General features: G+C 38.3%; 5 protein-coding genes, 2 long non-coding RNA genes and 3 pseudogenes across 14 annotated transcripts in view; 6 read left to right on the forward strand and 4 right to left on the reverse strand.

Moving 5' to 3' along the window:
• Positions 1–366: 366 nt before the first annotated feature.
• On the forward strand, positions 367–1,248 carry LOC148697684 (uncharacterized). Its single transcript, XR_015961277.1, has 3 exons — positions 367–453; positions 548–657; positions 1,174–1,248. It is a non-coding gene; the product is annotated as an uncharacterized LOC148697684 (long non-coding RNA).
• A 6,310-nt stretch (positions 1,249–7,558) lies between these two features.
• On the forward strand, positions 7,559–8,440 carry LOC148697685 (uncharacterized). Its single transcript, XR_015961278.1, has 3 exons — positions 7,559–7,645; positions 7,740–7,849; positions 8,366–8,440. It is a non-coding gene; the product is annotated as an uncharacterized LOC148697685 (long non-coding RNA).
• A 3,381-nt stretch (positions 8,441–11,821) lies between these two features.
• On the forward strand, positions 11,822–13,682 carry LOC137722538 (large ribosomal subunit protein eL38z/eL38y). The gene is made up of 3 exons (XM_068461565.2): positions 11,822–11,972; positions 12,979–13,162; positions 13,433–13,682. Exons 1-3 carry the CDS (start codon positions 11,970–11,972, stop codon positions 13,453–13,455), a joined length of 210 nt encoding a protein of 69 aa, XP_068317666.1. The 5' UTR covers positions 11,822–11,969; the 3' UTR covers positions 13,456–13,682.
• Positions 13,683–14,524: 842 nt separating this feature from the next.
• LOC137723374 (phospholipase A(1) LCAT3) lies at positions 14,525–19,017 on the forward strand. 2 transcript variants are annotated; one of them, XM_068462560.2, is made up of 11 exons: positions 14,525–14,871; positions 15,613–15,704; positions 15,796–15,923; positions 16,082–16,217; positions 16,326–16,377; positions 16,614–16,714; positions 16,992–17,171; positions 17,585–17,742; positions 18,140–18,194; positions 18,421–18,474; positions 18,624–19,017. In XM_068462560.2, exons 1-11 carry the CDS (start codon positions 14,649–14,651, stop codon positions 18,801–18,803), a joined length of 1,359 nt encoding a protein of 452 aa, XP_068318661.1. In that variant the 5' UTR covers positions 14,525–14,648; the 3' UTR covers positions 18,804–19,017. The 2 variants fall into 2 exon arrangements, with proteins under 2 accessions (XP_068318661.1, XP_068318662.1); XM_068462561.2 differs by lacking the exon at positions 18,140–18,194 and having other exon boundaries at positions 14,543–14,871; positions 18,624–18,856.
• Positions 19,018–27,595: 8,578 nt separating this feature from the next.
• LOC137722233 (uncharacterized) lies at positions 27,596–32,067 on the reverse strand (annotated as a pseudogene). The gene is made up of 10 exons (XR_015961279.1): positions 31,947–32,067; positions 31,482–31,737; positions 30,993–31,367; positions 30,791–30,873; positions 30,585–30,593; positions 30,386–30,474; positions 29,916–29,989; positions 28,997–29,047; positions 28,730–28,806; positions 27,596–28,606 (listed from the first exon to the last, which is right to left on the reverse strand). The product of XR_015961279.1 is annotated as an uncharacterized LOC137722233 (transcript).
• A 13,551-nt stretch (positions 32,068–45,618) lies between these two features.
• LOC137723772 (protein FAR1-RELATED SEQUENCE 7) lies at positions 45,619–47,290 on the forward strand. 3 transcript variants are annotated; one of them, XM_068462962.2, is made up of 3 exons: positions 45,619–45,758; positions 46,173–46,653; positions 47,000–47,290. In XM_068462962.2, the coding sequence occupies exons 1-3, from the start codon at positions 45,751–45,753 to the stop codon at positions 47,198–47,200; spliced, it is 690 nt and encodes a 229-aa protein (XP_068319063.1). In that variant the 5' UTR covers positions 45,619–45,750; the 3' UTR covers positions 47,201–47,290. The 3 variants fall into 3 exon arrangements, with proteins under 3 accessions (XP_068319063.1, XP_068319065.1, XP_068319066.1); XM_068462964.2 differs by having other exon boundaries at positions 46,196–46,653; XM_068462965.2 differs by having other exon boundaries at positions 45,626–45,758; positions 46,211–46,653.
• A 316-nt stretch (positions 47,291–47,606) lies between these two features.
• Positions 47,607–49,136, reverse strand: LOC148697686 (ycf20-like protein pseudogene; annotated as a pseudogene).
• A 779-nt stretch (positions 49,137–49,915) lies between these two features.
• LOC137722234 (putative metallophosphoesterase At3g03305) lies at positions 49,916–51,766 on the forward strand (annotated as a pseudogene). Its single transcript, XR_015961940.1, has 2 exons — positions 49,916–51,226; positions 51,527–51,766. The product of XR_015961940.1 is annotated as a putative metallophosphoesterase At3g03305 (transcript).
• A 466-nt stretch (positions 51,767–52,232) lies between these two features.
• LOC137722265 (putative E3 ubiquitin-protein ligase ARI8) lies at positions 52,233–63,944 on the reverse strand. 2 transcript variants are annotated; one of them, XM_068461232.2, is made up of 15 exons: positions 63,465–63,944; positions 62,250–62,374; positions 61,843–61,948; positions 61,631–61,721; positions 60,895–61,067; positions 60,271–60,375; positions 59,851–59,939; positions 58,984–59,091; positions 58,507–58,597; positions 56,188–56,277; positions 55,454–55,501; positions 55,182–55,253; positions 55,008–55,107; positions 54,809–54,932; positions 52,233–53,022 (listed from the first exon to the last, which is right to left on the reverse strand). In XM_068461232.2, exons 1-15 carry the CDS (start codon positions 63,642–63,644, stop codon positions 52,752–52,754), a joined length of 1,773 nt encoding a protein of 590 aa, XP_068317333.1. In that variant the 5' UTR covers positions 63,645–63,944; the 3' UTR covers positions 52,233–52,751. The 2 variants fall into 2 exon arrangements, with proteins under 2 accessions (XP_068317333.1, XP_088549300.1); XM_088693174.1 differs by lacking the exon at positions 56,188–56,277 and having other exon boundaries at positions 63,465–63,899.
• Positions 63,945–66,859: 2,915 nt separating this feature from the next.
• LOC137722661 (phosphoglycolate phosphatase 1A, chloroplastic) overlaps positions 66,860–70,492 on the reverse strand; it is a 4,044-nt gene continuing 411 nt past the window's right edge. The window contains exons 2-11 of one of the 2 annotated variants that reach the window (XM_068461712.2): positions 69,997–70,064; positions 69,670–69,762; positions 69,512–69,583; positions 69,103–69,174; positions 68,892–68,951; positions 68,677–68,729; positions 68,190–68,287; positions 67,587–67,686; positions 67,271–67,374; positions 66,860–67,182 (exon numbers count right to left, since the gene is read on the reverse strand). In XM_068461712.2, the coding sequence (XP_068317813.1) occupies positions 67,076–67,182; positions 67,271–67,374; positions 67,587–67,686; positions 68,190–68,287; positions 68,677–68,729; positions 68,892–68,951; positions 69,103–69,174; positions 69,512–69,583; positions 69,670–69,762; positions 69,997–70,064 (827 nt within the window). In that variant the 3' untranslated portion in view covers positions 66,860–67,075. The remainder of the gene's footprint in view (positions 67,183–67,270; positions 67,375–67,586; positions 67,687–68,189; positions 68,288–68,676; positions 68,730–68,891; positions 68,952–69,102; positions 69,175–69,511; positions 69,584–69,669; positions 69,763–69,996; positions 70,065–70,492) is intronic. The other variant, XM_088693175.1, reaches the window with a different exon arrangement.

A 70,492-nucleotide genomic window follows, 5' to 3' on the forward strand; every position in this document is an offset into this window, starting at 1 on the left:
TCTATGTAATATGCATTCCACGTCCATCAATATTTTAATTTATTTATTTGTGTTACACCCACATCAATATTTTAATTTATTTAATTTCTTATGTAATTTCTATGTAATTTCTTATGTAATTTATATGCATTCCACGTCTGTGATATCCCGTCCCGGAAATACCGAAATGTACGTATGAAATTACAATTTTACCCCTAGTGTGCTTTCGTCACGTTTTGGTTGTTTGTTGTGTTGTGGCATGTGTTTGGAACCTCACACACTCCCACACACACACAGACACTATCCTTCTCTCTCTCCCTCTGTCTTCTCTCTCTCCCGAGTCCTCTACCCTTCTTCTTCTTCCTAAAAACGTACGGACCAACACTTATACCCCTCAAACCGTGACAGATCGAGGAAACTAAGGACACCATTCAACTCGTGAGGTCGAGGCGAGCACAACCATACCATTTTCAGGTAGGAACCTCAACGTTTTCACGTCGAATTCACAAGCCCCGATTTATGTACTGTTCATGCAAAATTTATACGTTGAGTTTTTGGGATTTCTAAGCTCGTAGGTAGCTTGGTGGTGTCCCAAGGAGCCTCGGAGTGCTTCGTTGGACGAAATTGGACGTCGGGATCGTCCTACTCGAAGTTGGCCGGTTTTGGTTGTTTGCACAGGTAAGATTTCGTAACTTTTAGCCTTTAAAAGTGGTCCAACGTGATTCTACTAGTTTAGGGCTTTCTTTTGGTCCAAGAATCATAGAAAACGGTTGAGAAACGAAGGAGAATAGTTAGTTTAAAGTTTTTCCCAGTTTCCGGCGACCGGAGTCCGGCGAGGGTAGGCCGGAGAAGAAAGGGGAATATTCCGTCAAGTTTGACGGAATATTCCTAACGGCGGTGACGGTATCCGGTTAGATTTGACGGAATATTCCGTCAGTTTAACGGAATATTCCTGACGGCGTCTGTTGACACCGTCAGTGTGCCTGGCACGTGGCCGCGCGTGGGGGGCGCGTAGGTCCGTGCCTGTGCTGGCGCGTCGGGGCGCGTGCGGGGTCCAAAAATTATTTTAAAAATATGGTTGTGATCCTGAGGTTGTGTAGAGCACGTTGGTATATTCATTTGTCCATTTTGAGCAATGTATGAGAAGTTATTACGAGAAACGGGTTATGTGCTTTAAAGTTAACGTTTTTATAGTTGTTTCGCATTTAGGTGACACGTACCCAGAGGACGAGCGTGCACACGCGAGACAGGGGGGCTACGACCCTTCTACATACCAGTGAGTGGGCTTTTGTTTTCCGTATATACCTATATACATATTATTTCCCAGAAATTAAATAGAAAAGGTTATATGTTTTATGCCATGCATCATTTGAATATTGTTTACGCATCATCGCATGTATTAGTAGTGGCATATATATATATATATATGTGTATTTGGTGCTGTGGAGGCATAGGTAAGTACCAGGTAAGCGTTATTTAACGATTGCATTAAATAGTGGTTAAAGATGCTTAGAGAGCTCATAACCTGCACCCCCGGTGTTAGTGCTCCCGCCCAGAGTAGGGCACAGTCCTTCACGTGTTGTTCACCTCCCGCACCATACGCTCAGCTTGGATCCAAGCTAGGTGCATAGGCCTGTCGTACAGACCACGATAGGTGGTTCCGACTCGTAGGTGACCCGCGATTATTCGCACAGCCTTCACGTGATCGTAGCACTAGAGCGTATATATATGTTACACCCAGGCTTGTCGTACAGACCACTTTAGGTGGTTCCGACTTGTGGGCAGGTTTAGATATTGAGATTGAGATTTGAGCTCTAGATGTAGCCGTACAGGTCACGTAGGTGACTCCGGCTGCCTGATTACATGATATTGATTATGATTATACCTGGGCACTTGCATATCACTTTGAGATTTTGGCATGGCATATCTTGAGCATGATTGGTATACCCTTGAGCATGTTTTGCATGTTTACACATACGTATATATGTTTATTTTCTGGGAAGTATACAGGTTTTACGGCGAGGGGTTAGAAAGTATTTTATGAAATGGTTTTCAAAGAGCTTTGTTTTTGCCCACTCACGTTTTTGTTTTGCGCCCCTCCAGGTTCTAGTTGCTTAGCCGTTGCGGTGGTTTCCCTTGAGAGCTTTTCGGCGTTCTGACAGACACTCCCCATTGTAGGGTCGCCTTCGGGCGTACTACTGTTGTTGTTTTAATTGGACTGCTATAGACCTGCTCTGAATTTGTATCGCACTAACTAGCACTCATTCTAGTACTTGTATGCTAGTTTTTTTTTTTTATTCGTACTTTCATATTACTACTTTAGCTTCCGCACGTGCACATGGCTACGTCACCTTTGTGTGACGGCCAGCACGCTCCGATCTCGGTCGGGGTGTGTCAGTTTGGTATCAGAGCCTAGGTTTGGCAGTTCTGTGTCCTTGTGAGTATTCTAATAATTTTGATGTCTTCTGTCAGAACTATGCCGCCTCGTCGGGAACCCCGTCGCTCTTCTGAGCCTATGTTCCCCGATATTACTCAGCTGGGGGAAGCTTTTGCTACAGCCCTTCAGGCAGTGATGCGCCCTCCCCAGAGGACTCCTCTGGAGACCATGTACAATCTGAAGTTGGATAAGTTTAAGGGCAGTGAGGGACCCGAGAGTGCAGAGCGCTGGCTAGAACACATAGAGAAGACCTTCCGGGTGCTACATAATCAGGGGAACTTGCCTATGGAGAGGTGGGTCGAGACGACCGCTTGGTTTCTAGATACGGAGTCGGCAGCTTGGTGGGAGCAGGAGCTCCGTAGGTTGACTCCGGATCAGAGGATTGATTGGAACGTGTTTACGGGGTTGTTTAGGAGAAGATATGTACCCCCTGAGTACATTGACCGCAAGAAGCAGGAGTTTTCCGAACTGAAACAGCGGAAGATGTCAGCGAATGAGTACTACCGTAAGTTTACGGACTTGTCCCGTTATCACCCTGATGTCGCTGGTAATCCGGCGGAGATGCTCCGTCTTTTCCGTCTGGGCACAAGGAAGAAGTGGCGTTCTATGGCGTCTACGGTCCACAGCGAGACTTATCGGGACTTCTATGAGATACTGTTGAGGATCGAGGATTCCGAGAATATGTCGAGCGATACGGATGAAGAGAAGGACGGCAACCAGAAGAAAGATGACAAAGGCAAAGGTCAGGCATCGCTCGGGCCCCGACAGACTCAGAACTTCAAGAGAGGTGGAGCTAGTTCTAGTTCTTCGAGTGGTGGCTTCAGTGCCACTGGGCAGGGCCGTGGAGGTAGATTTTCTGGTGGCGCTAGAGGCCAGAGGCAGGGCGATGGTGGGCGAGGCAGAGCCCCTATTTGCCGCAGGTGTAACAACCGACATTTCGGTGAGTGTAGACGTGGTAGCAACGGTTGTTTCACATGTGGACAGGTGGGACATAGAGCGGCAAATTGTCCCCAGGGTCAGCAGCAGCAGAAACCACAGCAGACCTTTATGCCACCGCCTGCACCACTCCAGCAGATCCAGGGTCCTAGTAGCTACGGCCAGACGGGTCGAGGTGGTGCTTACCACTATCAGGGTGATGCTGTCCCTTATGCTCCGGGGCAGTATCAGTACCCTCAGGATCCCTATTCCCAGGGTGGCTATCCCCAGTATTCAGGCGGCTATATGCCGTATCCTCCAGCCCCAGCGGGTGGTTCACAGTGGTATCAGGGAGGACAGTATCAGCAGGGGGAGATTGCCACTAGCAGTGCAGGATCTTCGAGACAGTCAGGCCAGCCCAGTCAGGGGCGTGGTGCTCAGGGACGCGGTGTTCAGGCGAGCCGAGGCCGCGGTGGGCGTCAGCAGGGACAGGGGCGTCTTCACAATATTTCTCTGCAGGACGCTCAGAACAACCCAGACTTGATTATGGGTACGTTGAACATTCTTGGTTGTTTTGCTAGAGTCTTAATTGATTGTGGAGCTACACATTCCGTAATTTCTCATACATTTGCTCAAGCGACGCAACCTCGCCCCACACCCCTAGGGTATGATTTAGAGTTTGTTATGCCTAGGGGAGAGAGTTGCGTTGTAGATTGTGTGTACCCGGGGTGTCCAGTGATCGTAGAGGGTGTTGCTTTGTCAGCCGATCTTATCCCGTTAGATATTGTGGACTTTGATGTGATTCTGGGCACGGACTGGTTGCACTTCTATCGTGCCAACATTGACTGTTACGGGAAAGTAGTTACGTTTCACCGACCTGGACTACCTGTGGTTACTTTCGTGGGTGAGCAGAGTGGGGTGAGATATGGCGTTATTTCGGCGCTACGAGCGAAAAAGTTGTTAACTAAGGGTTGTCAGGGGTATCTGGCTCATGTGGTGCTGGATGAGGTTGTTACTAGCAGAATAGAGGATGTGAGAGTGGTCAGACACTTCCCTGATGTATTTCCTGAGGATTTACCTGGGTTACCCCCAGATCGAGACGTAGAGTTCACCATTGAGTTGATTCCAGGTACCAATCCTATTTCTTTAACTCCTTATCGTATGGCTCCTGCGGAGTTAAGGGAATTGAAAGTTCAGCTGCAAGAGTTAGTAGATAAGGGATTTATCCAGCCTAGTACTTCGCCTTGGGGTGCTCCGGTGTTGTTTGTGAGGAAGAAGGATGGAACTTTGAGACTGTGCATCGACTACAGGCAACTCAATCGGGTGACGATTAAAAACCGTTATCCATTGCCTCGTATCGATGATTTGTTTGATCAGCTGAGAGGTGCTTGCGTGTTCTCTAAGATAGACTTGAGGTCTGGTTACTATCAGCTGAAGATCAGTAGGGATGATGTCCCTAAGACGGCGTTCAGGACTCGTTACGGTCATTACAAGTTTCTGGTTATGCCATTTGGATTGACGAATGCACCAGCCGCCTTTATGGATTTGATGAACCGAGTATTCCAGCCTTACTTGGATAGATTCGTCATTGTCTTCATTGACGATATTCTGGTGTATTCTAAGTCGAAAGCGGAGCATGTTCGACATCTTACTTTGGTGTTGAAAAGGTTGAGGGAACACCAGTTATATGCTAAGTTTAGCAAGTGCCAGTTCTGGTTAGACCAAGTTGCGTTCTTGGGACACGTCATTTCTGCTCAGGGTATTTTGGTTGACCCTCAGAAGGTTGCAGCGGTAGAGAGTTGGGAGCAACCGCGAACCGTCACCGAAGTGAGAAGTTTCCTTGGTTTGGCAGGGTATTATCGGAGGTTCGTTAAGGATTTTTCGGTGATTGCCTTGCCGTTGACGAGGTTAACGAGGAAGGATGTCAAATTTGAGTGGGATGATAGGTGCGAGCGGAGTTTCCAACAGTTGAAGCATTGTCTCACTCATGCACCTGTTTTGGCACTCCCAGACGATAGTGGTGATTTCGAGGTTTACAGCGATGCTTCCTTGAATGGTTTGGGATGTGTATTAATGCAGCATGGTAGGGTGATTGCTTATGCTTCGCGGCAGTTGAAACCTCATGAGAGGAATTACCCTACACATGATTTGGAGTTGGCTGCTATCATTTTTGCGTTAAAGTTGTGGAGGCACTATCTTTACGGAGAAAAGTGCAGGATCTTTACGGATCACAAGAGTCTCCAGTATCTCTTTGCTCAGAAGGAACTCAATCTTCGTCAACGGAGGTGGTTGGAGTTGCTCAGCGATTACGATTGCACGATTGATTATCATCCTGGTCGTGCGAACGTAGTGGCTGATGCACTTAGCAGGAAGTCACAGGGCCGTATTAACGCGTTGTACGCTAGTCGTGCTCCTCTTTTGGTGGACTTGCGTACTACGGGGGTAAGGCTAGAAGCCGAAGATCGAGATGTGGCATTACTTGCTAATTTTCAAGTTAGGCCGATACTTGTTGATCGGGTGCTTGAAGCCCAAGTAACTGACCAGGAGACTCAAGAACTTATTCAAGCTCGAGAGCAAGGAAGGAGGCGGGACCTCAGAGTTCGGGATTCGGATGGCATGTTGATGCTAGAAGGTAGAATGTTTGTGCCTAAGAGTGTGGAGTTGAAGAAAGAAATTCTCGATGAAGCACATATCTCGGCTTATGCCATGCACCCAGGAGCTACTAAAATGTATCATACCATTCGACCGTTTTATTATTGGCCGGGTATGAAGAGGGAGATAGCCGAGTATGTGAGCAGGTGTGCTGTTTGTCAGCAAGTTAAAGCAGAAAGGAAGAAGCCGTTTGGGTTGTTGCAGCCGCTTCCCGTTCCAGAGTGGAAATGGGAAAATATCACCATGGATTTTGTGTACAAGCTCCCACGTACACATAATGGCTTTGACGGCATTTGGGTGATCGTCGATCGACTCACTAAGTCGGCTCATTTTATTCCTGTGAGAGAGAAGTATTCTCTGAGCCGTTTAGCGGAGTTGTTTATTTCAAAGGTTGTGAAGTATCACGGTGTCCCAGTGAGTATTGTCTCGGATCGTGATCCACGATTCACATCGAAGTTTTGGGTAGCTTTCCAGGAAGCTTTAGGCACGAGATTACTTTACAGCACGGCGTATCATCCACAGACAGACGGACAGTCAGAGAGAACTATTCAGACCTTGGAGGATATGCTGCGAGCTTCGGTGTTGCAGTTTGGTGACGCTTGGCATCAAAGATTGGATTTGATGGAATTTGCTTACAACAACAGTTTTCATTCGAGCATTGGCATGGCGCCATTTGAGGCCTTGTATGGCAGAGCTTGTCGCACACCGTTATGTTGGTCAGAGGTTGGAGAAAGAGTTTTAGTGGGTCCAGAGATTGTCGAGGAGACTACTCAGAATGTTCAGGTGATTAAGTCTAACCTGAAAGCAGCTCAGGACAGGCAGAAGAGTCTAGCGGATCGGCGTGCTACGGACAGAACATATGAGGTCGGAGATTGGGTATTTCTGAAGCTTTCACCGTGGAGAGGTGTTGTGCGGTTCGGAAAGAAGGGGAAACTGAGTCCTAGGTACATCGGACCATACATGGTCACCGAACGAGTTGGTGAGGTAGCTTACAGGTTGGAGTTGCCTCCGGAGTTGGCTAGAGTGCATAATGTTTTTCACGTGTCTATGCTCCGACACTATGTTGCTGATCCATCTCACGTGATACCTCCTCAACCGCTTGAGATTAACCCAGATTTGACGTATGATGAGGAACCAGTGACGATCATTGATTGGAAAGAGAAGGTTTTGAGGAACAAGACAGTGAATTTAGTGAAGGTTTTGTGGAGGAACCATTCAGTTGAGGAAGCTACGTGGGAGACAGAAGATCGGATGAGGGATTTGTATCCCCGGTTGTTCTTTAACCACTAGGGGTTGTTATTTGGTCGTTTTGAATTTCGGGACGAAATTCTTTTAAGGTGGGAAGGTTGTGATATCCCGTCCCGGAAATACCGAAATGTACGTATGAAATTACAATTTTACCCCTAGTGTGCTTTCGTCACGTTTTGGTTGTTTGTTGTGTTGTGGCATGTGTTTGGAACCTCACACACTCCCACACACACACAGACACTATCCTTCTCTCTCTCCCTCTGTCTTCTCTCTCTCCCGAGTCCTCTACCCTTCTTCTTCTTCCTAAAAACGTACGGACCAACACTTATACCCCTCAAACCGTGACAGATCGAGGAAACTAAGGACACCATTCAACTCGTGAGGTCGAGGCGAGCACAACCATACCATTTTCAGGTAGGAACCTCAACGTTTTCACGTCGAATTCACAAGCCCCGATTTATGTACTGTTCATGCAAAATTTATACGTTGAGTTTTTGGGATTTCTAAGCTCGTAGGTAGCTTGGTGGTGTCCCAAGGAGCCTCGGAGTGCTTCGTTGGACGAAATTGGACGTCGGGATCGTCCTACTCGAAGTTGGCCGGTTTTGGTTGTTTGCACAGGTAAGATTTCGTAACTTTTAGCCTTTAAAAGTGGTCCAACGTGATTCTACTAGTTTAGGGCTTTCTTTTGGTCCAAGAATCATAGAAAACGGTTGAGAAACGAAGGAGAATAGTTAGTTTAAAGTTTTTCCCAGTTTCCGGCGACCGGAGTCCGGCGAGGGTAGGCCGGAGAAGAAAGGGGAATATTCCGTCAAGTTTGACGGAATATTCCTAACGGCGGTGACGGTATCCGGTTAGATTTGACGGAATATTCCGTCAGTTTAACGGAATATTCCTGACGGCGTCTGTTGACACCGTCAGTGTGCCTGGCACGTGGCCGCGCGTGGGGGGCGCGTAGGTCCGTGCCTGTGCTGGCGCGTGGGGGCGCGTGCGGGGTCCAAAAATTATTTTAAAAATATGGTTGTGATCCTGAGGTTGTGTAGAGCACGTTGGTATATTCATTTGTCCATTTTGAGCAATGTATGAGAAGTTATTACGAGAAACGGGTTATGTGCTTTAAAGTTAACGTTTTTATAGTTGTTTCGCATTTAGGTGACACGTACCCAGAGGACGAGCGTGCACACGCGAGACAGGGGGGCTACGACCCTTCTACATACCAGTGAGTGGGCTTTTGTTTTCCGTATATACCTATATACATATTATTTCCCAGAAATTAAATAGAAAAGGTTATATGTTTTATGCCATGCATCATTTGAATATTGTTTACGCATCATCGCATGTATTAGTAGTGGCATATATATATATATATATATATGTGTATTTGGTGCTGTGGAGGCATAGGTAAGTACCAGGTAAGCGTTATTTAACGATTGCATTAAATAGTGGTTAAAGATGCTTAGAGAGCTCATAACCTGCACCCCCGGTGTTAGTGCTCCCGCCCAGAGTAGGGCACAGTCCTTCACGTGTTGTTCACCTCCCGCACCATACGCTCAGCTTGGATCCAAGCTAGGTGCATAGGCCTGTCGTACAGACCACGATAGGTGGTTCCGACTCGTAGGTGACCCGCGATTATTCGCACAGCCTTCACGTGATCGTAGCACTAGAGCGTATATATATGTTACACCCAGGCTTGTCGTACAGACCACTTTAGGTGGTTCCGACTTGTGGGCAGGTTTAGATATTGAGATTGAGATTTGAGCTCTAGATGTAGCCGTACAGGTCACGTAGGTGACTCCGGCTGCCTGATTACATGATATTGATTATGATTATACCTGGGCACTTGCATATCACTTTGAGATTTTGGCATGGCATATCTTGAGCATGATTGGTATACCCTTGAGCATGTTTTGCATGTTTACACATACGTATATATGTTTATTTTCTGGGAAGTATACAGGTTTTACGGCGAGGGGTTAGAAAGTATTTTATGAAATGGTTTTCAAAGAGCTTTGTTTTTGCCCACTCACGTTTTTGTTTTGCGCCCCTCCAGGTTCTAGTTGCTTAGCCGTTGCGGTGGTTTCCCTTGAGAGCTTTTCGGCGTTCTGACAGACACTCCCCATTGTAGGGTCGCCTTCGGGCGTACTACTGTTGTTGTTTTAATTGGACTGCTATAGACCTGCTCTGAATTTGTATCGCACTAACTAGCACTCATTCTAGTACTTGTATGCTAGTTTTTTTTTTTTATTCGTACTTTCATATTACTACTTTAGCTTCCGCACGTGCACATGGCTACGTCACCTTTGTGTGACGGCCAGCACGCTCCGATCTCGGTCGGGGTGTGTCAACGTCCATCAATATTTTAATTTATTTATTTGTGTTACACCCGTATTTTTTAATACTATCTTATCCCACAATTTTTAATACTTCCTACACCCTTCTTGACACTTTGCGAAGTGTTTCTCTTTTTCACTCTGCGGATGTGGCACTGTTTTGACAAATGTTGACCACCTTGGGTAAATACCATCTGCAAGGTAGTATGGTCCCTCGTATTTATTACCATTAACCCAATATGTGCATCTCGGCCCATTTCCTTGTAGCAGTTCATCAAACACTGGAGATTGGGCAAGGACATTTAGGTCATTTTGAGCTCCTGGAACACCAAAAAAAGCATGCCAAATCCATGTATCAAAAGAAGTCACCGCTTCCAAAATGATGCTTTTGGCTCATTTTCTGTCGCCATAAGCTCCTTGCCACGCACTTGGACAATTTTTCCATGTCCAGTGCATGCAGTCGATGCTTCCAATCATGCCAGGGAAGCCTCGCATCTCACCCTTCCTCAGAAGCCTTCGCATGTCATTTGGCGTGGGTTGCCGAAGGTACTCATTGGTGTAGAGGGCTTCAATTGCAGAGCAAAACCGCATCAGGGACTCCAGAACTGTTGTTTTTCCCAACCGCATCAGGGACTCCAGAACTGTTGTTTTTCCCATCCTTGCGATCTCATCCACTTGATCTGCAGATGCTCTATATGCAAGCATTCGCAAGGCAGCCGTAATTTTTTGCTCAGGAAGAAGACCTAGAACATGAAAAACATCCTCTTTTTGCACAAAATATGGATCATGGTTGTAAACATCACTCATGATTTTATCGAACAAACTTCGTTGCATTCTAAAACGACGTCTAAAAACATGATCCGGGAAAACGCTGTTAGGAATAAAATAATCTTCCAAGAGATCTTTACCTCGTCTTTCCCTTCTTCTATCGATGTTTGCCGCACGTCTGGGTTTGGCTATCTGACCCATAGCTTCCATGATACGGCCGGAATGTGAGGCCCTCCGCCTTCTATGGTGATCATCCTCATCCTCCTCCATTGCGAAGACCTCATCTCCACCTCCACCTTGGTCAAGATTGACCAATTCTTCCTGTTGTGCCAACAACCTTTTCTGCTGCTCTTGCAACTGTTTATACGCTCTCCTTGAAGAAGACATTGTAAGAACTCAAGATTTGAAAACGATAAAGAAGAATTCTGAGCTAAAAAAAAGGATTGAGTTTAGTGTGAGGATGGATGTAGGGATGTAGGGTTTATATGGACAAAAAAAAAGAAGATGAGGTTCTGGACAATGTCACGTGGCACTACGTGATTGGTTGAAAATCTTATCGAAATCTTGGCTAAATTATTGTAAATAGGAAGTGACACGTGGCGTGTCGGGATTGGTTGAAAATCTTATCAGAAATCTATCTACAAAATAGTACGTTTGGATAATGACACGTGGCGTGACAAGATTGGTTAAAAATCTTATCGAAATCTTGCCTAAATTATTGTAAACAGGAAGTGACACGTGGGTTGTCAAGATTGGTTGAAAATCTTAGCGGAAATCTATTCAAAAAATAGTACGTTCGGATAATGACACATGGCGTGACGAGATTGGTTAAAAATCCTATCCGAAATTAAAACTATTTTTATTTATTTATTATTTTATAAAAAATTTATTTAATATTTTAAATGGACTGGGTGCCAGCGCATTTTGTAGTGGTGAAGATCGTTTGTGCCAGCGCATTTTTAAACTAGGTGCCAGCACATTTTTTTTGGGATGGAGATGCTTTGGCCTATTACTGTTCATTGGGTCTATTACTGTTCACTGAAGTGGATAAATGGGTTAAGTGCTGGCGCAAAGTCTTTAGGGGTGGAGTTGCTCTTACAGATGGAGACCAAGAACTTGAAAATATTCATCAAGCAAGTTGGAATGGGCTGGGCCACTACTTTGATCAAAACTTCTTTTCCAGTTGGGAAGAGAAGGTTCTACCTCCATCCTTGAAGCTTCCCCAGAATCCGACCCTTGACATGCGCAAGTGCATGGCGTTTAGACCTACCCCAATTTGAAGGGGTTCCAAGGTATAGGCCCGGGTCATTAACTTGCTGCTTACGCAGAATACCTGCCAACTTCGAACCCAAATCGCAACGCATATTTGCACCAAAGAAAATGCTAGACTTGTACAAGCTGATCTTATGAAATCTATATTGAGCCCAATATACAGTTACAAAATTGAAAAATGGGCTTATAATTGATTTGAGAGCCATATACCCATCAACCTTTTTGGACATCACAACACAACAAAGCCCCAAGGACAAAACTGGCAACAAAAATGTAAGTAGAGTTATAAAACTAAATTAGGGTTTCATCTGGTACATAGCCTCCTCGGACTTTGAGAGAGAACTCGCAGCCTCCGGTCTCGACCAAGCAAAATGGTAAGTGCGTTTCCACCCTTACTGCTGCGCGCATCTTCCTTCTCACTTGGAACTTGGTGGTTTTTCTGTTTGAATTTGCATTTGTAAGATGAGCTTTATGAATTTGATACCAAATCTACTGTCTTGTGTATCTTGTATCATATAATTATCAAAGGAAGAATTGTGTTCATCTCTTCTTTATACTCAATTTAGATGGATGGATAGATAGACAGATAGATAGATAGATAGATAGATAGATAATGCATCATCTTCATCATCAGCATCATCCTTTGTTTGATTTGCTTTGAGCATGTGGGATTGCCCACTTTTAAGTAAGAGTGTATTTCAATGTTTGATTTATTCACGACATGATCGATATGAGTGATGAGAAGAGATTATACGATTCAAATTAAAAATAACGGGAAATTAGCCATTTTCAAACATTTTTAGAATTTAGTTTCATTTTTTATTTGTTCTTTCTTGTTTATTTCGTGTTTTGGAGCTCATCGAAAAAACTGTGGATCTGATCCTTATGATTCTGGAAAAGGAACTCTGGCTGCTTTCATGATTTTCATGCTCCCGGCCTTATATATTCCCCAATGCTTCTGGTTTGTTGTAGCTCTAAAATTCCGTTACTATTTTTATTCTAAAATTTGAACCAGAGGGTACTATTTCAAGGTCACAGAATAGTGCGACTTTCATTTTAGTATCGATCTCGTGGTAAATTTTGCTTAGGTTGGTTGAAATGAAACACATGTGGTCTTTTCATATGAAGCGTCTGACGGTGTTTTGTATAATCCTCTTTGTTGGTGTTTCACCCATCATTGTTCTTGTATCCTTCTACCAGTACAGATTTTATAATCATGTTAAAAAGTAATTTACTCGCTAAGAATCTGGTTCTGTTATAAATCTGTTCAAGTATTGGATAATAGATGTTGAAACATGTGAACATACATGCCTTACTTAGATGTAAACTTTAGAATGTATAATGATCTGTGATGTTTACACTATGTGTGTGCACCAACAGCCAAAGCAGATCCGTGAGATCAAGGATTTCCTTCTAACTGCAAGAAGGAAGGATGCCCGCAATGTCAAAATCAAGAGGACCAAGGATGCTGTCAAGTTCAAGGTTCGGTGCTCCAAGTACCTTTACACACTTTGTGTGTTTGATTCCGAGAAGGCTGACAAGTTGAAGCAATCTCTTCCTCCAGGTATAAATTCTAGTGATCACTGATGTAATTTATTACGGTGGGCAACTCGTACTAGTATATTCTTATTGTGAATTAAGGTGCATGAATCCCTCTTGTTTATTATGTTGTTGCCATTGTTGTTCTATTTTTCGGTTGTGGAGCACAGTGGAATCTATTTAATCCTGGAGAAGAGTAGTTTGTGTTGAGTCGGGGGACTTCCATCTGTTATTTTGTTTTATAAGCTCACCCACAGTTAAAACTAATTATTTCTTTTTTACTTTGGATTTGTAGGTTTGAACGTTCAGGACCTTTGAACAAGGATTTTGGAGTAGCTGGTGGGCAAATTCTAGTGAATGCAGCAATGGAATGAAATCTATTTTTGTTTGAACTTAAAAAGATTATTATGGCCGGATGATGATGATAACGTTGTTGGTATTAGATGTTAAAATGCCGTGATATTTGTGGTTAATGTGTGTGTGTGTGTGTGACGTAAGTGATTTGTTTAGATGTTTTAGTTACGGATCCATCTGGTTTGTGTTTCCGTGTTGTTGTTCGGAGTTAACGGTTAACAGTTTTGAAAGGAAATGGAATTGGAAACAGAAACAGAGGTAGAATCTAGAATGTGAGCAAGAGATTTTCGTTTGGGATATGCTTCTTATATGCCTTGGGAAGTATGTCGGACTACTCGCATTATCCGGCCTCATCCGATGGATAACTATTGAATTGAATTGCCGGAGGCACTGGCTTGGACGGTTTGGTGCAACAACAACCTAAACTAATTAGAGGGAGAGCCAGAGAAGTTGGTGAGGGGGAGTGGGGAGTTTAAAAACTATTTCACTTTAAAATTAAGTAATAAAAAAGAGTTCGGTAAAAATCAAATATCTAAAAACATAACCTCCAAGCAGTTGCTTTAAAATTAATAATCATGAGATAATTCAAAGTCGCATGTACGGAAAAGAAAAGTGTCAAAATATGAGCTACTTCCCCTAATAAAAGCATAAAACAAATGCAACAAGATGGAAATCCTTCAGTATTCACTTTGAGGACATTTTTTGGCTCATTCCCAATGACGGAGCTATTCCTCGTTTCTGCACTAGAAATTTTGATATTAAAAACATAAAAATAAAAAATTATGCACACAAGGTGATTAACAAGCCAAACACAGGATAATAATAACATCTAATTTATGGTTTGATAAAAAAATTTAATAATAACAATAATTTTAAATTACATAGAAATTGACAATTAAATTATTTCTTTAGCATTAAAAAACGTGTTCATTTTTTATTGATAATTTATCATTTAATTTACAAATTTTTACCTATAAATTCAATTTCTCTAGCATTACGCATATTAGGTAGACGACACAAAAACAAAAACATTATACATACATGTGGATGTGATGCCGTTCTCTTACTTGTCACTTTGACTCACTCTGCATACGTAGTAGTTGTGGGAGAGACAAGAGGAGACGAGAAGAGAAGAGAACAACGGCATAGCAATATCCATGGCAGGCCGCTGCTTCTGCCCCTGTTTCGACTTCGAACACGAGAACCGCACCTCCTCCGACACGGAGGTGGAGCCGGTGCTGCTGGTTTCTGGCATAGGAGGCTCCATTCTGCACTCCAAGAGGAGGAAGTTGGGGTTCGACACCCGGGTCTGGGTCCGGATCTTATTGGCTGACTTGGAGTTCAAGAAGAAGCTATGGTCTATCTACAATCCCCAAACAGGTTGCTTTCTCTCTCTTTCTATACACTCTTCCTCCCTCCTGTTTATACTTGCGTAATATTAATATTGTATGTATATATATCCATCCATCCATAAACACACACAATTGCAATTAGCTCTGGAGCAAGATTATACAAGCGAGAGACTCAGACAGACAAGTCTAAGTGTTGGTCTTTTTATTGTTTTCTTTCGAAATTGAGAACCTTGTTTTGGGTCGGTGGCAATTGGGAAACCAAACCAAAATGTATGCAGGAAAGAAAGACAAGACAAAGACAAGTGTGGAATTTTTTCAATCGTCTCATCTGTCACTGTTTGCTTGCTGGATTCTACTGGGATTGGGAAGAGACCATGCATAACATGATACTTTTAGTCAGTGTTAAGATTTACCATTTCATTGTTAAGATATCGTCACATGCATTCGAATCAATTGGATATATGCAAACATGTTTCAACTTTCATCTATCATGTTACGATTTCATTCAAAATTTATAAACCAAGTCAAAATTTTATTTCAAGAGCTATCATTTCCCTTCAAGATTAGTTTGTATGATCTTCTCATAAACATGAATGAAGCATCAAATCCAATGGCCACCAGGTTGGTTTCCTACCATTTGAATCATGTAAGATGCCTAAAACATGTTAGTCTAGGGAAATCACAAATTCATCTCCAATTTTGTGTCTGTTATTTGATGTTCTAGTTCTGTGTAGAATCAGTCTCTAACTAGACTCATTTGCCTTTCCAGGTTATACTGAAACGCTAGACAAAGACACTGAAATTGTGGTCCCAGATGATGATTACGGCCTGTATGCAATTGATATTCTAGATCCTTCCTGGGTTAGAATTATACTTGTCTCCATGGATTCTCATAGTTTGGTTATGACATCACTGAATTATGGGCTTATATTATATTTCTTCATGTTTCCAGTTTGTCAAATTGATACGTTTGAAAGAGGTATACCAGTTCCATGATATGATTGATATGCTTGTCGGATGTGGATATAAGAAGGGAACCACTTTGTTTGGATACGGATATGATTTTCGACAAAGCAATAGGTAACTTCTTTTCAGCTGGTTACTTTTTTTTGGTGGCTAAATTTTTATAGTAATTGTATGCAAGCAACCATTTGTGGTATTTGAACTATCACAACCATGTTTGACAATTGGGTTCCTTGTTTGCGATATTCTGACCACCGTGGTTATTATGTTGGCAGAATTGACAAGTTAATGGAAGGTCTTAAGGTGAAACTGGAAACTGCTTACAAGGCTTCTGGGGGTAGAAAAGTGAATATAATTTCGCATTCAATGGGTGGACTGCTAGTCACATGTTTTATGTCACTCCATAATGATGTGCGCATACTGTCTCTTGGTGACTAGTTGAAGTTTATGAATTGTCATCAAATATATGCTGAAAATATAAACTCCTCTTCTCACTAGAGGCAAATCATTGATTGGCAGGTATTTTCGAAGTACGTGAGTAAATGGATCTGCATAGCTTGCCCTTTTCAAGGTAGTTTCCTTTATTCCAATTGTCTTCGTATTTGGACATATGTCAGCGGTACTTAGTGAAATCTGTTCGTTGAATCTTCTCAGGTAGCTAGAAAACCATACTATGCATTCCCTTTCGGCCTCTTTTGCTCAACATCCCAATATTTAGTCTTCTTAGACTGGGAGTCAAAGCATTTGATAAAATTGCGATATTTATGCTTTCATCCCTGATTGTTGATTATAAAATTCAAATTACAGGTGCACCAGGATGCATCAATGATTCTCTCTTAACTGGATTACAGTTTGTTGAAGGCTTGGAAAGTTACTTTTTTGTATCAAGGTGGACTATGCACCAGCTGGTAATACATTGAATTAAACACTTGAACACCATAAAGAATTGCTCAATGTCGTTCTTGTAATATGTAATTGACTTGCATACTTATTTTCCTTTTTTAGGAAGTTGGGCATATCCGTCCAGCCAATCAAAATAATAAAGATATTATTGTTCTTTATAGCATTTCATCCCTAACAAGTATTTGGCTACATTTTTCAGTTCTTAACTTCTTACCGTTTTTTATTCGATAAGGTGTGCTATTAGGAAGAACTAAATCTGAATAAATTTGTTTTCACATATAGTTGGTTGAGTGTCCATCAATCTATGAGATGTTGGCAAATCCAAAATTTAATTGGAAAAGGCGCCCAGAAATTCAGGTTTGGAGGAACAATTCTACAGAAGGAGAAACCTTGGTTGATTTGGAGTCTTATGGCCCAATTGAAAGCATTCCCTTGTTTGAAGAAGCATTGATACATAATGAGGTACCACTTTTCTGATTTTTCTTTCTACAAAACTCTGGAAAAGTCTTCAAAATTTCTTGCGTTATTTTGGCTTGTTTTGTTATGTATTATTTCATGTGCCTAAACCATTGGGGCAAATCTTGCTTTCTGGTGTGGTGTTGTACTGTATTTAGGAAAACAATTATACATCTAATATTGATTAAATCCAATACTTATCAGAGCTCAAGATGGATACACTATGCTAGCAGCCCAGCACTATAGACAACTTTATCTAGTAACACATCAATCATGTTGTCAATGCCAGTGGACAATAGTTGTTTGAGGTTGCAATTGTTGTCCGAGTTTTGTCTCCCTGCACATATCCGAATGTCTTGCCATTACTTCTTTCTCTCTTAATCAATAGCCTGAGCTTATGTCAATCTCTTTCATTGCAGCTAAATTATGATGGTAAAACGGTAGCTTTGCCATTTAACCATTCTATTCTCAGATGGGCTGCTGAGACTCGCCAAGTTTTGAACAGTGCTAAACTACCAGATAGCGTCAGCTTCTATAACATTTATGGCACATCGTTCGACACCCCTTTTGATGTTTGGTACGTAAGAGAACTACTTTATGAATTAAGAATATTTAAGGAATTTAAATTCAAAATAAGTAGCAGCTGGACCCATACTTAAATTAAAACAGGAAACATGTGAACAGGGTTTGCAATCCTTGGTATGACTGGTTGCTCAGTTGAGACGGAGATGTTTATTATTTTAGTACACGTGCGAGCTAATTTTGCAAAATAAAATAAAGAACTAGTAGAAATTGACTAGCAGAACAAATTTAAATGGAAGTTCTCAAGGTTTGACATTGTAAAATAAAATGGTTTGATGAATATACAATCCAGAGGTGTATCATTCTGTTTATTTCATAAGCTGTATCATCTCCCTATCGAGTTATGTAACTGTTAATTTGGTAGTGATCCGACATATATATTACTAATGCAGTTACGGTTCGGAGACATCTCCAATACAGGACCTGTCTGAAATATGCCATTCAATTGTGAGTTATTTACTGTTTGTGAAACCTTAAGTCATGTGTGTAGGTATCCCATCGGTTCAAAGATTTAACTTTTAAACAGCCTAGATCTTGTGTCCTTTGATCTCTGATCGCTGAAGTAGTCTTTAATAGTAGCTTCCAGTTTTGACACAGATTATGCACCCCTGGGATGTTAATGCTTTTATGCCCTATGTCCTCTCTGTGATTTACACGATCTCTTTCTTTCCAGCCTCAGTATTCTTATGTGGATGGAGATGAAACAGTTCCGGCTGAGTCAGCAAAGGTGCGCTATCCGACCTTTCATATGATCCTAGTGTTAATATATATGCTCTATTCAATAGTTCCTGCTGGGTTTTATTTGCGAAGTATTGTTGTGGTTTCAGAATTTGAGCGAATTTGATCGAACTTTCTATCTTAATTACTATTGAACAGGCAGATGGATTTGCTGCAGTGGAAAGAGTAGCAATAGCTGCAAGGCACCGGGAATTATTGCGGGACAAAACAGTTTTTCAACATATCCAAAGGTGGTTGGGAGTCGAACAGAAGGTCAGCAGACATTCTAAGATATCCAAAGTTGCAGACGCCTCTTCAAATAAGCATGCAAATGTGTGAAATCCTTTTTCGATCTGCTTGAAAATTAATTAGAGGACATTCCATGGTAAAAATAATATTGCTGGGATAGCACCTTGAAATTGTACTGAATTCTTTATTTATGACTTTTGAGTGCTATTTGTTATTTCAGTATTGTATGTACAGTGTTGTTGGCATGCATGTTAATTTCCTTGAATAGTTAATCAAGTGGTGGTACTGTGACATTAAATTTAAATCACATTTACATACGCTAAAATAATCACATGATTGTCATTTACTTTTATGCTATGGAAAACACGTTTTGTCGATCTTATATTCTTGCACCATGGAATTGGAAACCAAGTGAAGTGAAAAAAGCGAGTCCCCATGGGCCATGCTTGGTAAATCTTGTCCCCCTTGCAAGTTTGCAAATTGCAGTTGCTCGGCCTGCCCAAATCAAGGATACAAATCTTCTACCCGGGCAGCTAGTGGCAAGTAGATGATCAATTAAAGCTGTAAAAGGGCCAAGTTTGCTAATGTGAGGGTGAACCAGACCAGAATCTAATCTCAAGATAACATTACACTTAATCATAATTAAACACGCTAAACTAAACACTTTAGAAGAACATCATGCGAACTTAATTTGTAGTAGAAGAATCGCAATAACTTTTAATGAATATGAATTACTATACAGATATACGTATAGTATTGAATTAAATCATAGCTAAGGCTAGGGAAACACAAGGATGGATACATTCAGCCTGCCCACCCAAATCAACAAGCTGGAATCTCATACATACACACACACACACACACACAGAGTAATGTTAGGGAGACCAAGTTTTTAAACCAAATAATGTAATTGTTGATAATTAGATTATTAATTAAACGTCGATTTAATGTGCTTATTTCTTACTAGTAACATGTTAAAACCCAAAGAACCACAAGAAACCTGAGCAAGGAGAAAAACTGATGCACACTATTTTCAGGAAGGATTTGCTAATTAATTCAAAGATGATAATGGCCTTTTAAAAGGCTTTACAAGATAAAGGAATGTAAATGCAACAGCCCACGATTTTACAGCTCCTAGAATCGTGGTATTTGACTAAGCTTGAAACTGAAAGTGCAACAAACCTGTTCCTAAGAATCAGGCATTTATTAACAGCTACAAAACCAACTACGTGAGTAGCCCTAGAAACAAGGAAACCTAAGCCAACAACTTTAACATCCTCCCTTAAACTGAATACCAAGTTATTCAGTTTACTGTTGGATAAGAACCAACACCCATCAAACTTCGCAATTTCACGAACACATCAAACTTCAAGGGCTTTGTAAGAATATCTGCAACTTGCTCCTGGGTTGAACACTGAACCAATTCCACAGTTCCCTCCTTCGTAAGATCACGAAGAAAATGAAAGCGAACATCAATGTGTTTGCTACGACCATGCAAGATTGGATTTCTTGAGAGTTTGATGGTTGATACGTTGTCACAGAACAACACCGTAGCCTTGCTTTGATCATAACCTAGTTCCCTTAGAACTCTTCTTAGCCAGATAGCTTGACAAGCACCAGACGCTGCAGCAATGAACTCAGCCTCAGTGGTGGAAAGAGTGACCACTGGCTGTTTCTTCGAGGACCAAGATACAGCACCTGAGCTCATTAGAAACACATACCCCGAAGTGCTCTTCCTGTCATCTTGATCACCTGCATAATCACTATCCATGTATCCCAGAAGCTCTTCATTTCCTCCCTTCTTATAGAACACCCCGAAACCAATAGTCCCCTTCACATATCTCAATACTCTTTTTGCTGCCTGTAAATGCATTTCAGTAGGCCTCTCCATGTACCTACTGATCAAACTCACTACATATGTCATATCCGGACGTGTAGCAGTCAGATACATAAGACTTCCAACAATTTGTTTGTAAAAAGTGCTGTCTACCCTAACTCCACCTTCGTCCTTCACCAGCTTGAATCCAGGAACTACTGGATTATTCACTGGATTGCATTGATCCATTCTGAACCTGTCGAGCACCTCCTGCGCATATTTTCGTTGCCCAATGAAGATACCATCAGATCTCTGCGATACCTCAATGCCAAGAAAGTACTTCATCTTTCCAAGATCCGTCATATCAAATTCTATCATCATAGACTGTTTGAAATCTTTGAACATAACTTCATCATTTCCAGTAAATATGAGATCATCAACATATAGACAAATAATCAAAACTTTACCTCCCTCTGCTGTTTTGATGAACAAAGTATGTTCATATGGACACTTCTTGAAACCTTCATTAATAAAGTAAGTCTCTATACGGCTGTACCAAGCTCGTGGAGCTTGTTTAAGACCGTACAAGGCTTTCTTAAGCTTGTACACTTTGTGTTCTTGTCCCGTTTTTTCATAGCCAGGAGGCTGAGCAACAAAGACTTCCTCATTTATCTCTCCATGCAAAAATGCAGACTTGACGTCTAGTTGATAGATCTCCCATCCCTTTTGAGCAGCCATCGAAATCACAACTCGAATCGTGTCTAGTCTCGCTACAGGTGCAAATACCTCATCATAATCTATCCCATACTTTTGGCTGTACCCTTTTGCAACGAGTCGCGCCTTGTATTTGTCGACTTCTCCATTCTCATTGAGTTTCGTCTTGTAGACCCACTTCACCCCGATAACTTTACTGCCAGTTGGTAACTCTGTAAGTTCCCACGTATCGTTTCTTTCTATTGCCTCGATCTCCACGTTCATGGCTGCCCTCCATTTCTCATTTTTTACTGCATCTTCATAAAACATGGGATCACTGTCAATGAACAAAGCCAAGTTGACAAAGTCTTCTTCCTCAGAAAGGCCTTGCCCACTCTCATAATCATTCATCCATGTTGGCGGTCTTCGTGTCCGTGCCTCATGAGGTGAATCTTCTTGAGCACCATGATCCACCTCTTCGACATCTTCACTGTCTTCAGTTTCACCACTGTCCTCATATTCTTCAGTGCTACTGATTTCTGACTCCTCATTTGCATCAACTTCTGTCTCTACTTCTTCATCTGTTTCCCACTCAAGGTTAGCAACAATGGCTTCCTTGTAGCAAGCCTCCCAATCCCAGCTTTGATCTTCTTCGAAAACAACGTCTCGGCTTACAATTATTTTCTGAGATATTGGATCAAATAATCTGTAAGCTTTTGACTCGTCACTTACCCCAAGAAATATGCATTTCTGACTCTTATTGTCAAGCTTTATCCTTCTATTGTCAGGCACATGAACGTGCGAGATACATCCAAAGATTCTGAAATAGTTCACTGATGGTTTGACTCCACTCCATGCTTCTTCTGGTGTCTTGCTTCTCACGGCAAATGTGGGACTTCTGTTGAGAATATGCACTGTCCAATTAACAGCTTCAGGCCAAAATGTTTTTGGGATATGCTTTCCAGAAAGCATACTGCGAACCATGTTCATAATCGTCCGATTCTTCCTCTCGGCAACTCCGTTTTGCTGGGGAGTATATGCAGCTGTCAGTTGTCTTCGAATTCCATTCACATCACAAAACATTGTGAATTCTTGTGATGTGAACTCCCCCCCACGATCAGTGCGAAGAGTCCTTATGTATGCTCCTGTTTCCTTTTCAACTCTAGCTTTGTAATTCTTAAAGACAGCAAAAGCTTCAGATTTTTCAACCAAAAAATATACCCAAGTCTTTCGACTAAAGTCATCGATGAAAGTAATAAGATACCGTTTTTTACTGTTTGATGTTGGATTTATAGGCCCGCAAATATCAGCATGTACTAGCTGAAGGATTCCAGAAGCCCTCCATGCTCTTTCCTTTGGAAATGCGTCCCTTCGTTGTTTCCCCACCAAGCAATCTTCACAGACTTTAAAGGGAGTTTTGAATTCTGGCATACCCTCCACCATTTTCTTTTGTTGAAGAACTTTAAGACCACTCCAGCTTAAGTGCCCATATCGACAGTGCCATAGTTGGGATTGGTCTGTGATAAGAGAGACAAGACACCTTTGTTCCTTTATCTGACACCGAGCAATGATAATGAACATCCTGTTGTGTGACATTGACGTTTGAATAATTAAACCCCTCTCAGGATGAAAAATCTTGCAGGTTCCATGTTGCATGAGAACCGCAAGACCCTTCTCTTGGAGTTGCCCAATGCTCAGTAGGTTGTTCCTCAATTCTGGTACGTAAAACACCTCGGTGATCACGTGCATGATGCCATCAATCTCCATTCGAATGCTCCCCTTTCCTTGTACTTCCATGCGTGCATCATTTCCCAGTTTAACTGAGTCCTGGAGGTTTTTATTCAGATCACAGAAAAACTCTTCCCTCCCACACATATGATTACTACACCCTGAGTCCAAGAACCAAAAACAGTCACTTCTAGCCTTGTTGTCATTCACATATGCCATGAGTAGCATTTCTTCACTTGTCTCAGCAATGTTTGCCTGTTTTTCCTTTTTAGGGCACTCCCATTGAAAATGACCAAGCCCATGACAGTAGTAGCATTCAACCGTGGATTTGTCATACCCAGACCGGCCACGTCCTCTTCCTCTTCCTCGATAAGAACCACGACCCCCACTCCGTCCTCCTGGCTGAAATTCATTTGTGACTTGCAATGCTTGTTCATCCATGGTATGCCTACTCATTCGTTGTTCATGGACGAGTAAACTACTTTGAAGTTCGTCAATGGACAGAATGTCAATATCATTGGACTCCTCTATGGAGCACACAACATAATCAAATTTAGGCGTCATGGACCGTAAAATCTTCTCAATGACCACCACATCACCCATCTGTTCTCCATGAAATCTCATCTTGTTGGCAATGGTGAGTGTTCTTGCAAAATAGTCATTCACTGACTCTCCTGTCTTCATGTGAAGTACCTCAAACTCTTTACGAAGAGCTTGCAGTTGTGCACGTTTTACACGAGCCGTGCCTTGATATTTTTGCTTCAAGGAGTCCCAAATGTCCTTCGATGTGTCCTTCTTCAAGATTGTCTCCAATATCGATCGATCGATAGCTTGAAACAGATAATTCTTCGCCTTTAGATCTTTAAGCCTGTGCTCCTCGATCGCCTTCTTCTGTGTCTCTGTAGGATCCACTCCTTCTGCTGCTGCAGGAATCCCAACTTCCACCAGACCCCAGTACTCTTTGGATCGCAGAAAATTCTCCATGAGCATGCTCCAATGATCATAGTGCCCATCAAACTTAGGAATGGCTGGCTGCACGAAACTGCTTTCACCAGCCATATTGTTACTCCTTCTCACTGAACTCGTGTTTGATTTAAGACTTTGATCAGGCCCCGTGGTGGGGCTCTGATACCAGATGTTAAAACCCAAAGAACCACAAGAAACCTGAGCAAGGAGAAAAACTGATGCACACTATTTTCAGGAAGGATTTGCTAATTAATTCAAAGATGATAATGGCCTTTTAAAAGGCTTTACAAGATAAAGGAATGTAAATGCAACAGCCCACGATTTTACAGCTCCTAGAATCGTGGTATTTGACTAAGCTTGAAACTGAAAGTGCAACAAACCTGTTCCTAAGAATCAGGCATTTATTAACAGCTACAAAACCAACTACGTGAGTAGCCCTAGAAACAAGGAAACCTAAGCCAACAACTTTAACATAACACATCATTTATTTTGTAAATTTTGTTTAAAATTTTAATCCTCCTAACATTGACTATATACACACACATGCTCAGGTCAGGAATGAAGGAAGGGGGAGGAGTTGGGTAGTGGTACACGTGGAAGACAGCCACCTTCAGTCACACGTAAAACCATGACCCCATGATCCCATCCACGCTATATATAATGCAGTAATTTGATTTATATATTTGAGTTCATGCATACATGTCCTTCTAGTTAATAAATGTAGAGCGAGCCAGTGTTATTAATAATTGATTCTCACATATATAATTACGCATGGTAAGGAAGGAAGAAGATCAACTCGGGCCCGGAGTACCAATCAGTGACAACCAACACTTAAATCTATTTTAGCTGTTGCTTTCAAATTCTATCTTCAACTTCAAGAAATACATCTAAAGAAAGCTAAAAGAATTTAATTTTTTATTTTTCCTACTTTGTTTTATTCCATTTATTATTCAAAAGAAGACGAGAGGTTAAAAAGACTCTTTATGAATTTTTTTATTATTTCACAGTTTAACGTTAATTGTTACGTTATTATTATAAAATATTATAATAAAAATATAAAATGAAAAAGAATTTATATAGAATTTCACTTTTAAAAGATTATCTTTTTTTTAACTTTTCTCAAAGAAGATTGAGGGAGAGGGATGTGGAACGAAGAGATGGTGCATGGTAATGGCATGGTCAAAGGTCAAAAAAGTATGAATCCCAAACACAGAGTTTTTATTTATTTAATGGCTAGGGTTTTGGAGTTCGATGTGAATTATTCTGTATAATAAATGGAGCAAATAATTTAGAGAGGAGAGGGATGAATGAATGAGTGATGAAAACCCCTGCCCCCTCCCCCCTCTCCCCTCTCCCCTCCCGAGAAAAGTAAAAGAGACGAGAATGAGCATTCCTAGGACCTGTTGGCTTTTGGGAGATTCTATTTGGAGGAGATATGTAAGAGTCAGTCTCACAGACACGCATACGCGCATGAGGCATGCATGGATTGCAGCTGCACAGCACCACCTGCCGGTGCAGGGTTTAATTATTTATTTTACCTTTTCGATGGACAAATGAAAAGCCCGAATTCCATCTCTGTCTCGCTCTCTCTCTCTGCTGTACTTAATTGACTTCTACATTAATTAGGTTCTTGTGGCCTGTTTACATGAGGAAGAAGGGTTCGCAATTTATAAGGGTCCCCCATTCATGGAATGAATAACCATTCAGTTCCTTGTTTCTGCATGCAATGCAAGCAGCATATACATAATAGATTAATGAAGGATGCTCGGTCAAATTCGAGGCCAAGGTTAATTTAAGAACTCGGTCGAGTTGCGGAAGAGTTAACAATCTAACTGTAATTAGGAAATGCTTTCTCAAATTCTATCTTTCTAATTCTTCTCATTTCGTAATGTTTCGTAATCATGTATTTTTTAAGATGCCTTTTAAAGATCTACTCTTTAAAAATAACCAAATTATAAATTCTGTGACTTTTCTACCAACGTTGTTATTATTTCAGTGATTATTAATTGAAAAACATAATTTCTCTATTCATTAGATGATCGTCATATGACTGGATTCCGACTTTGGTTCATTTTTATCAAAACTGATATTTTAAAATGACACATAAAACTCCAGTTCATATTGTCATGCAACATTACAAAATTAGAAGGATACAAAGAAAGTTTTTTTTGTTCCACTTATTTAAAAAGATTATTAGATGATCTTTTTAGCCACTCACACACTGTTGTTTTTAGTCCTATTGATAGTTTTTGTTTGATTCATTTAAATCAATGACTAAAAAATAAATGTGTATGAAAAAAAGAATATGAATATTACGTTTTATGTAAAACTAACATATAATTAAGGAGAAAAAAAAAAAAAAAAAAAGGCAAGACCGGATGGGATGGGAGGAAAAAGAGTATGGGAACGAGGGGTTGGACCCCTTTAGCTTTAGGAAACAAAAGTCTTGCTTTTCCTTAGGTGACATTGAATTAAAGCTCTACTTTAATGGAGGCCTCAGGCCGGGGTTGTAATATTTGCTGCATGGCATACCAAAAAAATATTTGCTGCATGGATAAAGGGTGCGAGAGAGAGAGAAATCTTTAACGCAGTGGGTGAGTGTGAAGCTTTGTGGTATTATTTCTAAGAAGGCACGGGTGCTCCGCTGATTTCTCCAATGCGATCCCAGTTCCCACAGGGGCTTTTGGCTCTCTTTGAGACGAAAATTGATATAATATTTCTATAAATAAACATCTCCTCGATTTTCATGCCATGATTATTTTTCTTATTTGTCGTATATCTTCATGCCACTCTTGTTAATTCCCCTTTGTATAATCCATCTTCGTTAGTTCATTTGTGGAACTACTAACTACAAAAGTGTGTATGGTTGGATGCAGAGATAAGGAAATGTTGTTTCGTCGAATTCTCTCTTTACAATTTATTTATGTTATTAACCGTAAGTTCACCATTGATCTTATCTATATTTGTTTAGTTTCACAGTCCAACAACAAAAAAAACTTTCACAGCATGTATATTTCGAAGGAACAATTATAATTGTTATCCACGAAACCGGCCAAAAGTGAAAATAATCCACATTCCACATTGTGTATACTTCGATGATTTCTTACCCTAAACCCTACATGAACAACACTTCCCAACTAATGTAACTGATATGTATTATTGTATAAATGCACGTCATTCAATTAGTTTGGTCATGTACACATAGAGATTAACTTGTAGGATGCACTACTAGAAGTGTTAAAACTCCATCGATCTTTGCATTCAAATATATGAAATACATAGTTATGCAAAACTACAAATCTAGATTGTTGTTAATATATAAATCTTTCCGGGGATGCATTAGAATATTCTCAAGTTCCCAAAATTCATAGCAAAAGAGAAAAGTAGAGATCTCAGATGCTATTTCTGAACTTCAGATAGACCCTTGCAAAATTTGCATATAGTACGCCTACTGCAAATTAAGTTAGTAACAAAACACCAAATTATAAAAATGCCTATCTTCCCTACCTAGCTGGCTAGGTGATCATCATCCAGTAATTAGCACAGATGCATAATGAAAAATCAAAATTAGGAAATTAGTTCCATATGTATACACCTTTTCTTAATCCACCCTATCCTAATACCAGACCAGTAACACGTCCTCCATCCGTCCATCCATTTTAAACGTACGCACATTAATTTATGTGTCATTCCAGACTGAAAGGAGCCATATTGTGAGTAGATGTTGGAACTGCTGTTGGCACCCAATTGTCATACTCGCTGCTTCCCTTCATCGACACACCTATTGATGAAACTGATGATGACTGTGGCGCCTGAACCGGAAGATAATACAAGCTCTTTGCATGATTATAAGCATCCGCAGTGGTAGTAGTACTACTTGAGCCAAACACATTTTCATAACCTAGCGCGGGCTTCACCTGATCATGATCGGAACTGCCATTTCCAAAAGCATTACTATTATTCTCATGATCATTAGCTATAGCCGTCCCCATAGGGATTATATAGCCACCGTGATCTCCGGCAGTAGTACCATTATATACGACAGAATTAGAACCTGAGCTATGTTCCATAGAATCCGTAGAACTATTTCCCATGAGGTTGACTGGCTGAAAGAAATTGTGAGTACTTCCCAACTGAAGTAGTTGATGATGATGATCTTGTGGCTGATAAAAGCTTTGAGAATTAGTGTCTTGCTCTTGCTTGCACCAAACCCTCTGCCCGCCATTAGAATTATATGGCACTGATGAGTAATAATGCATCCCAAAAGGCGGCACTGCGGCCTGATGGGCAACAGCGGTAGCGGCTTGGTTAAATGCAAGAGTTGGCCAGCCTACTCCAGTACCATAGACGTTATTTATTCTCATTCCATGATGATCTCCATTTATCAGTTGCTGATGATATTGATCGAGACTATTACTAGTACTAGTATTCATCATCATCAGCTTTTCGCGTTGATCATCCGTCGTTGATCTGTTGTGTCCGTCAGCCAGTAGAGTCATCTCGTGCAGATGCTGGTGATGTGCCTGCTCAACGTCTTTCAGTCGCTTCGCAGCACCACCAATGGGCAATGTGCTGCTCTCCAGAATCGACTTCACGTCGTATCTAGTCATGTCAAAGTTTGTTACTGCATTAAGTCCCCGGAATTTTATGGCTGCGATGTCATATGCCTCTGCTGCTTCCTCCTGGGTACCTGAATATATAAATGGAAATTCATTAGGAAATTATGAAGTAAAAAGCTAATTATCATCAGTACCTTAATTAATTACAAGGTCAAATTAAAATTAATATTGCAGGAAAAAGAAATTAAACTTACTGAATGTTCCAAGGTAGAGATCTTTGTTCCCTGCTACTCTTCCAATCCTTGCTTGCCATCTCCCATGCTGGTGGTGCCTGTTGCACATGCAACCAAATTAATTACATAAACAAACTATATGCAAGTAATTATAAGGCATACTTGTAACATGCATATAAATACCAATCTATAATTTGATGACTGAATGCTGCTCAAACTTAGGGCCTCCATGTACTTTCAAATCGATAACACATTTAACTACATCACATGCATTCTATGTTGCATTACCTTGTCACTCCTCGATAAATGGATGCACCACGAGAAAACCCACTACTCTTCCTGCAACAAGAAAATTCATTGAGTACATGGGCGGAGCCAATGAAGGCTTACTGGGGGCAGATGCCCTCACTCAAGTAATTCATTTGTTCAGTTGCAGACTAGAGTTATATAATATACACGTGTTATCTTTGAAGAAAATATACGTATCTAATATCCAACATACCTTCATACTACTTATACTCTATATCAAATATTATGAGTAAAAGTGCTCTTACTCTATCATTCAAACTTAAAAACTCCTCTCCTGCCTATCATGTATTAATATTTTTCTCATCATTTTTCCACTTTCCACTACTATACTGAAATTTTTGTAACATGGAATTGTGATATATCATCATTTGAAAGCATCCTTATTATCATATTGAGTATAAGCCATACTATAATAAAGTTTTCTTAGTTAATTTTTGGGATGCCCCACTAAAAGAAATTTGTAGCTTCGTCCCTGACCTGAACCGTCTATTTTTTAAGTCTCAATCATAGATCATCCTTGCAAAAATTTAAATCACTCCAAAACTATTTGCCTATTTAATTGTCACGATGAAATCTCATTGTTTTTAATAGAAAGTGTTCGTCAATTTCTTTGAATTCAATTAGATGTCTCAAATATTTCTAATTTGACTAATATTTTGCAAGAATGATCTATGAGGTGCAACTTAAAAAATAAATAGTTGGGATCATTGAAGTTTGATGTAGTGTAGGTAGGTTTTCTTAGTTGATTTTCAAGATGCCCCACTAAAAGAAATTTGTAGCTCCATCCCTGATTGAGTACATATAATTAAATCGTCAATTTCATTATAATTAATCTGCCCCAAGACGAAATATATATATATATATATATATATATATATGTATGTATGTATGTACGTACCTTCGCAAAGATGCAACATATTCCTGCCTTGTCATGTGCTTCATTTCATCTACCTCTTTCTCATAGTTGCTAATCTGGCATTAGTTCAAATTATATTAGAAAGCTTAAAGGTTGTCCATGCATCATGATTATCAGATAATAATTAATGAAAGACATGCATGCATCTATAATTTCACAACGGCGAACAATATACGATTAATGATACTTAATTTTCTGGGATTAACTTCCGTAAAAAATTAATATCAGTTGGGAGTGTATATACAACTATTTTTTTAAATATAGTCGAAACACTTTCCCCAGTTTCCAAGCTAACCTAAGCGCGCATATCAATACCAATGGCCGACATTGAGCAGATTTTGTTGCGCAAACAAAATAGGCAACATGATCAATCGACACACATGAATCCTTTTAATTATTTTTTTGCATAGAGAGTTCTTTATTTAATTTTTTTATTACGTTTTGTAACTCACCGGGAAGTTGGTAGTGGTTGTAGTACCCCAATATTTCAATGCTGCTAGGTCATAAGCTCTTGCGGCCTTTTCTTCCTTGTCATAACCACCTATGGATTAAGGATTGAATTAATTATTCAGATCCATCAAAAGAAACGGAAGATCCGGAAAGGTGAAAAATCCATTTGAAGAAAGGCATAGACCTTTAAACTGTACGTACCCAGATAAACTGCAAATTAAAGAGGATTGAGATGGAAAGGCGGCCCAGATCAAGAAACGCACAAAAGAAAAGCAGCACTATTAGTTAAAGAAAAACATGATATGCGTGATGTATCTTTAAATTAAATAAATAAAAAAACTTCAAACGAAATAATCATTTTTTTTTCCCTAAAAGATCCAACAATTAAATTAAAATGGACTGTGTACCTTGCCGTCCCTTTCGAGTTTGTCCCTCTCTTCGGCAACTATTATCCCACAAATGAGCTTCATATCTACCTGTCCATCTGTGCCTGTTTGTACGCATAGATTGAAACGAGTAGAACCTTATTCATTTAACGCATTGAACCCCCAAAATCCAAAAATTAATTAAAATGAGTAAATGAATGAAATAAGAAAAAAAATTAGAAACCTGGTTACACCACGGTATATAGAAGTTCTCTGTCCAAATGTATCAATGGACTTTCTGGGCACGGCCTCAATAGCAGTAGCAATACTAGTCTGGTTATCGATCCCAGACTGAGTAGTCACTGCGGGGGCAGCGGTCCTAATAATTGCCTGCTTATTATTATCTCGATCTCGATCTGACGAACAGGTTTGATCTCCGGCCGTAGTAGCACCTGCAGTACTCATCGAAAGCGAAAGAGTCTGTGCACTGCTAATACTAGTACTTGTGTTGGAGACACCGATGCCATTAATATCGCTCTTGTTCATCTCTTGCAGCTGGGGTGCTGGTTGATTCCTCAGCCATGTCTTGATCATTGAAAGCCCAATATTCGAGCTGCTGCTGTTGATATTAATGTTACCGACTGCACCGTCTCCGTTTATGACATTTGTGGGATCGGAAATCTCTAACGGAAGCTGCAAAGAAGAGGCTGTTCTGGAGAAGATGTTGTCGGTAGTATTAGTACTGGCGGTGTTTTTATTATTGCATGCATGCGCAGAACTAATGCTACTCTGGATATGATCGTGATGATCCGCAATGAAAGAGTGTCGGCCCAGGAAGTTTTCGAGCTTTGGCTGCTGCTGATGACGATATTGATGGTTTTCAAGGTTTAGGGTATTGCATGAGTTACTGCTTCCCATAAGCATAGAGAGGTGGTCTGATGTGAACTTGTAGTTGGTGCTATCCGGTGAGTTCATATTCCAATCTGCACCTGCTACAAATATGGTAAACCAAATTAACAATTTACAAATTAATTCAACAACTATATGAATGGTGAAAACTAGCTCTAGGAAAAAAAGAAATGAAAGAAAAAGTCATTCATCCAAAAAAGAATAAAGAACAGAAATGGTGTTTAATATTATATGGAGGAGGAGGAGGGGGGGGGGGGGGTGGTTAGGGTTTTGTTAAGAGTTGATAAACCTTGGGAGTTGAACGCAGCTTGATGAAGCATCCCAAAAGATGTGGGGAGGTGGTTGAGAGAATGATGATTAGGAGCAGTAGGAGTAGCAGATGTGTCGTCATGAGAATTAGTGAGATCAAAGAAGTCTCCGGAGGCATCGGTACCGGAGATTTCATCCGAGTACTTAGAGCGGAGGCGAGAGACTAGTGTGGTGGTCTGGTCAGATAAGTCGTGATGATCTTGGCCGTGCTGCTGATGATGATGATCAGCACCCTCAGATATCGTTGGATCAGCCGGAACTACTTCTTGAGGGGAAAGAGAGAAACCCAACCAGTTCATGGAACCCATCTCAAAATTATTCTATGTAGCTATATATACATATATACATATATATATATATATATATATTGATTAATGGTTTGAGTTAAAGAAAAGAGACGATCAGACAGCTAGTACTCCATGCATGAAGAAGAAGAAGATGAAGTAGCCAACTGGTTGAGGAACAACTATTGTTTAAAGCGAGAAGAGTCCATTTCCATGGTGGTATGTGGGTATAATCTCTATTGGGACTCAAAGGGAGAAGAGGAAAGGTCAAAAATTTGTAGACATAGAATTAATTGAAATGACTCTCATTTCTTCCAAAGCAATTATATATTTCAATATTTTTAACACACGCTCTCTTTCCCTTCCACTTCTCTCTTTCACACGTACGGGCGCCTCGGCCTCTAACTCTTGTTTATAGAAGACAAGGGCAAGAGCACTTTGCTGGATCTTTTATTTGACTCATAAGTATAGGAGCTGGGGGTGGTGGAGAGGGGTGATACTGTAATTTTGCATTAAACCCTTAGTTAACTGGTTAATATCCAAAAACACAAAATGACCTAGTGGTGGATTGGATTTTCTTTTCCATCTTGTGCGTCCATTTTTATCTTTATCTTTTTTATTGTACCGCAGTTAGAATGAGTATGATATTTACATTTAGAAATTAAGTAGTCTGAGTTTGATACCCAATTCCTTATATATAGGTATCACACATACTAAAACTACTATGAAAAGTTTAAGATCTTCCACAATGAACGGAGAAAGTGAGTGTGATACCAATAAATTAAGCTCATGCAAGAATCACACCCCTACAGTGCGCTAAAAAAAAATAAAAAATTAGTGTGATACTAATAAATTGAACTCATGAGACTACGATACTTATAAACTAGTAGGTTCTAAAGTATAAGTCTAATAATTATTAAACTCACATTAGTGTACCAGTAGTGTTATAGTTTATGTGTAACACTATTGTTGATTCAACATATTAGTATCATACTCATAAATTTAATATATTAAACTCATAATTTAATATATTAGTATTACACTCAAATTTTTCGACCTATTATATGAGTGTGATTCTTATATCGCTATTAAGACACAAATGAAAATCAGCTGCCAAGATCACCAAATGAGTTAATATATTAATTTATAGATTTTTTTTATTTTTATAATTGGACCTATATATCAATAATTGCTTGCTAAGTTTTGACTAAAAAGTGAGAAATAACAAAACTAATAAAAAGGTACACGTACGAGAGTAAGAAAAAAATATTATTATTAAATTGAATTTTAATGAACTCCATTACAATTGTATACTACATTAGAAATGAATGTATATATTAATTTAACCGTTTAGGTGTTCGTATATCCAAAATTGGTATTGTGTATATCTCACAAGTGGCTATTATATATTTTGGATACAAGATAGTTCAAATTAAGTTACTATAATTGTAAGAGATTATGAGACTAACACATGCATGGGTCTCATATTATATATAAATACACAATATATTCACATATATATATATATGTGTTAATTTATATACAAGTAAGACTATGACCGTGTGTGCTTTCAATCTTAAAACAATTAAAGTAAACACATACATACAGTACATATTATATTGTTCCTTTCTTGCAAGCTGTTCATGATCAAATTTCCTTTTCCCCTTGTCTTTAGACATGAAATACTTGAAATATAAAATATATGTTGATTCTTGAAGGTGATAGATTGTCTTGGCATATAGGATTTTTTTTCTTTAACTCATTATATGTCAAGTTCAAAATTTTTATATTTTTTTTAATCTAGATTAGAGTTAATATTCATTGTAACAAATAAAAAAGAATCACAACTATAATATATAGGTCCAGCTTCAACACTATCATTTGATATTAGAGTACTTTAGTAAGATACGAAAAAATTCTTATTTTCAATTTTAATCATTTATTTATTGTATCATTATGCTACGCAACATTAAAAAAATTTCATATGTTAAATGGATTTGGTTTATAATCTTTCTAATCTCTTTTAAGTTCCTTTCTGATGACCGACGTCGAAGTGTGACAAAAAACTCACACGCAGAAACAGCCCCCTTCCACGCCCATTTATTCATGCCCACTTGGACATGTGTCATTTCATCATGCATGTTTGTCAGATATAATATTATGGAAATTAAATCAGATCACTCTCAATCAGGATTCGACCTCCTCCTTCCACCACCAACCACCTATTCTTTCTCGCCCTTTTCGTTTCATTAATTTCACTGCAATTCCCTGCCTCTACCTCTGCCAATGCCTGCAGCACATCTGCTTTCTCTCTCTCTTCTTCTACTTTTTGACTCTGAGTCTCTGCCGCCTACAAACAAATACACCCATAACTTTTTCACATTCCATCCATATCACGTTATTTAACTACATATTATGCCTTTAATATCTTCAAAGAAGATGTCAAAATATACACATTAATTATATTAGTAAAAAAAAATCACACTAATATACTCCAAAGGAAGTGCCAAATCCTATATGGCGATGACATGAATTGGCAGCAAAAGATTTTTTTTTTATCAATTATTAAATATATTTTATTAATTTTTAATTAGTTTAATCATTTATTATAATTAATGTTGAGTTTATCTATAGAATTATCCTATATATTTCTTCTTTTCAATAAAAAAAGGTGAACAGACTACTGATTAAACTTTAAATGTCTTTTATTAAATTTTAATTAGTTTAATAATTTATTTTATAAAATAATAATTTAATTTGATAAGAACAAAACTTAAAAAAATGTTAAAGTACTACATAAATTATCAAAATTTAAATTTTATATTTAAAATTTGTTATTTCTTTTGAAAATGGTCTAATAATCAATCTGCTTCTCCGCTTCAAACGGAATCTCTCGATCTCCCTGTCGACCTTTAGCTCCTATCTCGCCACATATACTTATACTTATATCATGTATGCAGATATGAATATGACTGACACACTTGTAATAAAAAGAACACTGTTAATTTGTTTACCGCAGAAAATTAGACAAAGTTAGGCAGAGGCAGAGGGGATGGAATCCTAAGGTAGTGTTTGTTAATTATATAAGTATTATATAAGAGCATATATACAGTGAAAGAAAAACATATAATATTATACGGTATATGAGTACACGGCATGCAGCTAGCTAGCAGAGATATTGTATATATGGGAGAGAGCCTTGCAGCCTGCACCCCCATGCGAGGACATTAACCCTTGTCTTCCGGGTGGGTCTTCGGTGAGTTTGATTACAACTTCATTCTCTATCAATAATTTAGTCATTTTTGATAGGGACAGTTCGATTGCTATAAAATCTAACTCACATTCCTATACTACTAGTCTTTATGCACATCCTCACGTGCATGCAGAAGATATTTTTTGAATTACGGCATGCTAAGTATGATTTACACGTTTTAAAATGTATTTGTATGCATAAATTGACAAAAAAAAAGTTAAATATCTGAAGTAAATGAATAATCTTAGATAGAATCGGTCTTTATAGAATTTACATTAAGAATGGAGAAAATAATATTTAATAAACAATTGATTGAATCACATTATTGCTAACTCGTTGTGAGGCTAAGCCCACCCCCTCCTCCTTAGTGTAGATAATATATATTGTTTGTTAAAAAAAAAATCATTGGACAACTAATTTAATCACATTATTATTCTCGTGCGAAAGACTTCTTTTATAACCATCATTTAATAAACAATTGATTAAATTATTGTTAGCCTATTGTGAGGTTAAGCCCACCCCCTTCCACCTTAGTGCAGATAATATCGTTTGTTAAAAATAAAAATAAGCAATCATTTGACAACTAATTTAATCACATTATTATCCGCATGCAAATGATCTTTTTTATAACAGGCATTGTACGCCTCTTAAGATATTTTGAACGTGTTTAAAAATAGAGAAAATAATATTTAATAAACAATCGATTGAATAACATTATTGCTAACCCATTGTGAGGCTAAGCCCACCCCTTTCCCCTTAGTGTAAATAATATTATTTGTTAAAAAAAAAATCATTTGGCAACTAATTTAATCACATTATTATTCGTGTGCGAAATACCTTTTTTTATAACCGGCATTACACGCCCCTTAAGATGTTTTGAACGTGTTTAAAATAGAGAAAATAATATTTAATAAACAACTGATTGAATCACATTATTGCTAGCCCATTGTGAGGCTAAGCCCACCCTTTCCCCCTTTGTGTAGATAATATCATTTGTTAAAAAAAAAAAATCATTTGACAACTAATTTAATCACATTATTATCCACATGTGAATGACCTTTTTTTTAACCGGCATTACACGCCTATTAAGATGTTTTGAACGTGTAAAAAAAAAACAATCATTTGACAACTAATTTAATCACATTATTATTCGCGTGCAAATGACCTTTTTAATAACTGACATTACACGCCTCTTAAGACTTTTTGAACGTGTTTAAAAATAGAGAAATTGAATCACATTATTGCTAGCCTATTGTGAGGTACTAATTATGTGACATTCCACATCGCCCAGGGGAGTGATCTTTATACGTATATTCCCATCCCTACCTAGCATGAGGCCTTTTGGGAGCTCACTCGCTTCGGGTTCCGTAGGAACTCCGAAGTTAAGCAAGAAGGAGGCTAGAGCAATCCCATGATGGGTGACCCACTGGGAAGTTGCTCGTGAGTTCTCAAAAACAAAACCGTGAGAGAATGGTAAGCCCAAAGCGGACAATATCGTGCTACGGTGGTGGAGCGGGCCCGGGAAGTGGTCCCGCTCGGGCCGGGATGTGACAATTTGGTATCAGAGCCTAACCCTGGTCGCGTGTGTGACGACGAGGACATCAGGCCCCTAAAGGGGGTGGATTGTGACATCCCACATCGCTCAGGGGAGTGATCTTTATATGTATATTCTCATCCCTACCTAGCATGAGGCCTTTTGGGAGCTCACTGGCTTCGGGTTCCGTAGGAACTCCGAAGTTAAGCGAGAAGGAGGCTAGAGCAATCCCATGATGGGTGACCCACTGGGAAGTTGCTCGTGAGTTCCCAAAAACAAAACCGTGAGGGAATGGTAAGCCCAAAGTGGACAATATCGTGCTACGGTGGTGGAGCGGGCCCGGGAAGTGGTCCCGCCCAGGGCGGGATGTGACAAATTATAAATAAAAAATAAAAAATAACCCCCACACACACACACGAAAATTAATTATTAAAAATTACTATTAAAATAATGAAAATGTTCTTGCCTTATTTGATGCATTATTTTGGGATGGCTTTGAAGTTTTTTTGTTTTGGGAGCATTTTTGTTCAATTCTTTTTGTTGAAACTTGATGACACCAAAACACTATTCACCCTTTTCTTCTCTCTTTATATATAGATTTTATCTCAATTGTACTCACTCAAGCTTTCAAATCCATTTCTCTCAAATATATATATACACTTCCCTTCACTTTCAGTGTTTTTTGTCAACAAAAAAGAAAAACTCTGCCTCTCTGCCCTATCTCTCCTTAATAATTTATATATTCCACTGAACTCTATATTATCATTTTTTTTCATCCTGCAAGTACGTACCTATATATATATATATATATATATATATATCTCCCCAATAGTAATACACGTACTAATATTAATTGATTGTAGAAGGGTATATTCTTAGATATACGTAGTATATAGGAACATATATGTGCGCTTATATGTATGCACACGTACGTGTATATATGTATACGAAGGCTATTTCAAAATTTGAATAAGGTTAGGGTACAGAGAGTGACAAATTAAGTGGAGAGAGAGAGAGAGAGAATGAATAAATAAATAAAGGGCTGAACCGGGAAGGTGGTGCAGAAAGGAAGAGAGAGACAGAGAGAGATAGAGAGTGAGATTCATCTCGAAGGCTTCGAAAAACACCTCCCTACAAGTTTGACCATTAAAGAAGGAATCAAAGACGGTAAAACACATGTCCCTCTACCTTTTTTTAAATTTTATTTTTATCAATAACTAAGTTAGCAATTATTAATCAAAGCCTGTTACCACTGTAAAAATTAAAAATATGCTCTCGTTAATCTAAATCATCATCATGCCTAACCTTACCTTGGCCCTCTTTTTAGGAGTAGGATTTTCTTCTTCCTCTTCCTTTCCCATCTATTTAAATGATTATGGTTAATCAAATCAATATTTTATATTAATTTTTTTTATTAAAGGAAAAAAACAAAATAGAGAATGTAAGAGGAAAGAATAAAAAGAGATGGAAGGAAGAGGAGAGAGAATCCTAATCGCTCTTAGACAGAGAAAATCATGAAAGGAAAATTTAGAGAGAGATGGAGAAGTATGACTTTTGACCTAGAGGCTAGAACTACTAAGCAATGTGACCATCTAGGGTTGGCAAAATGGGAATTGGATCCCATTCGGATCCACTTTGTAAAAATTTTAGGAATTCCTACATCTTAGTTATTTATTATGTATCGTACGGTCAGAAAGTATTTGACTTTTTTTATTTAAAATTAAACATAAATAGTATATGATGAAAACTGGTCGCACGATGTACGATAGACGATTAGGATTTGGGGATCCTTAGGTTTCCCACAAAGTGGATTCAAAGAGGATCTTCTTTCGGGAAAATGGCTTAACCCTAATTATATATTTTGTATAGAATAATGTTAGGAATATTAAATTTGTAGACTAAATTTTGCATACTAAATAGTGTGTCACCAATAAAAAAATAGGATAATACTAGAGAAATTAAAAATTTTAAACTAAACTTGCAAACCACATAATATGGTTGTTGATGATTAGATTATTACTTAAGCATTGATTAATGTGTTTATTTCTTATTGGTGACACATCATTTGGTTTGCAAATTTAGTTTAAAATTTTGGTCTTTTTAGTATTATCCTAAAAAATAAGCACGTTAATTAACACTTAAATAATAATTTAATAATCAACTTTCATGTTATGTTATTTACAATATTTAGTATATAAATTGGGAAGTGTTATTGTCACTCCAAAAATCTTATTCTACACTCCTCACAAGTGTATTTTTCTTTCTAAATATAGAAAGTTTGGAGTGTAGAATGATATTTTTTGAGTGCCAATAACAATTCCCTATAAATTTGGTCACCTTAGCATTACCCTTTTATATATGAACAAGAACATCTTAGTTTTCAATTTGAGAAATGCTAAGGAGACTCTTTCAATATGGAACTCTTTATAAATTATCTGCAAGCGTATATTTTAACTTTAATTTATGTGCCGATATTATAAAATAGGGAAATTTTATTAAAACCCATTCAACCTCTTTTTACACCAAACTCTAAAAATATTTTATTCAAATTCCTAATTCACCCTTGCATAAAACTGAAAAACAAAAAACAAAATCAAAATGTATTTTTACACTCACTGTCACTTCCACCTCAAACCCCACTAGAGATTTGCTGGTGATTTTTCAAGGCAACTTATGCCTTCCATAACAGCCCATTTACCATTCACAAGCTTTGGCATCTAACGCCTTCTATACAAGGTACCCTTGGTCGTGATTCTCCACATTGCCGACTCTGTAACACTTAAAAACTGTTTAGGCCCTGATTTGCTTTCAGCATTTGTCAGTTGAAGGAGGTGAGCAATAAAGAGGAGGAGGAGGAGAATATAGGATGGGAACAAAGAGAACGGAAAAAGAGCCTGAAAAGAGAAGACGCTGACACAAAAGATTCACCCCCCTCAGTTAAGAAGATGCTGGAAAGCAGCAGGCATTGGTGAGGCTAATATGGGTTCATCTCCTTTCAATATATTTTTCTGTTCATCTCCTTTCAATATATTTTTCTTATCTCACATTAATTTAGGGGTAAAGTGGAGTGTTTAATGGCAAAAATATCTAGAGAAATTTTATTTAAAACCATGTAACATTTTTCTACACCAAACTTAAAATTTAATGAGAGTTGTCTTTTTAATCCTATTGCATAATTACCATCAGGTGAAAGATGAAATTAACAATAAAAATAAAAGTTATCAACAAACCCACAATATCTAAGAGCTAAAAACAAGTTTTTTTTTATTGATGGATAGTGATTTTGAAGTATGAATCGATTTATGCAAAAACAATTTCGTTTGATTTCAATTTTTCTAAGAGTTGAAAAGATGAGTTTTTGGGTTTCAATTCACGACCATCAACGCTGAAAGTTGAGAGGATGGGTTTTTGGGTTTGCTATGCTTTGTGTGTGGTCATTACCTTTAAGAGTCTAATTGCTTATGATTTGATAGGTAAAAATTGAGGAAAAAAGTAGTAAAAAGAGAAAAGGTGACGATCGTGTAGCTCACTGCGATCATAATAGTAACACTCACAAAAGTAAATAAGCATATTGTTAGCTGATTGTAGTTATTAGTGTTGCAGGATTTATCCCATACTTTGTAATCTGCTACTTTTTTTTTTTTTTTTTTTTTGGATCTCTATTAATACAAACTCATGCCGTTGCTTAAAAAAGAAAAACAAAAAAAAGAAAGAATGGCACAGCTACTGAAAATTGGTTCATTAGGAATCCAAAAGTGATGAGGACTGTTGTTAGATTAGAATGTTTAGCCGACTTTTTGTTATGGTGGTCTCACAAGATTCATAAACAAGTAGAAAATTCATCAAATTATTTGACTTGTCCACACAAATCGAACTCTAGAAAGCTTTCATTCCCTTAAACAAGTAGAAACTTCACCAAACTATTCAATTTAGAATTTTATTTTCTAAATGGGTGTAAAGATAAATTTACATTTTGAATTGAGTTTGTGAGGGTAGTTTAGATAGTAAGTTTGGGTTTAAAGAGATATTAATTAATTCTTTAATTAAAAATAATATGGGTGTAAAAAGAAGTTATAAATGTTCAAGTAAAATTTCCCAAATATTTAAGTTGAATGTAGAAAGAAGTTTTTAGGTTCAAATAAAATTTCCCCATAAAATATTGTATAAAAAATATAAAATATGAAATCATAAAGTGTTCCACTTTTAAAACAGTCTTCTTAACATTTATCTTTCAAATTTCACCGTCTTTTGTTTGAAATGACCATTAGCTCCCTGAGGCCATGTCGACCCATTGATCATCCACAAGTTAACTGAAGTGAATTACAATATATAGTAGTCAAAATACTGCGCAAGTACTTTAAATAGAGGCATGAGATACACATGGCAATGGCAACATACCAATATCAACACATGGCTTCCATTCAATGGTACTCCCTTTGGATGCAATAAATCTACATCTATGTCTCAATGTGGATTTGTTGTAGTCTGATACCTTGAAGTTTATTGGCTTTTAAAATTTCATATATAATTTTTTTTTCATCCCAGTCTAGTTATAGTTTTGGGATACTTTCGTACATTTATTAAGTTTTCCATTAAAACTTTTGTTAACTGATGACGTGGTGCCCATATCGACAATTACAGACTAACGGATCATGATAGGACTTGATCGTGGAGTAGTAATCGTGATCATATGCAATACTTACACATGTATGTATGCCGACCGTAAACGTAATTTGCTCTTCTATAGATTGATATGCTGAACTGCGTTCTAATCTAGATGTGGTGATTGCGAATTTGCGATCAAGCAAAGCATGGGTTACGTTACATGCACTACTTGAATTAATGGCCTTCATGTTTCACAAATTCAGAGCATGCACCAAAACATGGGCACCCCCAATATGACCAAGGTTCGCTATAATAGCTACCCAGCCTCTCCCTCTCTCTCTCTCTCTCTCTCTCTCTCTCTCTCTCTCTCTCTCTCTCTCTCTCTCTCTCTCTCTCTCTCTCTCTCTCATATATATGAATTGGGAATATATAAAAAGGGAATAAACATTATATTCTTATGGGTTAAGGAAAACATGTATAGAGCCATAATTTTAAAATACACGTACACATATTTGTGGGCTAAGAGCAAGAGTAACCATCTAGCATGAATGTATTTTGTATATTATACAGTAAATTTTTTATATATATAGTCCGATAATCGTAGAGACCAAATCAATTTTATAACTTTAAGAAAGTTATTACTTACGTGTAGTTTTTTTTTTTGTTTTTTTTTTTGAACAATACTTAAAGTGTAGTTAAAAATATTAATTTTTTTTACTTTGTTATCTTTAACTAAAGTTTTATGGGTATAGTGCTCTCTTTAACATTTCCCTGACCTCAGCGAGAATAGAACAAGTCGTCCGAGCCTAGTCTTACTAAGAGTTTGAATTGCTCCATAGGATAGTAGGGCAAATGAATCGCACTAGTGTGATTTGGCTAGCAGAATATATTCTATATTTTTCAACCAGGTCAACTAACGCCACCATCGCCACTATGGAAACTCAATTTCCTTAGTCCTTTTTCTATGTAACAAAGCCAAGCTGTTTCCGCCTTCCATCCCATGTTTCCTTGCTTGAGATTGCTTTTTATTAGCCCAGTCATGAACCACCCCGGTTGGAGCCATGGTCTACCCGGCAGTGCTTCATATCCTCCTTGCTCTTTGTCTAATCTTAGACTAAGGGTACCAAACCGGGCATCCTTCTTTGTTGCTTGAGAAACTAAAAGTATTTTGGCTTCAATAAGAAGTTATACATGTTGAAAATGTATTATATACCCACAAGCTCAAAGATGTGGTACAACTCTAAAAAATAACGTATTGTCCCAAATAACTTTAAAGAAATATTTTAGTTTATCTTAATTTTTTATTTGTGACGTAGCATATGTTTAGTTTTTACTATATGAAGGCGAGTTTTCTTAACACGGACTTAAAAATCATAACTTATTACAATATGAAATTTATTTTTATACATAATTAACCCATTTTTACTGTATCGCGGACGGGAGGGTGACAAAATGACAAATAATAGATAAGCAGCAGGTAAAGCCGTAAAGGCGGAGAAAATAGGGGTGTGATTTTCCCTCTTCCATTCCCACTTCTCTCTCTGCATGACTTGTTTAGCTGCAACAGTGATGCATGATGGGATGGCACGGCGATGCAACCATCTTCACTCACATGGTGGTTCACTAAATCAGAGCAATATCAGGTGAATAAATATCACTAAAAGCAAAACAAATTTCATGTTTTTCTTGGTTGTACGTAATTTGAACATATGTATCTGTACATTGGAGAGAAATAAAAGTTTTTACATTGGACTTCCCTTTCTGAATTCTAAAATCTCCAATACGTGCATCTGGAATCTGGATTTGCATTTGGCTGAAGGATTAGTGTGTTTGGGACAATTTTCGCGGGATCTCAAACTTTATCCTATATGCACTTCGCAATTCGGGTTTATTCAACCGGTTATAACTTAAGTTATTCTTCATTTTGATCAAACGGTTACTAATCAAATGTGTATGTTTTTCTTTTTTATTGAAATAAGATGTGTATTGAAGAAAAAATGGTGGTATGTTGACCAAAAAAACAAAAAACCAAGAGTAGTCTAGTGAGGAGGGGAGGCCCAAAATCGGAGGAACCCACAGACAGGCTCGTGGGATGTCAAGGCAGGGCTGATGATCAACTTGATTGATGAAGAGAAAGGATCTATGTGGGCCGGGTTAGCTGATTAATCCGGCCCCCATTCTCATATGTGCTTGTTCTTTAACTTGATACGAAGGAAATTGAAAGTGAGAGTGTGAATTTCAAAACATGGAGATGAATGGATGGCTGGATGGTGCAATTCTAGCAACTTGCGTTGAGGATGAGGACATTTAGGAGGCTTCTAGTCTTGTGCAAATTCAGGAAGCAACAGCTCAAAATTGTTCAAGAGTGGAGCAAAATGCTAATCGCGCAGATGCTGGCGAGGAATTTGAAACCACAGCAGATGCACATGCATGCATTTTACAAAGCGTTCTACGCAGCAAGAAGAGGTTTCAGAACGCGTAAGTTGTTGTGAGTAATCTATCTCGTTCAGTCGTTCAAGGTTGGATGGCTTTATCATTGCTCGTGTTGGCTGTAAGGCAGTGGTACGGTATCCATCAAGAAACTGAGGATTGGAACGTACGTGAGAAGTGCAGTCAAAAGTGTTAGCCTTATCAAAGCTATGTTTGGCACCAGTCATTTGTCCAGCACCTAAGTAAGATGTGTTTTTGGAGTTTTGTCGTGCAATTCCACAAGAATCTATGTGAGTTTCAATCTGTGAACTACTTACTATGTGATGGTGAACATCGATCATTAACGACACAATTTACTTAATTGCGGAAAGCCGTCTATTCGATTATCTTACATTGATTTATATGGTTTGGTTTTGGTTATAAGTTATATAACAATGCATTGTATTTAATTTAGTTGCAGAATAAAGAGAGATGGAAATCAAGCATATAACTCAACAACCTATTCAAATTCAATATCGAGGAACAAACGTACTCAACAAAAATTTCACATGCACATAACTAACAGTCTCCTGTTTAAATATCCACTAGTCACTACCTAGTCTGCGTTTTGTTTTCTAGAAATGCACTATATTGTAAAATTTGTAATTTTGATCTCTCACAATTATTGCCTCCTTAAATTTTCTTGTTATGTTATTTATCCGTTGGTTCAACAGTAAATTTGATCTCACATTTGTGGTTTTTTCCAAATATTTTGAATAAACATTAAGAAAAACGTTATAAGCCATTTGAAGCAAAATGGGAAAATTCTGTGAGACGTTCGAAAATGAACGGGCAAAGGCCGAAGGCGTTAGGGGTGTATGAGTAAAATTGTTTGAATGGGTCAAGCATGTTGGTCAGTTTTTGTCCTTATAGTTGATGAAAGTTCATTGAATTCTTTTTGTCCAAATTTTAAAGTTTTGAAGTCACATTTATTAGTAGTTTAAAATAAAAAAATAAAAAAGATTTATGAAGAGTAATCTTCATAATTTTTGTAGAAGTTTATGACATCAATTCTGTGATTTCACAAAATATTTGGCACGAGTATTAAGAAAACGTAACATGAAATGTAAAAGTGGGTTTACCAGTTAATTGAAAAGAAAACTAATGAAAATGATTTGAAAATTTTAAGTTTTAATTAAAATGACAAAAAGATATTGTAAGTGAATAGTACTATAAGTGACTTTTTAAAGCAAAAATGTCATTTTAGTTAAAAATGAACAATATCGGAAATATTCGTTAAAACTCCCTTTCTTGAAACAATAAAAAAATTTGTGAACAACATTTAGGTTGGAACCACTTAATAATATTGTCTGGTTGGGTTCCATTTTACTCGTAAGTGAGGCTTCAAGTTCGATTTTCATCAAAAGCAAATTTAAACCACATTGTTACTAATCTATTATGAGATTAAATCAACTCCCATTTTGTAGATATTATCGTTTGTTTAAAAATAATAAAAAAAAACATTTAGTCTGGAACTTTATTTTATTTTTTTATTTCTATGAAATTCCGGAAAACCTCTTCCAGTTCCGTATCGCGCAAGGCCTGAGCTTGGCGCTTTAAACAAACACGGTTGCTGTCTGTGTGCATCTTAGCCGCCACTGCCACTGTGCCAGCATTTCGGGTTTTATAGAAAACTTCAATGACTCAGTAAGTTTGAAATTCAATTACTTAGGGTTCCTTGTTGATTTTCTGTCAATTGAATTCAACTGGGTCTTGCAATTTCCTTTGAGTTTCTGGGTGCGATTGTGATTAGTCTTGGGAATCTTAGTATTTCTTGGCTAGAATCATGGAATAATATGGAAATTCGTTTCTTTTAACTCGTGTAAATGTGTTGTTTCAGCTTCATCCTCCCAATGCTTTAAAATTAAAATTAAAATTAAAATTAAATCTGCTTAGATATTATTAGATAATATATGAATTCGGATTTGGGAATTCCACAGATAGTGATCATGTATAGGAGACTAGCAGCAGGAATGGATACTTAGGGTTCCATGAATTGAATTTATGTTGCGGTGGATTATAATTTGTTCTCAACTTGATGTAAATATTTGTTTATTGTAGTGAATCTGATGGTGCATCTGTAGGAACTTCTCTTGTAGATATGAGTCATCTTTTTGGACAGGATCATGATGATGATCAAAGGACTCGAAATTCTTGTAAAGATGGATCAAGTCTGGTCCAACCACATGAGCCGTATGTGGGTCAGGAATTCGACTCACAAGAAAGTGCGTTGGCATTTTATAATGCCTATGCCACACGTATGGGTTTCGTTACTCGTATGAACGATATGTATCGATCCAAACATGATGGAACCGTCATTGGGAGGACATTGGTATGCAACAAAGAGGGTTTCCGAAAGCCTGACAGGCGTGACAAGAAGACACTAAAGCCTCGGACTCAGACTAGGGTAGGTTGTAGGGCAATGCTGTCCATCAAGAAACTCAGTGTTGGGAACTGGGTTGTTAAATGGTTCGTTAAGGAGCACACTCATGCATTGACTCCCAATAAAGCTCCAAAAGGACTCATCGATGATCAAGTACTGGTAAGTTATCATGATCTTTTACAGTTTTTATTGACTTCAATTTGTTCTAAGAAATTTTTTTGTTTTGCGTCATGCATATGTTAATATTAGACTCGGAAACAATCTTATATCGGGGTACTGCAACTTAATTTTGTCAATTAAATGGGATTTTTGGTGGCTACAGAGCTCTTACTATATCTGCGCGACTGCACATGTTGCTCAATGACATATTTCTTAGGATTTTGTTTAAGAATTACATTAGTTAACAGGCCTAGAATCTGACATTACATCTTGTACCGCGTTAGTGTGACCTGAATTTCATTGATCTTATGCTTCTTTTCTTTTTCATTCTGTCATGTGTTTGTAGGACGATAAGACAAAGATTGCAGAGTTAACTAACGAGCTGTTCCTTGAGAGAAAGCGGTCTGCTGCACTTAGAGAAATAGTTGATCTTCTATTTAATCACATTGAGGAACATACGCAAGACCTGTCGAAGAAACTTCAGCATGTTGTTGACAATGTCAAGGAGCTTGAATCTGAAGGGAAAAATTGTCGTAGCCTCGGATAGGCCCGGCATTCTAATGTACGTTGAATATGTGCAGATTAGTTTTATAATTTTATTTCATTTTGCGGAAGAAGTATTACTTCGAAATCTTAAGTACGAGTTTAGCTGTGTTTTGTTACAATTAGCCAACCCTGTATATGAATGCTCGTATGGTTGTCACTTGGCACGAGTGTAGAATGTAGCATGCTAGAGTTCAGAGGCTAAGCCATAATTCTGTGCACTATGGGGGTGAAGTTATACCATTCATTCTGATCCAATTCCCGCCACTACCATTGTCATCGCCACCACCCCTGAAACTGGCGATACCGAAACTGGCGGTCATTAGGGGGAAAACTTCTTATGATCCCATCCTCCGGAGGCATAATTCAAGAAATTCAACATGTAAAAAGATGAGAGAAATTTGTTTATTTAGTAAGACAGTGCCTTTGTACATTTAGTAAGACAGGGCATACATTTATTTGCAAAAAATTAGTTGAGATTGGTCATCTTAGGATAAACGTGGATCTGGACCGGACAACCTACCGACGGATCAAGGGTGTTAAAACTTAAAAACACGAGTTTAGTACTAAATCTCCATCTTCCAGACTTGAGGTCGGTAGAACCATACCCAATTTAAAAGCATCCACAAAGAGACCTAAGCACACACCGGCTTTCCAGTAATTTACCATCATGACAAAAGACTTGAGCCTCCCACTTGATTGAGAGGGGGGCTTTCTATACATAAGCATACCAATACCTTCAATGGTGGCAACCACTACACCCGCAACCAGAACATCCCAATCCCCAGTCTGCCCAAGGATTGTAGCCAATGCATTTGCCGTGTAGAAACCCAAAAGAAGAAGAAATACTTTCATGGGAACTTTCTCCTAGCTAAATTCAGCTTCTCCAATAGCTGTCTTCCACCTGCAGTCACTATCCGACCCAATCGGGCGGCATTGAGATTAGAGTTGTTGCCATTGATGCCCTCTTGCCCACCGTTATCAGGAATCCCACCTGTGTCCAAGGCAAGGGCTCCCGTTGTCTTGTTGACTGAAAACTGTGTCAGCATACCAAAAATAAGCATGTTAAGAAGGGCATCAACATATTCTCATGAAAGAAGAAGGCATCAGTATAACTCCTAAATACAGTTTGCAGGACTTTTATTTGACGACTGACGTGGATATATATTATTGTGAACTAAACCAAAAAGAAAAGGCCTGTTTGTATCAACTGTTGACTGCCAACAAAAAGTCCAAAATGACTGAAATCATTCTCTGTAAGTGGCCTAAGCAGAATCTATTTTGATCCATTCAAGGTCCATTACGTCTATGGTCAGTGGCCACAGGATGAGAGGCAAACCTGGTCTTAGTGAAGGCAGGATCTTGGAAGATCTGCAGCAAATTTGGGCATCATTCCACATAATAATTTTCTGGAGCTTGGAAATAGGTAGGGACACAGCAGAGCAAAAAGAGGAAATCCAAGAAAGAATGCTAGAACAACAGAAGCAGGTCTATGCAGCAAGGATGCATGCAACTCACGCTATTTAGAATGGTTCAGGGATTCCACTAATTATTAAGGTATTCATAGAAATAGGAGAAATGTCAAGTCATCCGTTCATATACAGATATAATGCAGTTGACTTTATTCTGTAAACAACAACAAAGCAGAATGAAAATGCAAAAGCTCAGTCAGATATAGCATAAAGGAAAACAAATTTTCAGTGACCTAAAAATACGTATACCGCCTTTGGGGGGAAGGGAAGGGCACAGACTTTATGCGAATGTTTGAAGTTTGGATCTTGAAAGTTGGTTCACTGCAACAGTTGTGGATCAGACAAGTTGCAGGAGTTGTATATGATCTTTCAGGGATTTGATTCTCTAGTGCTGGTGCAGTTCCCGTTCGAGAGGCCATGAACTAGAATGATGGAAAGAAGAGAAAATGAGATTGTTAGTACACAAGCCTTCAATTTGAACAGTAATGATGATCACTCAAAGGTTAAGGATTGTTAAGGTGGTTTAGGTGAGTTTGATTCTTATGTAGTTATGTAAACCATTCCGAATATGATGGTGGGGAGTGCAAAAACTGCAACATAAACACAAACCCATTTTGGAGAGTGAGGTGGAGCCTAATTGATTCCATGGCAAAGTTGATACTCAAACCAGAGTGAGTGAGGCTTGCTATATTTGATCAAATTGTTCATATCAATCATCCATTAACCAAATGAAATGAAGAAAAGAAAGCAAACTGCAAATGAATTTATTTAACAAGCCGAGTAATCTGACATCCAACGACCCTTTACTGGATGATGGATGACATGAAACATATTTAGTGAATCATAACAATAATCTCGCAGTCACAGGCTCACAGGCATAGTTTTGATCAGTGCATACTTATATTTGGATTTTCATATATAATTATTAATCAGATGGAAAAAGCAAGGATTTGTTGACAATGAAGCAAAATGAGGACGAGTGGCTGGAATACCACACCGTCATGCAAGACGTCATCAAAAGGAGTCGACTTGACAAGACCCTCTTCTTTGATCTCAGAGGAAATCACGACAACTTTGGCGTCCCACAGCTCGGCGGCTCCTTTGATTTCTTTTCAAAGTACAGCATTAGTGGCCACTTGGGCAGAAGTCGGAATGTCAACAGTGTCACTCTTCAGGTATTATTCCTCTCACTTTCAGACTTTCAGTGTCAGAGCTGCCTTATCGTTGTGTGCTAAGTTTACCTGACATTGAGTTCAACTTTAATTGTACGTTCCCAATTCCCATGCTTTGATTACAGATGCTACCATGCCCTCAAGTGTGTGTGAATTCAAAAGCTTTACACCTTTTATTTCCATCCAGACTGCTGATCGGAAGCATCTCTTTGTTGGAGTTGATAGCACAATGCCTGTTGGTTTACGAGGTCCGACTAATCTCTTTGCGCATCCAACTGATCAACTATTAGCACAACTGGATACGCACCTCTCACAGTGGGACTCTAGATCACAAGAACCATTAAGCAAGATTTCCTTCGGGCATTTTCCTCTATCATTCTCACAGTGGGACTCACAGTTCATGTCAACATCTTCAACCCATCACGATTATGAATGTCATGATATGGTCCCTTTATCTTACGGCACAGTTAGAGCCCTGGTGTTTTCTGTTTCTCCAATTGCATCAGTTACGACTAAGATCTATGACTCAAGACCTGGATTCTCAATCTGGTCTTTGAGGCACCCATGCACATGATTGGGGATAATAACTCCAGGGGAGATCATTTTGTTACTCCATGGAATCATAGAGCCTTTGAGGATCCAGTCCCTTACAGATACTGGTTGCAAATAGAATCAACAGACTTGATGGGCAGATCAACGTTATCTGATTTAAGGCCGTTTTCTGTTAATGGGCTTACTACTACGATTTCTTGGACTTGGAAGGAATTTATGGTCATGGGTTGTCAATGGGCTGCCTTGTATTACCCAATGCTCTGGTGTGCTGTATATTTCATACCCTCTGTTCTCCTTATTCCACAAGCTATCCTTATTTTCTCAGTTAAGACATTTCACTAACAAGAATAAGGGCTTTGTAAATGCTATACGATTGGTTTTTCAGCTCTGCAAGCTTCCCGTAGCATGGTTTGGTTTCTTAGGATACTTATTCTACCTTATATTATTCCCCTGGTTTATTGGGCAAGTTTTCACAGACGGAAAGGATGAAGGATACATGACCTATATGGGGTGGATGGTTAAATCTTTCAATCAAAACGGAAAACACGAGTACGTTGGATCGCCAGATGTTATGGTGGTGGTTCATCCACATCTCCTCTTTCTGGTTTTTCCTGCTCTTATGCTGACTGCGGCTTTGGCTACTGAAAACAAGTCTCCAGAGAACATTTTCTCTCGTTTACAGGGAAGAAAGAAGATGACTGCGGTCAAGAGGAAAGGAGATCTTTATGGTATGATTACTCAGGTAGCAGGAAATCAAATTTCCATGTTGGAAACCGGTGGATTCGGAATGTACTTTTAGTTCTTTGCTTGGCAGTTTGTTGGAAGCATTTTATGGTAAGGTTTCTTTCACTGCCCCATTTCTGCTTGACATACATGTCATAAATATGTGAATACTTTTCCAGACTTCTTAAGATAATGGAGGCAAGAGAAGTGTTTGGAACCTTGCAACACCATTCTGAAATGTTGCGGGGTCTCCAAACTAAATTCTTTTCTTCTGTCGTCCTGGGAACCGTTTTGAAGTAATTAGTATGAGGGAACAAATCAAGATGCATCTTGTGTTTTCTTTGTGATCGCATATTGTACTAATGTATGTTTTACTTTGGTTGCTATGTTTCGTTTGTCTCTGGATTGCAGAATTGCAGGACTCTCGTCAAAGCATATGAGATGAATACCGTTCTCCATTTTCCAGGATATAGCCTAACAATTCCACTACTGTTGGCTTATACTGCCTACAAAACCAGGAGTGTATAAATACCACATGCGCATTGCAGGAAGCGAAATTTGTCTCACATTTCTTCATGTTGTATCGGCATTCCTTGTTACTCGCTGGTAACCAGATTAGGGCGGAGTCATTCATGCAAACTTGGGTTTGGGTCAGGTGACGAAACAAAACAACTGGAAAATTGATGCTTTGAGCCTTAAACGTCTGCCATGGCAAATGCATTTGTACGTATGGGGTTGGAGACGACTTGTACCTGCGATTTGAGAAATTGTGTTGGGAAAGCAGGCAGCCCTAGGCCCCTACCTAGCTAATCTACACTACGCAAGGGATACTTTTGTTCTTTTTGTATCTTGCTTGCTACCGATGTGGGATTTGCAATTCATCTTTCTTTTGCATCTTGTATGTTACGTGAACCTGCTCAAGAATTAGCCTTGTCAATACTATTTGATACGTGAAGATTAGAGATTCTTGCACCGTCTGTTAATCTGAATTCAGTTACAACAAAGCCGATAAATCTGAATAGTCCTATATTTGGCTTTCACTTGCACAATGATAACAGAGAACAATGGAATTTAAAGAGTAGCAGCAGTGCCATTCATAGAAATTCAGGGAGGGGAATTGGGGCAAAAGGAAACCCGAAAGGGACATCGGTCGTTCATTTGCTTTCAAGATGAGAAAAAAGAGGAAGATAATTAGTACATAACTTATTCAACTTGTGCAGGTGCAGCAGGGTCCAATTCAATTACCAGTCCCCCCGCGACTAGTTTCCTCTTACAAGTTACAACCACCACCACCCACTTTTTTAAAGATTCCAACTTTGCTACAATTTTATCAGCAACTGATTAATGACATGAAAATTACAGGTCCAAGGCATTTGCATTTGCATGAATCAAGACAGCCACAGAAATGCTAGACAAACAACAGGAACTATATACAGCTCATGTTCCAATACACAAGCAAGACAGTCTCTTCCTCCGACCCTTGATATTTTCTGCATCCTCCTCGCACTGGCAATTCTAAAGGTAAGTAACCCTTCCCTCGCAACCCGCCACGCTATTTCTCCGCTGCAATCTGCCAGCCAAAGAGGCAAAACAAAGGCCTCCACAACCAATTAGGCCAATTTGCATAGGAAACAAGTTACCGGCGCTGTTGACACATCTGGCACACACTGGCCGGCCTGACATTTGCAAAGGTGCAATGTTCACAGGACCAGTGGCCTAAATCGTCAATGTTTCTACTGGAACTACTTGACCTGGATGTTGCAGCCTTGCCCCTCCCACCTCTTCCCTTACTTGAACCTCCCAAACTCTTTGAGCTTACTGTCCTGCTGCAGGTACCATGGGAATCCACGTCTGATAGACCATTCTCCAGAGCTCGAACTAAATTTTCAAAGTAGTTTCGAGTCACGCTGTTTTCATTGAAATTGAACCATAAATCAATAAACTGAAAAGCTATATCATTGTAACCCAAGTCAACTTATCCAATCAGAAAACTTTAGTGTAATATATTTAGTGGAACATAACCTGGTGATAAGCTCTTATTTATATAAATTTTACATCAAATTCACTTGTCTTTTCTTAGTTAGTTCCTTATATTTTTGAGCTATTTACTTTGTTTTTGTGTTTTGTAGGATTTGTCAAGTAAAGAAAAGAAAAATAGCACAAGTGGAATTTTAAGTAACAAATTCGTCAAAACTGCCTGTGCAGGTCAGCTGACTTTGGAAGCAAGTTGCGGACAGCTCAGAATGAATTAGAGAATGAGCCTTATATGCTTGGAAAGCTACGGATGTCTATTTTCTGGAGCATTTCGTGGATTGTTAATATCATTTTTCTAGAAGAAGTTATGGCCGTTTTAATACTGAAAGGTTTCCAAGAGGCTAAGCAGTTTGTAACTGACAAGAAAGCATTGAAAGCAATAAATCCAATAAATCTAGTAGCCAAAACTGATGCAATCAAGAACAAACCAGCTGACACCTATTCAAATATCAGAGGAAATGGAATTAAAGATGAGGATTAAGAGGGAGTAATTGGCATAAAGGCTACCCAAGGAGTTACAATTGTTTTACATTTCCTCTCACTTATTGTCATCACTAAATGGCTATTAGTGGGTGAGTTAAGGAGAAGAAAATGATGCAGCAAGAATTGGTTCAAAAGTAGCATTGGGGAAGGAAGGGAGGAGAAGCCTTAGTCGATTTCTTTCGGTTCTATTTTCTCAAACTCATGTCTATCTTCTGTTTTAACTTAAGGATTGTGTAACCAAATTTTTAGTAGTTAGGGGCTGTTTTGAAGCCCCAAATATGATTGCAAGTTTGTTATGACATTTCGTTTCAATTACTTTTATGAATGGATGAAAATTGGTTCACTACTTGTCTCATTGATGAATTCTTTATGTGTTTTCTACGGATGCATACTTAGTAAGCATATCTAGGATTCTAATGCCATGAATATATGTGTGTGCCTGCCCTTGTCAAATGAGGACCTACATATGTTCTAGAGTAGTACTTGTTAATTGCGATTAACATGTGAACCAATTTTTAGGATAAGTAAGACAACGCTAGTACTTACGATGCCTTGTGATGACTCAAACTTTTTTCGTTCTTAATGATTTCTACTTGTTAAATCTATGAACACACCATTCTAGATTGCATGTTAGGGACTAAGTTAAGTTAAAAACGCCATTCTCTTAACATACTACATAAGAAAGAGTAATAGGTTGAGTTCTAACATTGAGCCAACTTGAGCATCTTCATCCGGAAATAGAAGGAATTTGAATGAAACATAACATGTTTGCATGATTATTTGGTGGTGGATAGCAATTCCCCTAACTCGTTTTTCTTAATTTGTGAAATACTTAAAATCTGTTTTTGTCCTGTTTTAATTCGATTTAATTTAAATAGCAAATCAACTCCAAAAATCCCGAAAATTTGTATGAGTGTAGCTCTGTGTGTCTAGTATCTGCATATAAAATTTCATAGACTTTAGATAAGTGTAAGTTGGTCTAATAATTATTTTTCGGTGGCTGGTCAGTAGGGACAACAGCCCAATTTTTGTGACATTTTAAGTAGTTAGATAAAACAATCTTCTGCAGGAAAGACCCTTATTTTCATATGCTACAATTGACAAATCTTATTGTTAATAAGGAAAATTAATAGGACATTTGTGTGCTACTTTGTGGTGTGCTTTTAATTCTATCACCTGGTCAATCCGGCAAGTTTTGTGCGGAACTCATTGAAATCTTTTGATGGGTGATCATTGAGGTAAACTTGTAGCTCCTTTTCTGCACATTGATGAAGCCGTTCCAACCCAGACTCAGCTTCACCTGCGGAAACAGATATTAATGACAACAAAGCAACATGATGCATTGTCTATCTTCGAGCTTGAGAAAATGACATACCTTGCAAGTACTCAAAGAATTGTCTCTTGGCATGTTCATGCTCCGGTAAATAATATCCATAAGCATATGTCCATTTTAGTACTCGCCTACATTCAACTATCTGAAAATAGCGAAAATTTAATAAGAAAGAGCAATAGACTCCTTGGTAGAAAAGTGTGGTAACTTGTAGTATACCTGTAGCCAGGCCTCTGTAATGAACTTCAGCTGTGACTCAGGTTGGCACTGGATATCGCTCAGCTTCTCAAGCTACAATAACAACGACAGTATACATGACTTAAAAAAACTGAACAAAAAACAGTTGAAACTGAAGGATAAAATTGTATATATAGAAAATACACTGCACTAAGCATAAACCCAGGAACACAAACCACACAATTGATATCCACATCAATCAGCTATACCAGAATCACTAACCAAGAAAGCTGATGGTAAAAAGTTTTACTTACGTGCACAGTTTGCATCTGCTGCAAGTCTGCAAGTGCTTTCTGCCGGGACTGCAGTGAAGGGAAACGAAACAAAATTAGACATTAACATAAACTATTTAAGTATCATAGATTGTCATGAAAAACGTGTATTTTGAAATTATAGATACTGTTTATACCCCAAAAAATGAAGATAATAGAAACTGCTAAAGTATCAATTTACAAAATAAAAGGCATTTGCACGTGCACATAGAGCCTACGATAAATGTCAAGTAATTGACATTAATCCAAAGAATGCATCTGCTAAAGCATCAAGGAGATAAACGTTAAGTAAGCAAATAAGTCAAACAAAGCCACAAAACTTTTTTTATAAAAATCAAACAACTTTAATTTAACTAATTGACATTTCCAACAATGAGCAAACATCAATACTTCAGAAAACCGATCATAGCAAGCACAATAATTGTTTGTCAACAGTTTTATTGCCTATAAGTTTATAACAAGTGTTGAAATCATCAATGTAAAGGAAATATATAAATTCGTCTTCCGTACGTGTTCATGCAGAGTCACATTATGTACGTATGACTGTCTACTATCGAGGTAAAACATAGCCGAAAAAGTTAACTGAACCTGGTTCATTTGGAAATATGCCTTTTAGATAGTTAACGTCAGAACTATGAGCATACACGAGAACGTCAGAAAACTGATGTCTGAGTGACATCAGTTTTACAAAATTCTTAGGCAAACTAGGTACTTACCGATTGATTGGTTGCCCATCTTTCATAATAATGAGTGTACCTCTCCAGAGAGTTCTTGGCCATCTCTCTTCGCTTCTCTGACTCATCATACTGTATATAACAATATGATAAGAATCATATAATATGGCACAAACTGAGTTAATAGCTGGAGAAAATACGCGACCATCATAATAGAGATGCAAACTGCATTAACATACCACTCCCTCCTGATTGGTGTTTAAAATCGATTTTGAAAAGGCTTATGATCATGTCGAGTGGAGATTTTTAGACGAAGTTTTACAAAGAAAAGGCTTTGGCATTAGATGGAGAAAATGGGTGCAGGGATGTCTAAATTCTGCAAATTTCTCCGTTTTGATCAATGGGAGGCCTAGGGGAAAATTTCATGCTTCAAGAGGTTTGAGACAAGGCGACCCACTGTCACCTTTTCTTTTTACCTTAGTAGTGGACGTCTTGAGTAGATTAATGGAGAAGGCTCAAGAAAATCTGCTGATCAAAGGTTTAGGCATTGGGCAAGAAAGGGTGGAGATCTCTCATCTTCAATTTGCTGATGATACTATTTTCTTCTTGGCGGATGATGAGGAAGTTTGGAACAATTTATTAGAGGTGCTCAATTTATTTTGTACTGTTTCAGGGTTGAAAATCAACAAAACGAAGTGTTCTTTGGCTGGAATAAACTCAGATTGTGAGAAATTAAAAAGGTTGGCAGATTCTTGGGGTTGTGAGGTGGGTAGTTGGCCAATAAAGTATTTGGGTCTCCCTCTTGGGGGTAGGCCAAGAGCACTTATGTTTTGGGATCCAGTGGTAGAAAAAATGGAAAAAAGACTTCAAAATTGGAAGAAGGCCTTCTTATCTAGAGGAGGCAGATTAACTTTGATTCAATCTGTTTTGGGAAGCTTGCCAATCTACTACATGTCCTTGTTCAAAATTCCTTGCGGGGTGATTGGACGCCTAGAAAAACTAATGAAAGGATTTCTTTGGGAGGGGGTGGAGGAAGGAAAGAAAAACCACCTGGTGAAATGGGAGATAGTTATTAAAAGTAAGGAGGAAGGGGGTTTAGGAGTAGGGAATTTGAGAAATCAGAATGAAGCGTTATTGGCTAAGTGGTTGTGGAGATTCCCAAAGGAACCAAATTCTCTCTGGCACAAGGTGATAAGAAGCAAGTATGGGCTGCAGGATAATGGGTGGAATGCAAATCCTCCATTGCGGGGTTCAAGTCGAAGCCCCTGGAAAGATATTTCGTGTGGTCTCCAATCATTTCTACAATGTTGCAAGTTTGAGGTGGGCAATGGGGAGAGGGTGAGGTGTTGGGAGGATGGCTGGTTGGAAGGGGGACCATTGAAAGAACAATTTCCTAGATTATTCTTGCTATCGAGAATGCACAACCAGAACATCGCAAGTTTTGTGGATCTTTCTATCAATTCTTTGAGCTGGAATTTTGATTTCAGGAGAAATTTGAACGAGGTGGAGATAGAAGAGGCGGCTAGATTATTACAGAAAGTGGAAAATGTTCGCTTGTCTCAATCAAGAGCGGATGATAGAAGGTGGAAACTGGAATTATCAGGATTGTTCACTTGCAAATCCTATCGCTCTTTCTTGAGCAACAATGGGATTGTGCAACATTTTCCACCCTCTTCACAGATTTGGAAATCAAAAGTTCCTCCGAAGGTCAAAGTTCTTGTGTGGCTAGTGGCTATTGGGAGGCTCAACACTTGTGATCAAATTCAAAGGAGAAGTCCTTTTATTTGCATCTCTCCCCATTGGTGCAGTTTGTGTAAAGCAAAGGAGGAAAGTGTTAACCACATTTTTCTTCATTGTTCTTACACGATTCAACTGTGGTGGAAATTGTTTCAGGAGGTTAGAGTAAGTTGGGTCATCCCAAAGGGTTGTTTCGAGCTTCTAAGCACTAATTTTGAGGCTCTAGGAATTGGGAGGAAAGCTAAAGTTTTGTGGGGTTGTCTGGTGTCGGCAGTTTTTTGGAACATTTGGTTGGAGCGTAACAAAAGAATTTTTGAGGATTATACTGGTGTGGGGGTAGCAGATCTGTGGGGAAGAGTAAGATATTGGGCAGCCTTCTGGGCTTCAGTTTCAAATGAATTTAAGAATTACTCTCTTTCTCACATACTGTGGGCTATGTTAGCAGTTGTAAAATGATTTTGGTTGAGGTTGTCCTACTTGTAATCTGATCCTCTGGAGAGATTTTCTTGTTCTGTTCTTGGTGGATTTCTTATCCACTTCTGTGTATTACACTTTTCTTTTTTAATAAACTGTTATAGTTTCTTCTCAAAAAAAAAAAAAAAAAAAAAAAAAAAAAAAACATACCACTCCCTCCTGCTTTGCTGTCTCATAACGGTTACATGCATAAAAGCCACCTGTCCTTTCACCATGATCCAACCATGCACCGAGGCAAAGCCTGAAAGCATGTAATGCACTACACGTATCAGTGTTCTAGAAATATTTTGTTTTTTTTTCCCTCTTTTTGAGCAGATAGTGTTCGAACAAGATACATGATGACATGAAATCCAGCTTTGACATAAGTAAGTAACGCCTTTGTAAAAACCTAGAAAAGGAGCGCAAGATAATAAATTACTTTTCAGATGATTACGGTGCACAGGAATCAAAATGCAATAGGTAGTGTTACTAAAATGCTTACCAGAAAAACTCGAATTTACAAGGTGGTAACATAAGAAATGCCTTTGTAGAAAACTAGAAAAGGAGCGCAAGATAATAAATCACTTTTCAGATGATTACAATGCACAGGAATCAAAATTCAATAGGTAGTGTTACTAAAATGCTTACCAGCAAAACTCAAATTTACAAGGTGGTGTGCAAGTGATATGCATACAGCCTTGGTTTTTCTCAATCGGCCGTTTGCACTTTGGGCAGGGCTTGGAATTAGCCAATATCCTGAAATCCATCAACAATATAACTTAGTACTTTGGGCTAAAAACAATATAAAAAAAATATTTGGTAAGGCCACTGTTTCTGCTGTACTGGAGTTATACATGATGGTAAATAACCAGGACCTATTGATGACATGCGTACCTGAGAGGGATAGGCCCTCAAAGAATTTTAAGTTATTGAGAATGGTATCAGGGTTTGTGAATTATTCATTCGATCATTCAAAACAAAGAAAAATTTGTAGACTTAAGTCTTCATTTAATCCATCCCTGATGTAAACCCAGATTGCCCATCTTTCTGCGGCTATTCCATCAAAATAGTTTGAACTAGGAAATGGAATAAGCACATTTTTGGCCACACTATAAGCTTAACACCCAAACATTGAGAAATTTTACTCCAATATTTTAGGAAATCATCAAAAATTCAGCTCCCAACTTATAAAGTCCACACTATGGTGGCCATTACGGAACTTTTCTTTTGGCTGGCACCATCCCACACTTCAACATTGGCATTTGCGCACTACCTAGCTACAGGATTGTTCGTTGCAATATGATATCAAAGCGTATATCCAGGATAACATGGCTAGACAGGTCATGCAATTATTATGGTAGGGACTGGCCATGCTTTCATCAAACATTATTTGGCATCAGAACATAGATTATTTTCCCATCATCCTATGGGACATGGAGTAGTCCAATCTTCACATCTGATCACTGTTCTCCTAATTTAATGTACCATTCCGCCAATAACTAATGTCTTACGTACCAATTCATATTTTCAGATTCTGCACTATTCTTCATTATCCATTTTGACACAGTGCCGCAATCAACTGGACGGTGAGCTTCCTCAGTACACTGCAAGGTCAAATTCACAAGATGTAAATGCCATGAGCACCTATGAAGAACAGGATAACTTCGTATGAAGCACCAAGTGATACTGTACAATGTTTATGGGCTCATATGCAACACAAAACAAAGCATAAATATAAAAAGCTAAAAAAAAAGGAAAAAAAAAAAAAAAAAGCCACATCATATATCATTTCAACACAATCATATTCTGATTTTTGGAGATTTCTCACATAGCCGCATCTTATCATAACTTCATCCCGCACGCCATACAAAATGCACATACATGCAATTTTCAATGAAGATAAAAATTATATGCGAAGAATTCAAAGAGACTCACGCTCCAGCAAAAGCTATATGAACAGCGGCAGGTAACATCATAGCTTCCACCACCAACAATAAAATCTATAGCATAATCACAGCCTGGAGCAGGACACCATTTTGTCTACAGAGAAACATCCATGAAATAAAATGGTCAACAAAATGTTGAATGAAGGCTAGTAAAAAACAACATTCAAATACAAAATATATGTTTAAAACCTTACAGAGAATTCACAAGGTCATGCATTACCTTGCTCTAGTTGTACGGAACAACTAGGGTAAGGTAATGAAAAACATAAATATTTTTCTGTAATCATCTTATCAGATATGAAGCAATCTTTAAGTTTACTTCTAAGTTGCCACTGCAAGACCATTCTCACCCATATACTGTTACCTATGATGCCACCAATTCAGTTGTGTGTCTAGTTTACATAAAAACACAAGTACCGAATAGGAGATGCTCTTTAATGCTACACTATCAACTTGCAAACTAGAATGGTTCTACTTGTTTTTAATCACTATAACCATAAATTAATTAAGCGTTTGGCAAGTAAGAAGATATAAGGACTAAGGTTTTGCATTTACTTTGGGAGAATAGACAAATCGCTGATCATTGTGATCAAGGATCCAATCCTGGGATTACCTTCCTATTGTCTTCAACATAAGATCTAATAAAGTAGCGAGAATATTTCTCCTTCTCTTCATAGGAAGCCAAATCATTAATCATATCTTGGCAAACAACGGCACTACAAGATGGATCCGGACAGCGCAACATCAAACATCCAGGGCCATCATTAATGGCTGTGCTAATATAGCCTACAAGACATGGAAAATTATAAAAGAACGTCTTACAGAACTCAAAATTCATTTGGAAACATAAAAACAAGATGAAAAAATGATATATATTTGTAAACTTCAGATTTCTGGATATTAGATGACAGAGACATAAAAATCAATACAAAAATTGTATAAGTAGTACAAGAAACAGAACTACAACGCATATAACACATCGCATTATCAACACTCATGTTATTTATACATAATATGTGTGTGCGCGTATAGGTCCTAGAAAATGCTATATATGATGGGAAAATAAATCCCACTAATTGATGACAAAAGGAGGACCAGTCTTCACTTTTAAGTGCTACCGTAAAATCATCAACACGGGGTCTTGCACAAATACATGAGATGAGATCCACATGTATTGAGGACCCTATAAACAAAAGTTTGACTAGGACATACTTTTCTTATATTACAGCATTTTTTTTATAAATGCATCCCTGGCGATAATAGAAAAGTGAAAAAATCATGCCACACTACACTAAAAGTTCAACTTTTCCATGGAAGAAAAAAGACAAATATATGACATTGTATCAAACCTGCCCAGCATGAGGAACAGAAAGGATGACCACAAGCTGCAGCATGCATCTTATCACGAGGATAGGTCTCAAAACAAATCCCACAATTAAGCTGTTAAACAAAAGACCATGTTATCAAAGTTGTTAGCCATATATACCAGTCTAAGGCAGAAAAAACTTTGAAGCAAAAAAAGGCTGAAACTTGATGACATCTGAAAGCATGGACAGCTTACTTCACTAGCATTAGGATATTCAACAACTGGTTTCTCTGGCAAGCCAACAGCCCTGCGAACCCTTTCTTCATCTGCAAACCACTCATCGTGTACTTTACTGACACTCCTGTGAGTATAAAGGAAGTATACATTCTTTAGAAAATCCAGAAAAACAATGCACCGTGGTATAAAACTTATCAAATAAATGCATGGCAAAACAAATTGGAAAACAATGCACCATGGTATAAAACTATCAAATAATTGCATCATATACAAATTGGGGAAGGTATAGTGGAAATTATCTGACAAACTAAACTAGGGTCACATAACCCAGGTACCCATTACCAAGAGTGAAGGCAATCCATGTCAGCATGTAAAGAAATTAGCAAAATAAGCGAAGAAAAGAAATATTGGAGACAACAATTTACCAATTATAGTAGCGGAGCAGTATACTAGCTGCAACTTTTGGAATAGAGAGCACTGTAGATATCCTCATAATATCCTCCTCTTGATGCCGACGAATGTCAGCTTCTGTCAAAACATTGTAGTTTTGCTGCAATAAAAAAAAAACGAAATTACAACAATAATAGGAGCCACAACTAAGCAATAAACTTATTTTTGCCTACAGACAAGCATCGAAGTGTGCTTCAGTAAATACACATTGAGAAAATAAAGCAAAGATATCACAGAATAGTAGAGTTCATTAAAAATTTCCAAAGGTTAGAAACGCATGTAGCAAAACCACTAACAAATTTCATGTACAATAACTATAAGGTGCAAAACTTCAATTAGTATGTATCTTAAACTAAAAGACTTTCCCATCTTTAGACACAACAATGAGAGCACGCAACATTCTGCGATATGCATCATATTTTAACTTTACTTTTTCCGAGATCCAAATGCTTCAAGAGAAAGGCTACCACATCCATGGAGTTCACCGAAACAGTGCAAGCTCCAAAGGAGCCACAAAGATGAAAAAAACCAATTACTTCAACCATGGTCAGCTACCGATCAAATAAATACCAAATTTCTCCAAACATAATTGGCATTGTCCACCACCAAAAGTCCCCTACGAGAAGAAGAGGGGGGAACCCGAGGCCCGAACAAAAAAAAAAAAAAAAACAAAACAAAACAAAACAAATCAAGTAAACAAAAGAAAAAGGCACCCGATAGAATTATCCCACAATCTATGCAAACTCTTTTTTTGTTAAGAATAGCAGCACCTATGGAAATCCTTCCTTAGTAACTCTAGCCTAACTAACCCAAATATCAAATCAAGGAATATTAACATTATAACGAAGCTATAATTCTAGCAGAATCAACATTTCCACCATAAGTAAAGCCTCAGACTTTTTAAGGCATTACCACAACACGAACTAAATTTACATTTCGGATAAATCAATGAAACCTAAGATCAAAATCAGCAACACTAACATTACCACAACGCCGAATACAACAAAAAGAATAAAATTGATGAGTAGACCCAACATAAAATTAAGCACATTTAACATTTGGACATGTACTAAAGGGCTCAACTTTCAAAACCCAGAAGAAAAATAAGATAAAAAATCAATTAACCAAAACCATTTCGAAGAAACTAAAAGAGAAGATATGAAATTGTGATAATTGAAGAGAAAAGCCACCTGGTAACGATGCGAGGCGACATCATTGGAATCGTCGGAGTCGTTGTCGATGAACTCGTAATCTGCAACTCCAGCGTCGTCGCTGTCCATAGCGGCAGCTGCGTCATCATCGCCGCCACTGTAGAAATCGTCGTCGTCATCGTTGGCGTCGAGCATGTCGCACTCTTCGTCCGAATCCATTTCTTGGTTTTCTGATGAAAAGGATCAAAACCCTAACTGGGATCAATCCTAATTTGCATAGAACAGGGGAGTTGGGGGTGATTAGAGAAAGAGAGAGGGAGTGGCAGAAATGGAAATCAAAGGAGAAGGGTGGATGAAAGGGGGAAAGAGAATGTGAGCGTGTTCTGTGGTTGATTGGTTGATTGAAGAAAAGGGAAAGGAGAAAGGAGAAAGGATTCGGAGGAAATGGAAATCGAGAGGAAAATATTGCTTTTCATGATGACTGGGTTAGGAGGAAAAATAAATGTCACATTTTTCTTTTCTTTTTTATTTTGAAACTACAAAAGATAAATCAAATCACCATGCATTATTTTCTTATGTAAATTCTCTCTTATACTGTCATTTATTATTGTATTATACGACGAGCTTTTAAGTTCGATTGTCGTGTGGATAACAAATTTGATACTAATAAATTATCTCATATTTTGATATAAACATATATCATTGTATTAAAAAGAAAAATGTCATCTTCTTTTAAGAAGTTTTAACAAAATATTCTGATGCTGTTCACTTTATAGTATATTACAATGTTTAAAGGTTTCAATAATGTCAGTGACTAGAAGTTGTCAATAAGAGGGAGGCGCTTGGTCGTATTACAATAAATCGAGCAAACACAATACAGTCAAATTAATTGGTTTATGAACTACAATTTCATCTGCCATAAAGAAGACGAGTTCTTCACATTTTGAATAATGGAATTTATGTTTATGTGCTTGGTGTGACATCCCACATCACCCAGGGGAGTGATCCTTATATGTATATTCTCATATCTACCTAGCACGAGGCCTTTTGGGAGCTCACTGGCTTCGGGTTCCGTAGGAACTCCGAAGTTAAGCGAGAAAGGGGCTAGAGCAATCCCATGATGGGTGACCCACTGGGAAGTTGCTCGTGAGTTTCCAAAAACAAAACCGTGAGGGAATGGTAAACCCAAAGCGGACAATATCGTGCTACGGTGGTGGAGCGGACCCGGGAAGTGATCCGCCCCGGGGCGGAATGTGACAATTGGTATCAGAGCCTAACCTTGGCCGTGATGTGCCGTGAGGACGTCGGGCCCCTAATGGGGTGGATTGTGACATCCCACATCACCCAGGGGAATGATCCTTATATGTATATTCCCATCCCTACCTAGCACGAGGCCTTTTGGGAGCTCACTGGCTTCGGGTTCCATAGGAACTCTGAAGTTAAGCGAGAAGGGGGCTAGAGCAATCCCATGATGGGTGACCCACTGGGAAGTTGCTCGTGAGTTCCCAAAAACAAAACCGTGAGGGAATGGTAAGCCCAAAGCGGACAATATCGTGCTACGGTGGTGGAGCGGGCCCGGGAAGTGATCTGCCCCGGGCCGGGATGTGACACTTGGACATATAGTAAGCGGGGTAGAATTCTCTCCTTTTTTTAGTCTTATCCCTTTCTTTTTTATTCTCTCACATATTGCTTTTTGTCTTATTGTTTTTATAAAAAATTAATATAAGATGTTGATGTGGTTTAACCATAAACGTTTAAGTATGAGAAAAAGAAAATGAGAAAGAGATTATGAGAAGAGAGAATCTTCCTCTATAGTAAGTAACCACTTTGGCTGCCCATTGTGCATGTTATGGTACTTTTCTAATGGTGTCATATCCCAACCAAAAAAAATAAGAACTCTGCCAGCTCCCCCTCTGATAATTATGGCAGCAAATGTGATACACAATTGTGATATTCTCAACGTTATTAATTAGAAAATAACATCTATTCCTGGCAACGGCATTAAAATTTGTGTTCTTTCCAATTGCAAATGTAAGGATAATATAAGATAAATTTACCCAACTATCCTATCTATACATCCAAATAAAAAATTTTCTCTACTAAACTTTCAAGTTTGCCCTTAAATAAATAAGAATAAGAAAATAAATATTGGTGTTTTTATCTCTACACCCATTAACTCAAAAAATGGCACACATATGCACTCCTCCATTATTTCGGGCGAAACACACCCAAATGACAACAAAATATTCTCCTAAGTTCATCAACAAGTAAGTTTACTAGAAACCTTTATTGCATGAAACCTTTAGCGGCTCTCATTTATAATTTCAACGAAGAAAATTTCTTACCAATTCGTTGGGCATGAAACAAATTCCTGCAATATGAGGAAAAAGCTTACGAAACCCTTGTTGCTATCTCTTCTAAATAGACACTAACTAACATGGAAGCTTTAATAATTTATGCAAGCTGACTTGTTAGTTTTAATAATTTATGCAAATAGCCAACTCCCAGATAATAGTTCAAACCATATTAGCCGAAAACCTACGCTCAAATTATAAATGAGGGCTGATAAGGGTTTCTAGCAAGTTAACTCGTTGATGAACTTGAGAGAATATTTTGCTGTTATTTGGGTGAGTTTTGCCAGAAATAATAGAGAAACGCACTGGTGTGCCAGTTTTAGAGTTATGGGGTGTAGAGATAAAAACACCAATATTTATTTTCTTTTCTTTTCTTATTCTTATTTATTTAAGGGTAAACTTGGAAGTTTGGTAGATAAAACTTGTTAGTTGGGTGTAGAGATAAAATAATTGGGTCCAAATAAAATTTCCCATAATATAATGGCACAAGTAAGGGTGTCGATTGATCAGACCTCAACATATTACTAGATTTATGTGAACCCTAACTAAACAACAAAAATAACAAGTTTAATTTGGTTTTTGATTTGGTAACTTAAATAACTTAAAAATGTAAGCAAAATACAAATGAATGGTCCATTGATTCGGAAATGAGGCGAACGAGACTAGGAATCTCGTTTCACCACAAATAGACACGCAGTCACTTATGCCCTTTGTCACGACATTAGTATTGAGACATTTGTCATTTGGTTAGTATAAATTCATGATTTCGAACTTTCGTCGCCTTAAAGCAAGCTTTTGTTCTCCGCCGAGTTCTTCAAAACCAATAACTAAATGAAGGCAATGCTTTTCACCAACTCCAATGCATGTTCTTTGTCTCAGTTGCCCCAACAAATAGACAGCTTTCAGTTTCACTACTTAAGACAAATTAGATCTCCCCTACGGGTAGTCCCAAACTTCGGGGATATGAAATCAACAATATACCTCATTAGCATGTCCGAGACTCCGAGGCTCCGAGCACGTGAGATACGGATGCTGCAGGCTGGAGCTATGTGCTGATTTGGTTGCCAAGAATATGCAGGATAATGGAAACAATGGAACTATATCTCTATTATCTATCTGTCAATATATAGATACACACATGTTCATAGACAATCAATTTCACAAATTCATAGATATCTGAAACCTATATCCAGCTGGAAAAATAAAATTTACATGGCCATTAATAATATCGAAGTTACGACTGGCACAGGCAAATAATGACAGATGAGCACAAGATTGGTTTGAGGGGTAACGTTATCATACAGTTGCAGCCTTGAGAGACAAAAAGTCTGAAATCTTGTTCGTGTAAAAATCTGGTTGTATGGAGTTGTCGGGACTCTGAAGCACTGGTAAGGTGGTGACGCCTATCACACAAAACAGAAAAGCCTTACTTAGCTTAAATACATCACAATATGAAATATACTTGGCCCAAACAATGCAGATTTTGGTTACCCGAGAGAACAAGAAGAGTTTTGCAACCACCATTTTGTCCAAACAGAATATCAGTATCTAATCTGTCCCCAACCATGCAAATCTGTGACTTCAGGATGCCAAATCTGTCATTGATCAAACCGAATATATTAAATGCTAAACCAATGAAGACCATATCGCAAACCTAAAGAGCATTATCTGTATCACACTATATGCTGTGCACATTGAGAGGTGACCTTGTTCTGTAGCATAAGACTTCTCATCATAATATGGTCGGTCTTTGCTCAAGATCAACAGCACTCATGTTACTCAAGATAAAATAAGGCATTTGACTTACTCATTTGCTAAGTAGTCCATCATAAAAGTTGAGGGTTTTCCCACAACCAATGGCTCATGTTGAGTTGATCCACGGATAGCACCAACCATTGAACCACCACCTGCAGTATAGTACAAATTGTAGTAGCTATTGAGAGAGAAGTTGCTTCATCATTTCAGTAACAACCCATTCGGTCAAGTATATTTAGGTCCATAAATCCAAGGGTTTCCTAGTAAACTTTGAAGTTAAGTCTCATATAATCTAGAAATTATCACTAACTCATGTATCAGTAATTGAAGCATGGATAATCTGATTCAACATTCAGAAGATTCACGAGTTCAATAGATTCCGATATGCTTTTTCACTAAGATCTCCTAAAAGGTGAAAATTTTCACACTCATATCTCCTGTCCCTTATTTTTGTACTTTGATAATTGAATATGATCAAGGAGATATGAAAGCGTAAGTACAACAGAACGAGTGAAGGAACGCAGACTGCTACCCCTATTAAATAAGTTTCGAATTTCCAATCAGAAAAATCTTCAAATGTTTTGCAGCGTAACGGTGCATTTGAGAATAATGTAATTAAAACACAAAGTGCAACAAGGAGAAGAAAGAAATGAACCTGCCCATTCCTGAGCATCTGTGAGATGAGTGACAGCATCACGATTTGTAGCAATGAAAAGACATCCAGGGTTTTCGCGTATACAGAGTGTCCCATACCTACCATTACATGACCATCATATAATATTAACTGACACAGGGAAGATCAAATGCTTAAGTGCATATATAATAAGATCATTATGTTAATATGATTTGGCACTCGGTAAAGTACGATATATATTACTTTCCATTTAATTCTCTGTAAGACTGTAACAGAATATTTGCACATAGGCCCATCCCAAAGAAAAAGAAGACGGTTAACTTCTGGCAACTATGTGGGGTAGAAGAAGAATCTAAAAGAGAGGGTACTGGAAGCAGCAATGATTCCTCACATTTTAATAACAAAGACGAGGACAGTGCCTTGTAACCAAAAGTAAAATATAAAAACTTGCAGTATCTTCAACACAAATGCATTGAAATTGACATACACAACAATGAACAGAACTTACTGAATTTTGTAGTAGTTGAAATTTCGATCAAATCCAACCACAACAGCTCCAACCTAGAAGACAATGAACAAATAAAATTTCCAATATAAGGTTCCAAAAAGGAATGCAGAAGCTTCAAATCTTTGAGAGAAAGTTCTACTTGTATTTTTATCTGTAAAAAGTAAAAACCCAACAACAAACTCAGTTCTATGATGCAAGAAAGGACAGAAGTATACACTCTCATCATGCTCCATCAGATATCCAGGCTTCAGCTCTATTTTCTTCCCACCATCTTCCTGTAAGAAAAAGAAGGCATTATAAATACCACACATTATACGTATATAACAGGAGCATTCTATCTCTCAGAAGAATAACACGTCACTTGATTTCAGTGACTAGGATACAGAATAAAAACTTGCAATGTACTGACAATTAGCTCATACTTACTGGTCCACCAAGGTACTCATATCCAGCAAGCTCAAGCTCCTTCAAGATGCCTTCCTCGCCAATCACATAGACCTATAAAACGCCGTACCATCAGTGTATTATCATCAATATTCATGATTAGAATGCGCTAGCTATATTTAGTGTTAATCATGAGGTGCCAGTGACTGGAAATAAAGTCACAACTTCTTACATGTTAATAACATAGACCCTTAATATAATACTGTGGCTATATGCAAATAAAATATCAGATGAAATAATATTGGAAAACATTATCAGAATCTAGCAGAAATAACAATGAAGAAGATAACATGCCATATGATGCAAACCATTCCCCTTCACAAATACTCCACTTGTAGGCAAATGAACAGAAACAAGATATTAACTTTTACCAAGTAGGCACGCAGGTTACCTTTTTATCTTTTGGGAAATTAATGGACTTCAAATAGGCAGCAGCAGCAAAAGATGACGCAAAAATTTCCTCCTTAAATTGTTCAAGTGTGGTTAGAATTACCGAGTTGCTAAATCTGTGAGCGTGGAAAGAGAAAAATGGCACACTGTCACACTGACCTCTTTGACATTCAGACCAAGCGTCTCAAACTTTTTACCATACTGCTTCCTAGACTTTGTTGAGTTGTTGGTAACGAAAACTAATCTTTTGCCCTGAAGGAAAAGACAATATGCAAGTGGTTTGAGGCCACATAACAATGCTAGCCCCTTAAAATTATCTCCCTATATCATGCTACATGACACTTGGACCCAAGAGTAAACCTAAAGAAAGATATAAAAACCAGTGAAGCAAAGATTTTGCTGGCCTATGATATGAATATGTACAAAACTACAAATACGGAAATATATTATAGGTGGCTACATTGGCAGCCAGACAGACAGACCGACCTTAGACCGTAGCATATCCAGAGTTTGGGGGACACCGTCTATGAGCTTATCTCCTTTCCATATAACACCTGCAGTTGTTGGGTGATGAGTTGAAAGATTATTTAATGGAGCAATACCAATACCATCCACGACAGAGATAAATACCATAAGACTGTAAGACAAACACTATTAAAATTCTAACGGAACATTCATGAGTAATCCTATTCCTATCAAATCATATCATCGTTCGGTGGTTCCCTCCCTCCAATTTTTCTAACGCAACACTTGGTTCTGAATCAATTGGATTTTCCTTTTTAAAAAGGTAATCGGACAAAATGGTTAGGACTTAGGAGGGAATCAAATCAATACAAAATGTGTATTCATAGTCTCATATAATATTATTAAAAAAACTTCAAGTGCTCAAATCCTAACAGATGGATTAATGTCCACTGCTACATTCTTATAGGTATGAAACAAACAAAGAAGATCACTGGATCAACATTCAATTCAACAACGT

This window comes from Pyrus communis, chromosome 4, assembly GCF_041283825.1.
Source record: "Pyrus communis isolate YQ-2024b chromosome 4, ASM4128382v1, whole genome shotgun sequence".
Taxonomy (NCBI): Eukaryota; Viridiplantae; Streptophyta; class Magnoliopsida; order Rosales; family Rosaceae; genus Pyrus; species Pyrus communis.

Bases quoted from the DNA above. Each gene is read 5' to 3' on its own strand.
- LOC137722265 (XM_068461232.2), bottom strand. From the start codon at position 63,644: ATGGATTCGGACGAAGAGTGCGACATGCTCGACGCCAACGATGACGAC. The intron at 62,375-63,464 runs GTGGCTTTTCTC...TTTTTATTGCAG, and splicing joins TCGCCTCGCATCGTTACCAG to CAAAACTACAATGTTTTGAC. The intron at 59,940-60,270 runs GTGAGTCTCTTT...TTGACCTTGCAG, and splicing joins CATATAGCTTTTGCTGGAGC to TGTACTGAGGAAGCTCACCG.
- LOC137722538 (XM_068461565.2), top strand. The intron at 13,163-13,432 runs GTATAAATTCTA...TTGGATTTGTAG, and splicing joins GAAGCAATCTCTTCCTCCAG to GTTTGAACGTTCAGGACCTT.
- LOC137723772 (XM_068462962.2), top strand. The intron at 46,654-46,999 runs GTAAGTTATCAT...ATGTGTTTGTAG, and splicing joins TCATCGATGATCAAGTACTG to GACGATAAGACAAAGATTGC.
- LOC137723374 (XM_068462560.2), top strand. From the start codon at position 14,649: ATGGCAGGCCGCTGCTTCTGCCCCTGTTTCGACTTCGAACACGAGAAC. The intron at 17,743-18,139 runs GTACGTAAGAGA...TTACTAATGCAG, and splicing joins GACACCCCTTTTGATGTTTG to TTACGGTTCGGAGACATCTC. The intron at 18,195-18,420 runs GTGAGTTATTTA...CTTTCTTTCCAG, and splicing joins CTGAAATATGCCATTCAATT to CCTCAGTATTCTTATGTGGA.